At 44.1% G+C, this 72,089-nt stretch overlaps 1 protein-coding gene across 4 annotated transcripts; it reads left to right on the top strand.

Annotated features, from left to right (window-relative positions):
- Positions 1-16,359: 16,359 nt before the first annotated feature.
- On the top strand, positions 16,360-39,485 carry PGAM5 (PGAM family member 5, mitochondrial serine/threonine protein phosphatase). 4 transcript variants are annotated; one of them, XM_069215269.1, is made up of 7 exons: positions 16,363-16,802; positions 22,463-22,522; positions 24,847-25,025; positions 26,882-27,007; positions 27,975-28,063; positions 34,244-34,377; positions 36,049-39,485. In XM_069215269.1, the coding sequence occupies exons 1-7, from the start codon at positions 16,465-16,467 to the stop codon at positions 36,197-36,199; spliced, it is 1,077 nt and encodes a 358-aa protein (XP_069071370.1). In that variant the 5' UTR covers positions 16,363-16,464; the 3' UTR covers positions 36,200-39,485. The 4 variants fall into 4 exon arrangements, with proteins under 4 accessions (XP_069071373.1, XP_069071374.1, XP_069071370.1 ...); XM_069215271.1 differs by having other exon boundaries at positions 16,365-16,802; positions 34,247-34,377; XM_069215272.1 differs by lacking the exon at positions 22,463-22,522 and having other exon boundaries at positions 16,360-16,802.
- Positions 39,486-72,089: the final 32,604 nt, after the last annotated feature.

The following is a 72,089-nucleotide window of genomic DNA, read 5'->3' as shown; positions in this document are numbered from 1 at the left end:
TCAATCAGCATACAGTCGTGGTCATCTGGCTGGAATCTCCCTCTAACGTGTATGGGACAGGGAAGTGTTTTTTATAATAAAACAGCTGATGTTCTGAGAAAATGTCCCTACGTAAGGATGTGTATGTTTCTATGAATAGCAGAGAAAAAAGCGTTACCATGTTTACCGGCAACCTATCTTACTGCAGCCTTGAGAGAAGCACGGAGTGAAAGAAATGTCTTGTTTAAGAACGCAGTGCTGGCCGAGGCAAAGAACAGCTAGATAGAGAGAAATAGAACAAGACCGCAAAAGTGGCTATTGTTAAAATAATAAATGAAGCTGAATAAAATATATCTAGGTAAAGTGCACAGCGGCAGGCCTTGTATGCTAAAATAACGTGCATGGAGCTAGAACTAAAATGGCTACACAACAGTGCATGGTTCACATGTCGACGAATGGCTCCTCTTGTCCCGCTCCAATCAATCGGCTCGTCAGGTAACAATATTGTTGCAGCTTTTACTCCAGTCAGAGTCTCTATTATATTCTCCTGGGAAAGTCAGTCCCACACTCATCACATAAAACATTGTTGCATTAGCAAGGACACCATCTCCTAGCAAGCAGTTCTCATGAGAAAGACTTTTAAATACGAGCATTTGGTCAGCACAGTGGAAAATCACAATTTAATTCTCTAAGCAGATATTGCCTAAGAAATGCAGCTTGACATGAGGCCGTGCAACTAGTTCAAAATTTCCATTAAATTAAGCCCTACAATTAATAAAGCTAATACATAATGCATAACTCTTTATATGACATATTACTACATTAATCAAACATAAGCTCATCATTTCATATTAATAAGCCATTAATAAGTACACTTCGGTGAACATTGATGGCCACTCACGTGGGTGCATCTTCAAATGCGTGCATTATTTTCCTCTAAGTTATTACATTTTCTATGCAAATTCAACACTTGGAATACATGAATGTTCATTAGTAAAATCAGCATTAACACCCACCCTCCCTTGGGCCTCCTCTGCAACCCAAGACTGCTGTCCAAAATGGATGGACAGCACTCTAACTTTTGAAGTACAGGTGAAAGCAGTGGCAGGCATGTGCTTCGGACTCTTGCGGAGCCTTAAGCCTACTCTTGTATTTTTTGATCCCGACATTCGTCAGATCATTGTTCAGGCAGCGATCCTATGCCAACTAGACTACTGTAACATGTTAAATTTAGCATCTAACAAATCAGCAATCTGTAGACGCCAGTGGGTTCAAAACCCAGCAACCATGCTGCTGCTGTCTGTGCCAAAGTTTTGCCCAGCTTCTGGCCTCCTTTACAAAGCTGCACTGGCTTCCGGTGGAGAAACGCATGCAGTTTAAGACCTTGTGCACTGCCCATAAAATTCTACTCTCCAAGGGAGGTCTATTTTGTCTAGTATGATGTCCCTATACTAGCCCTCTCAGCCTCTGTGCTCAGCCAATCTCAAGCTGGCCATTGTCCTGCATGTAATGAGAGCAAGAGTGGGTGGTCGCTCGTTTTGTGCAAAAGCTCCAGGTCTTTGGGATACACTTCCCCTTACTGTTAGCAATATCCAGAATCACATGTATTCTCCTCCTGAACTCTCTGATGGACATTCAGTTCCTCTATTGCAGTTGTTTTTGTTTTTTGTTGTCTTTAAGAATAGCGCTGGGAAGCCCTGCTGCTGGGGCAGCTATGTGCTTTATAAAACCCTTAACATAACAATCTTCTCCAGCTACAGATGGTAACTAGAACCACCCACAGACTCCCACGGCTCAGGGGAGGAGTCGGGGTGCAGCTGTCTCAAATCAACAGTATGAGCTTTCCTGGTTCCTCTTTGCTAATATCTAGAAAGTTTTCTTATCTTGGGCATCTGCCCTCCATCTCCTTCTACCTCCTGCTCCAAGTCCTCACAGAGAGCTGGTTCTTTGCTTGGATGCTGCAAAGTATTTTACCTGAAGAACAGAAGTCCAGCTCCTTCCATCAGACTGGCAAATTCCCTTTTGCCTCAATTTGTCACGGAAACACCTACTCACGCCCTAATACTGATACCAGATCTGGCAGGGAGAATGACAGTCCAAGGGGAGTTCCACTCCTGGATCTCTGCTCACTTAAGCACACTGAAGTCTGGTCCTTCTAAGAAGAAGAGTGAAGAGTTGAGGAAACCACTGGTGATGAAGCAAGACTTTTACTCCTGATAGACCAACTTATCCAATCAGAGGGTCTGCTAATTTTGAATCCTGGTGCTCTTTGAATCTGAGGGGTATATTTCCTCCATCTTTGCTAAGTGATCTCTGCACGGAGAGACCCTGCAGCCCTCCTCGCACGTCTCTTGGTACTTGTGTGGGCTAGCCCCGGGGAGGAAAGTTATTTAACTCCAGGTGAGGAGTCCCAGACCAACACGCAGCAGAAGAAACGCCTGAGCTAAAAAAAATAAAAAAGTTGAGGGTTGATTCCCTTCTCAACCCATCAAGCTTCTACAAGGCCTATGTAGCCTGAATATCCAGCGGAACAGATGCGAACTTGGTTTAGATTAAACACAGTGGCTCACTGATCCATCCTCACTCACTGAACATGCTCGCAACATACATCTCAGAGAGGATACTGGTGAAAGGAACCCAGGTATGTGAGACTGCACAGACTTTACTAGGGAGGGGACTGATAGACAAACCCTGACAGGTGTGCCTGACTAAATTAATTCTACTACCATTATGAGTCTACCACAGCCTGAGAAGAGAGGGCAGTGGCTATGCTAAGTAAAAGAAGGGTGGCCCTTGCATGTCCCCTCAACCTTAGGGCCAAGCTCTACGGTCACAGTCCATGTCAACATGGAGACTCAGTGAACAGGTGCGATTGTCATGGTCACTGAAGTAAAAAATCAAAAAACTTACAGCAATTTTCCAGTGACTTGCCAGGATATCAGCCTAAGACAGGAAAACACATTTTCTGAGGCCATTCAGAAGACTGTCCATCCCAACAACAGGCAAGTGAGATAGCAGCTAAGAATACATCTAGACGATAGTCTAATTCAAGGATACAAGAAGAGAGAGATATATATATATATATATATATATATATATATATATATATATATACACACACATTACCAAAAGGCCACACATAAACGTGCGCTCTTGCTGACAGTCGTGATGACGAAGTTGGCGACCACAACTCCTAGTAATTGCTCACCAAAAATAAATGATCGCACTCTGGGAAGTTTCTTTTCCAGCTTTTAATTGTTTTGTGGACACCTGCATATGGAAAAAATCATAGGCTGCAAAGAGAAAAGGAAAGTTCAGTTAAGTAATGCAGATAGTAACAACTGCTTGTTATTGCCAAGAACAAGAGAGGATGCTCTGAATTGGCACAAAACAAAACTCAAGGTAGAGCCATCAAGAATAGGAGGGCAAAACAGAAAATAGCTCCTTCAGGGGCACCTCATCAGCTGAGTGGACTGAAATGTTCATTGCATAGTCTACTCCATCGAGATTAGCATGCCAGCAGAAATTTGCAAGCAAACAATCTGTACTTGACGTTCAAAGAGAAGGTTAAAAAATCCTTATTCTCTTCATTGTCATGACAGATATTGAACATGGAAAGCTTCCGTTGACAAGGTGTAAAACCAAGATATCTGTACATATGGATCTCGCGTATACCTTCTCTGCAGGGGACATTTCAACATACCCTTGTTACACAAAAAGCACTCTGGTGAAATTAACAACTCTGTGATAGAAGCCACTGCATGCACAGAATGCCTCCTGAGATTTAAATCAGCTGTCAGGTTTTTTTTTAGGGAACCAATTTTCTATTAATTTTTTGTTTTTCAAAAGTACATACACATGTCAAGGACAATCAGTTACATATATCAGTTATGATATCACCAGTCCCATCGTGATTATTATGTAAGTGCAAAGCATGATAGAGGGTCAGGAGTCATTGGTCCACTTTAATAACATATAAGTAATTTGAAACATTAAGTCATAACAGTTGCATTTCCTTAAAGAAGGAATGGATACTTTGGGTTTTTTTATTTCGCCTTCCTGCTATAGTCGTATTACCTGTGTTTTTGACACCTTGCATGGTGCTAGTGATGGGAGCTAAAGGACTGAGTTGCTCACTTGGATGGGAAAAGAGAAAAGGAAACGGATGAATGTGGAGAAAGGGGAAGAAGGAGGGGGTAAGGGGATGAGGGATGCCCAGTCGAGCCAGGTGGTATGTCGTGTAATTTAGATCAGCTGTCAAGTTGGACCTTTTCTATGTACTCAGTTTTTTTTATTCAGTTTTCCCACCATCAAAGCAAACAGCCATGCAGCACGATTAACATTGGGTGCAGTAAAACGTACACATTGTACAGGACCTTCTGTTACAATGGCAATAAATTGTCCAGGAGACAAGTATCTGAGGACGGTGTAGTGATACAAAAAACAAGCATTTGCAATGCAACGGGTCTAGCATTTCTCCGAGTTAGAGCTATTAGCAGTTGTAAACTCCCAACCGGACTTTTCTTGCCTCATTAAATGGAAAAAAAAGACTAGCGCGATCGCACTGGTAAACAAGCAAGATCGCGCTGTGGACAAAAGAGAAAAAGTAGTCCACAAACCAGACAGAAAACAGCGAGCCTCGTATGTTTTCAGTACTTGGTTGCTGCGCTCGAGGATGGCTAACCACTGGAAAAGGCATGACGTATGCATGCCTTCCACTAATGAAAGCAAGCAGATTTTAAAAGGCAAGTCCGCGAACCAATGAAAGACACTGACGTGACAAGTGCGGGGCTCCGAGCCCTTTTCTAACTACTACAGTGTCTTGCAAGCGCATGCTACGCAGGCTCGACCCTAATACAAGAGGCGACAATGCTAGAAGAGATGATGGTGCCTCTAGGAATCCGAGCCAGTACCCTCAACACTCAAGAACGACCCATCAGGGGGTCACAAAGCATTCACACAGGGTCACCCATGAATCAAGTCAGCCCGAAGGTTCTCATCTTTTCTATTGTGCTTCAGAGGTTCCACGTACTCTGTTGACTAATTCCAATAACGGAAGTGATTGCAGACTTTAAGGTCTTAAAAATGATTCAGGACCTATTTGAAAAAATTGGCAAGGTGAAACAAGGGAAACTCTAATTACATATTCATGAGTTGGTGCAGCCCATGGCACGGATTCATTTAATGTCCGATAGATGGAAACAGGGGTCAGCAGCTTGCTGAAATGGGATGTCATTGAGCCAAGAGCGAGAGGTCACCTCCGTGGGTTTCTCCAATCGTTTGTGTGCCTAAAGGACAGTGAAGGGGACCGGTAAGAATCTGTGTGGGAAGCCCAGTCTAGCCACTCAGAGAGATCGCCACCAAGCCATTTGCATTAAGGTCTGAATCTGAATGATGCACACTTTTTCCTCTAAACTCGATCTCAACAACTGCAATAGTCAGAACTAGAACAGTCATTCAGGTATATTATCTTTTTTTGCCACTCACTTATGCTTTTTCAAATGCACGCCCCCGAATTGTGTGACATTGTGGGCAGTGGTTTTCCAGAAGGAAATACAGAAAGTCATTCAAGGCATTTCTTGCTGCCTCAAATAAAGGAATGCAAACTTCCTACAATTTGGCTGAATCTGACAGGAAGATAATACTATGCCTTGTAGGTAGACAGTGCTAAAGCGGAAATTAATCTGACTCTAAGTGAGACTAAATGTAGTTTTGGCAGCCAACACTAACGATCTAAGGTACATCTTTTCCATAGGTTGTATGCAAGGGGAGCCAGAGAAACCTGAAGCTCTCATCTCTGCACCACCTCCTGCAAATGTTTCTGCTCTTCGTCCCATTCTTGGGGAAGACACGATGTTGCAACCAATACTTTCAAGATTTTGGGGCATATTTATACTTGTTTTGCACCGAATTTGCGTCATTTTTTTTATGCAAATTCGGTGCAAAACTAGCTCCATATTTATACTTTGGCGCTAGACCCATCTAGCGCCAAAGTTTTGGAGTTAAAGTCATTTTTTGGACGTGTAAACCTACCTTGCGTCAATGAGATACAAGGTAGGCGTTCCCGTGCAAAAAATGACTCTTTGGCCTTAGCTCCATATTTATTCCCCCATGCTAAAATCACACACGGGAAGGAGGGGTCAAATAATGGTGCAAAGCTTGCGTTAGGGGACCTGTGGCAATGTTTCCATGGTCAGAGACCATGGAGAGAGCAAACATGTGCCCTTCCCAGGCCCCAGCGACCCCCCACCCACACCAGAGGAACACCACAGGATGGGGACCCATCACAAGTAAGTATTTTATAAAAAAGAGAAAAAACCCTCTTGGGGCCCTAACTTGGGCCCTCTGCATGGCACTGTGCCCAGTGGCCATGCCCAGGGGACTTATGTCCCCTGGGCATGGCCATTGGGCTGGGGGCATGACTCATGTCTTTACTTAGACGGGAATCATGTCAATGGGGGTTGTGCGTCTAACAATGGCGCTAGTCAGGTTAGAGTCATTATTTTGACTCTAACCTGACTAGTGCCATTCTTTCATGCACAACCTCCAGTTTTCCCTACGCCTCCCTGTAAGGAAATGGCTCCCTGTTGCAGTTACCCCCCACTTTTTGCCTGATACTGATGCTGACTTGACTGAGAAGTGTGCTGGGAACCTGCTAAGCAGGCCCCAGCACCAGTGTTCTTTCACCTAAAATGTACCATTGTTTCCACAATTGGCACAACCCTGGCACCCAGGTAAGTCCCTTGTAACTGGTACCCCTGGTGCCAAGGGTCCTGATGCCAGGGAAGGTCTCAAAAGGCTGCAGCATGTCTTATGCCACCCTAGAGACCCCTCACTCAGCACAGACACACTGCTTGACAGCTTGTGTGTGCTGGTGGGGAGAAAATGACTAAGTCGACATGGCACGCCCCTCAAGGTGCCATGCCAACCTCACACTGCCTATGGCATAGGTAAGTCACCCCTCTAACAGGCCTTACAGCCCTAAGGCAGGGTGCACTATACCACAGGTGAGGGCATAGGTGCATGAGCACTATGCCCCTACAGTGTCTAAGCCAAACCTTAGACATTGTAAGTGCAGGGTAGCCATAAGAGTATATGGTCTGGGAGTCTGTCAAAAACGAACGCCACAGCTCCATAATGGCTACACTGAATACTGGGAAGTTTGGTATCAAACTTCTCAGAATAATAAACCCACACTGATGCAAGTGTTGGATTTATTAAAAAAATGCACACAGAGGGCATCTTAGAGATACCCCCTGTATTTTACCCAATTGTTCAGTGCATGACTAACTGGTCTGTGCCAGCCTGCTGCTGAGAGACGAGTTTCTGACCCCATGTGGTGAGGGCCTTTGTGCTCTCTGAGGACAGAAACAAAAGCCTGCTCTGGGTGGAGGTGCTTAACACCTCCCCCCTGCAGGAACTGTAACACCTAGCAGTGAGCCTCAAAGGCTCAGGCTTCGTGTTGCAATGCCCCAGGGCACTCCAGCTAGTGGAGATGCCCGCCCCTTGGACACAGCCCCCACTTTTGGCGGCAAGTCCAGGAGAGATAATGAGAAAAACAAGGAGGAGTCACTGGCCAGTCAGGACAGCCCCTAAGGTGTCCTGAGCTGAGGTGACTCTGACTTTTAGAAATCCTCCATTTTGCAGATGGAGGATTCCCCCAATAGGATTAGGGATGTGGCCCCCTCCCCTCAGGGGGGAGGCACAAAGAGGGTGTAGCCACCCTCAGGGCTAGTAGCCATTGGCTACTAACCCCCCAGACCTAAACACACCCCTAAATCGAGTATTTAGGGGCTCCCAGAACACAGCAAGACAGATTCCTGCAACCTAAGAAGAAGCGGACTGCTGAACTGAAAAACCTGCAGAGAAGACGGAGACACCAACTGCTTTGGCCCCAGCTCTACCGGCCTGTCTCCCCCTTCTAAAGACACTGCTCCAGCGACGCGCTCCCAGGGTCCAGCAACCTCTGAAGCCTCAGAGGACTACCCTGCATCTAGAAGGACCAAGAACTTCCGAGGACAGCGGCTCTGTTCCCCAAAGACTGCAACTTTGCAACAAAGAAGCAACTTTAAAACAACACACGTTTCCCGCCGGAAGCGTGAGACTTTGCACTCTGCACCCGACGCCCCCGGCTCGACTTGTGGAGAACAAACACCACAGGGAGGACTCCCCGGCGACTACGAGACCGTGAGTAGCCAGAGTTGACCCCCCTGAGCCCCCACAGCGACGCCTGCAGAGGGAATCCCGAGGCTCCCCCTGACCGCGACTGCCTGCTTCAAAGACCCGACGCCTGGTAAAGACACTGCACCCGCAGCCCCCAGGGCCTGAAGGATCCGACCTCCAGTGCAGGACCGACCCCCAGGTGGCCCTCTCCCTTGCCCAGGTGGTGGCTACCCCGAGGAGCCCCCCCCTTGCCTGCTTGCATCGCTGAAGAGACCCCTTGGTCTCCCATTGTTTTCTATTGCAAACCCGATGCCTGTTTGCACACTGCACCCGGCTGCCCCCGTGCTGCTGAGGGTGTACTTTTTGTGTGGACTTGCCCCCCCCCCCCCGGTGCCCTACAAAACCCCCCTGGTCTGCCCTCCGAAGACGCGGGTACTTACCTGCTGGCGGACTGGAACCGGGGCACCCCGTTCTCCATTGAAGCCTATGCGTTTTGGGCACCCCTTTGACCTCTGCACCTGACCGGCCCTGAGCTGCTGGTGCGGTAACTTTGGGGTTGCCCTGAACCCCCAACGGTGGGCTACCTTGGACCCAAACTTGAACTCCGTAGGTGGTTTACTTACCTGCAAAAACTAACAAACACTTACCTCCCCCAGGAACTGTTGAAAATTGCACTGTGTCTAGTTTTAAAATAGCTATATGTCATTTATGTGAAAACTGTATATGCTATTTTGCTAATTCAAAGTTCCTAATGTTCCTACATGAAATACCTTTCATTTAAAGTATTACTTGTAAATCTTGAACCTGTGGTTCTTAAAATAAACTAAGAAAATATATTTTTCTATACAAAAACCTATTGGCCTGGAATTGTCTCTGAGTGTGTGTTCCTCATTTATTGCCTGTGTGTGTACAACAAATGCTTAACACTACTCCTCTGATAAGCCTACTGCTCGACCACACTACCACAAAATAGAGCATTAGAATTATCTCTTTTTGACACTATCTTACCTCTAAGGGGAACCCTTGGACTCTGTGCATACTATTCCTTACTTTGAAATAGTGCATACAGAGCCAACTTCCTACATTGGTGGCAGCGGTGGGATACAAGACTTTGCATTTGCTGGACTACTCAGCCAATACCTGATCACACAACTAAATTCCAAAAACTGTCATTAGAAACTGATTTTTGAAATTTTAGCTATTTTTTTTAATTTTTAAAAGTCCTGCTAGGGCCTTGTGTTAGTCCCTGTTAGCATTTCCTTTAGAGTTCAAAAGTTTTGTAAAAGTTTGAATTAAGTTCTAGAGATAGTTTTAGATTCTTAAAAAGTATTCCAACTTTTAGAAACCTAATGTCTACTGCAGAAGAGACAGTGGTGGAGCTCAACCTCACACCTTACCTGCGTCTTAGGATGTCAGAGTTAAGGACTCTGCAGAATCAAAAAAATAAAAACTGGCTCAAACCCTACCAAAGAACAGCTCCAGGAGCTCTTGGCAGAGTTTGCTAAAAACAACCCCTCTGATGATGCCCTCACAGAGGGGGAAGCTAGTGATATGGAGGAGAATTTCCCCCCTCCAGTCCTAGTTAGGGAGAACAGGGTCCCTCAAACCCTGACTCCAAAGGTGATAGTCAGAGATGCTGCTTCTCTCACAGGAGGGTCCAGCACCTCTGGAATCACTGAGGATAGGCTCAGTGAAGATGACCTACTGTTAGCCAGGATGGTCAAAAGATTGGCTTTAGAGAGACAGCTCCTAGCCATAGAAAGGGAAAGACAAGAGATGGGTTTTGGTCCCATCAATGGTGGCAGCAACATAAATAGGGTCAGAGATTCTCCTGACATGTTGAAAATCCCAAAAGGGATTGTAACTAAATATGAAGATGTTGATGACATCACCAAATGGTTCACAGCTTTTGAGAGGGCTTGTGCAACCAGAAAAGTAAACAGATCTCACTGGGGTGCTCTCCTTTGGGAAATGTTCACTGGAAAGTGTAGGGATAGACTCCTCACACTCTCTGGTAAAGATGCAGAATCTTATGACCTCATGAAGGCTACCCTGATTGAGGGCTTTGGATTCGCCACTTAGGAGTATAGAATTAGGTTCAGGGGAGCTCAAAAATCCTCGAGCCAGACCTGGGTTGATTTTGTTGACTACTCAGTGAAAACACTGGATGGTTGGGTAACTGAAAATGAAGTGCATGACTATGTTGGGCTTTATAATTTGTTTATGAAAGAACACATTTTAAGTAACTGCTTCAATGAAAAGTTACATCAGTATCTGGTAGACCTAGGTCTAATTTCTCCCCAAGAATTGGGAAAGAAGGCAGACCACTGGGTCAAGACTAGGGTAACCAAAACTTCCACTGGCGGTGACCAAAAGTAAGGGGTTACAAAGCCTCCCCAGGAGAAAGTGGGTGACACTAGAAACAAAGAAAAAGAGTCCTCTGTAGGCCCCCAAAAACCAGACCAGGTGGGTGGGCCCCGAGACACAACCCAAAACAAAGGTGGGTACCAGGGTAAGAACTGGGATGCCACTAAGGCATGGTGCCAAAACTGTAGACAGACAGGGCACCACACCAAGGACTCCTGTGTACTGGTGGCCAAGGCTCATCCCATGAAATGTGGTTGTGAGGGATCAGTTCAATAAGTTGTTCCTACCCGACACAAGATCTGGGAAGTGTTATTGGTTCTTGATGCAGTAAAGAAGAACACATCTTTGCAATATAAAGTGCATTCACAGCCGGTTAACGAATGAAGGAAAAGTCTGTGCCAAGAAAATCCAGCATCAAAAAAGGCAGCTTCATTGATGAGCTGCGGAAGCCTTCCAGCCAGGTGATGTTCACATGGAAAAAAATTCGATTTCAGTCTGAAAAAAGTCCCATTAATAGATTAACAGTCCTACTGGTAAATTCATTTGGACCACGATCGGTTATAAAAGCAGAACATTCAATTCTGTGAAACTGGAGCTTTTGACAACTGTTTAGTTTCAGGTGTACAGAACCACAGTGGCGGCTACTGACATGTGAAAGTGATGGGGCGTACCTGGTGGTTAAATGTCAGGCTTCTGCTGTTCAACAACCACCATCGTTTTACTGTTGATGAAAAGTTTGCATATAGCGTGCAGCCTTTTGTAATCCAGATTTGTCTCGAGTCAGAAGTCATTAAAAGGAGAAGAGTCCCTTTAACAAACAACTACAGCTACCAGTGCTCTTTAATATAATGAGAAAGCTATGCACACCTCACAGCTCGCAACACATACCATGTGTGATCTTGGCCGACTCATGGATTTACATTTACTAACGGACTGTCTTTGAGCAAGAAACAATCTGGTAAAGACCGGGGTGACTGTAATCTATGGCACGTGACTATTAACAAACCAGCTCTTCCTCACACAATCTGAGAGAATGTCACACAGAGCACAGAAATGCATAAATGTAGATATTTCCGCAAACTGCCCACTGTCACATTTCAAGCGCTTCATGTACATTTTGCAATTGATTGTATATCTATTTGTCTATATTTATCTGACGTAGTTGTAAAGCTCTAAATGGAGTCGTACAACTGATTCAAAGCACTGCACATATCTGAACCCAAAAGAAGGAGAAAAGATCAGCTATATTTAGCAGTCGAATGGCAGAAGAGAGAAAGGAGATTGTTTAGAATCAGGGAGGATTCTTTCTAAAGTAGGCAGGAGGAGAGGAGAATTCGCGATTTGCAAAAGATCAACCATTCCAAAATTGCGGAGCTGGGACCTGACTTGCGAAGCTAGCTTCGAAGAAGCGAAATACTTCACTACTCACAAGTAAGCACCTCTAGACAACACAGGCCTTGCTCATCAAGGTGTGGACTTAGCAATGAACCTGTCCGACCAGTGTCAGCTCTGCAACATCTTCAACCCGCATTGGAGCTGTTGGCTGTCGACGGTACCGATGTGTCTCTCCCCAACACATTCACCCGATGAGCTGCCAAGACCTCTCTCACACAGAGGTGTGACCCCCTCGAAGACTGGAATAATAAATTATACAAGCCGAGCTCTGGGAAGTTAACAAGTCGCCGCCTTCATTTGTTCTATTTCCTAGCCACGGGCTAGTGGATTCTTACAATCATAAACAAGACACATTCAAAATGACAGTTGCATGAGTGAAACACTGACCTGATCAAGGCAAATTTATACAGCGCCTCAATTACAAAGTTCTAAGCACTATAACATCAATGTGCCCTAATTCGGCGGTTTTCATTTTATCAAATTCAAAATTCCAATGAATAGATTTAGGGTACAAAGCCTGTGACCTGCAGGTTGCATGTGCATCTCAACAAAGATCGCTCAACCCGCAGAGCTACCTTACCTATATTTTACAACACATAACTACACAACCTCAAAAAACACGCATTGGCAAAACCAGTGCTGAAATTAAACCGCCTTAGTTTTCTATGAACATTTGTGAATAATTTGGCAGATTAGGAAAACATAACTCAATGTGCAAAGGCATGATCTAATGTCTACGAGTCATGTGGTGGCTCCTGTTAATATGAATTAACATTTTACAGTGTATGTTTTTACCTGTTATATGTCAAGTTTAGGGTTTGTGTTTCCACGGTTTTCCTTTACATTGCTCTGAAGATATTCTTTGCAGGGGTAGGTCTGGTGTGTGTTTACATGAATTCATACATTTGTGAAATTAACAGTCTTAAATAAGGCCAAAGCAAACCAGTACTAGCCCAAAACCAGTCCAAAGTTGCAAATCTTAAATAATGCAGTCGTAACCTTCTAGCAAATGACTAGGAAGATCAAGGTGGCCTCCCAGTGAAAGCCTTCAGCCAGGCAAGAGGATGGACTGCTTCAAGCTCTGCCAGAGAGGATGCACCGCAGATGAGGCAGCCTAAACCTGTTATGGGGATGCTCTTTCACCCAGGACATGCTGAGGGCCTTAAGCATGGAGCTTGGGGCTCTAGGCACAGACTTGATGCCCTGACAACCATGACAAACATAAGTGAAGACTTGATAATGTATGGTTTGCTACAAAGGACATATGCAGTCTGAGACCTCAAGACCACTGGAGACTCCAGTACTGTTTTAAAAATGTTCTTTTATTTTCCAGAAACTGGCTAGGAAAAAGAAGACATCAACCCTGACTTGCCACATGATGATCCACAGCATCCTGCAAGACTACACAGTAATAGATGGATCAGACGTGGATAGAGACGTGGACGTGCACACTAGTATCTGCTGGGGTCTGCCTGCCCCTCTGGGGAACCCAGAGGGGCATCTAACAATGTTTTTTCTCTTTTTCCTCCAGGAATCGAAAGGTAACCATGAAGAGAAGCACATTAATGAAAACGTGTAATAACTGTATTTTGACTAATGTGAACTTTTCCCTTTGGAGGGAAAAGCTCAAAGGTACAGCTTGTTCATATATTGTCACCTACAACTTGTGAGTGTTTTTTGTGAAAGGTGACTATTTACTGAATCTGCAGTGAACACGAATCCCAACAAAAAATCCACATCAAGTCTGCTAACATGCAACTGATATTAAAGGAGTGCACCGACTCACCTTCAAAAATGCTGTCACAGGGTCAAATAAGCTCTAAAAATATGTAAACCATCACATGAGAACAATGTTGCCCATTTGTGCGGGAAATAGCCCAATCTGACAACACCTATCTTGGATGTTGGCATCCCTTTGAAATCAATGGCCTTTTAACAAGTTATGAATGTTGGCAGTGTTTTCAGGATGGGTACTCATCCCGTTGACACCAATGACATGAATTGGGCTTGTTCGGAGAGTCGAGTGAGAGGTATGATTTTATACTCTAAAGTTGTATATGTTTATTTTCCCCCTCCCTTTGTCCTCTATTCTCTGTTTTCTACCAGTAGAAGTAGGCAAGTCAGTGAAAGCTTGAGACAGGCTCCAGCCTGAAGCCTGGCTCAACTCGAGGCCTGATGGAACCTCAAGCCCATGACGAGTTGAGCTTTCATGTGCCTTGTGCCTAACCTCCTCCCTTTGCCTCAGTGTTGCGTTACAGCCAGAGCTTCGGACTTCGGAACTGGGGAGTTATGTTTGAGCCTCAACATTGGCTCAACATTCTGGGATTTGGTGAAAATCACTTAACGTCCCCATCCCTATAAACAATGGGCCTCATTTACAAGGGCATTATGCCACCAGAATGGCACGTTTTCCGACATTCTGGTGGTGCAATGCCCTGCTCCATATTTACAAAGAGGAGTTAAGCCACTTTTTGTGGCTTAAGGCCGCATTGTAAATATGGCCCCTTTACACACATCACTGGGCATGAAAGGGGTGTGCAATGGGTGGGTGTTGCTGTGGGTGTTTCACCGCAACACCCATTGCATTTTGACGCTGGCCCAGATTTACGACAAATTTTAAACTGAGGCAGCACCAAAAATTAACACCACCCCAGTGTTGGCATTAAAGAGGCACAACGAAGAGAAATACTTTTATCTCGCCTCGTTTTTGCTTTTTCTGCAGCAAACATAGAAAGAACAGTACCCATTAATAATTGCTTATGTGTAAGGTGTCCCTTCCTGCACATAAACAATCATTAAATAATGATGATTTGTTACTTCTATGTGTGCTGCATTATACAGCACACATAGAAGTAACAAATTGCCATTATGGATTGTTTATGTGCACGAAGGGTTACCTTCCTGCACATAAGCAATCATTCCCTGTAAAGAAGGCACTCTTACACTAATGCACAAGGGTGCCTGCGTTGGTGCTAGCCAGCTAATTTTAGTGCCAGTGATAGGGAAAACACAGGGGTGTGCCATATTGTAGTAAGTACAGCACATCCCTGCGTTTCTGAAATGACGCAAAGCAGCGCTGCAAAGTTTGCCACAGCAACGCAATGTGCCACTTCTTTGAAAATGAGGCCCAATGAATGATGGTCTTGTGTAATTTAAGTGGTACTAATAGAAAACAGTCCAATAGCTGTGGGTTGCGTTCTCGCTAAATAGAAACTGCATACAAATGCACAGAAGTGAAAAAATAAAGCCTTATCATAAAGGAAGATAAATAACCATTTACTGGCTATTTGGTACAAACTGAAACCAGAATATATGGATAAATCACGGCTTCCCCTCTAAAATTGTGTGCTCATAGGCAAATATTTTATTTCACCAAAACTCCTTTTCCTTTATTATCGTATATGAAAACACTCTCAAATATGTGCGGACAGAAAGCCATATCTACAAAAACCTATTGTATTTTATCTAATACTCGATAATGTTGCTCAGTGGCGGCCGGCAGCTTTAGGAGGGAGGGGGGCGGCCTGGATACAGACACACACACACACACTCATTCTTTCACACAAAGACATGCACGCACATCCATTAACAACACTCATACCATTCAAACATGCACGCACGCACCAAACATTCATTTTAAAAGATTGCACACACTCATTCTTTCACACACACACGCACGCACATCCATTAACAACACTCAAACATGCACACGCACACCAAACATTCAATTTAAAACATCACACACATACACACACACTTACCTTCAGCCTCCAGGTCCCAGGACGGTTGGGACTGCTGCCTTACCCAGCCAATGAGGGAAGGCAGAGGTCCAGCCTCGTCACAGAGGGGGATGGGGTCAGTGAGACTGCTGACCCCACCCCACTCTGTGACAAAGTGTTACTGATTGACACTCGCCCTGGGCACTTCAGGGCTTAAACTGAAGCGCCCAAGGAGAGTATCAATTGGTGACGCCCTCCTCGTCACCCAGGGGAGGGCCTCGAGGCACCTTTGCTGAGCCTAGGAGGTCACGCCCATAGGAGCTGTGACCTCCTCAGCCCAACAAAGTTCAGCTCAGGCAGCCAGGAGTCTATCACGCATGTCTCACTCCCGGATGTCTGAGCTGAAAATGAAGAGTGTCTGTCAGTCTGACCTTTGTTCAGCCTCACAGACACTCTTCATGAGGGGCAAAAGGTAGGGGGGGTGGCCTCTCCACCCTAAAGGACGGGCTGCCACTGTTGCTCTATAACAATATAAGTCGTGTTGAGGGTTTGTATGACAGCTGTCTTACCTTCTAGTTCATGTTTAAAAACTATCACTTAAATAAGTACTTCTCAATGCAGTGTCATAAGGTGACGTATTAATGACAAAGCCTGGATATGTTGAAGATTTTTTTTTTTTTTTTTTTAATTTTGAAGGGACTTTAGATTTTACATGAGGTTTGTGGTAAGATTCACAAAGCAAACCCTTTCAGAGCTCGGCTCGTGCATGGGCTCGAACCTCCGAGCCAGGCGCAAGGCTCGGCTCACCCGGTAATTAGTTGGCTCGCACCGCCAGCTCTCAATGTCCTCTTTCTGTTTCCATGGCCGCCGGCGCTTCCGGGTGCAGCAGTCCCTCTTCAGTTTCCATGCCGCCGGCTCCGTACGCAGCAGCGACGCTCCCAGGTCTCCGGTAGATTGTCCCTGCGGGCGCTCCGTCCCTCCTCTCGCTCGACCTCCTCCGGCAATGTCGTTCCGTCGCGCGCTGCACCTGGCCTGCGGCCTGGCCGGGGGGTCGGCGGCCCTGCTCACCGCCGTGGCCGTGGTGAAGAAGCCGTGGGCAGCGGATGCCGAACCGGCACCGCCGGCCCCGAAAGCCTCGGAGCCGCCCGGGAGAGGAGGCTGGGATAACAACTGGGACAGGTGAGCCAAGCTTCCCGGTGGGCGACTTTTGATGACGTTTAAACTCTCGTGCGCTGACGTCATGCACGCATTATGACGTAAGCAGGCATGGAAGTACCTAGAAGTCTTGTGAAGTGTAGTGCTTTGGGGTGGGCGCTATAGACAAGGTATTTCTAGGAAGTACTGTAGTGTTTTAACGAATTCAAACCGAATTCATAAAATCTTTGAGGGCATCCTTAAGCAGGCACATTATTTGGAAAGTGCCGTCGTATTTTTTGACCTTTTTCACGATAATCTTCAATGTATTGTAGGAAATATAGAACAGTCATGGATTATACTGACATTTTTAATGAGATTCCGACACATATGAGAGGTTTGCAGGACTTCTGAATGGCAAACTAGGATTGCACAGAGGTACTTGTAGGAAATGTTCCCACTTGGTAAGGTACAAGGGATTTCTTGAGGGTAACTAGTTGAGTGTATTTGCAGGACCTTTGAAAATGTATAGTCTTCGAGGCAAGCAGAAAACAAATTGGTATTTTGGGGGCACTCCCTTTTAGAATTTTCGTATTACAATAAATGTATGTCTGGTAAGAGATACCCTCTAATACTACTGCTTTTTTAAAAAAAAAAAAGGTTTGAGTTTTGGGTTAGTTTTGCGTAGATATCAATATAAAGGGTTCTGTTAAGGTATTTCTGAAATAGTTTGTGGAGGTTTGTAAACTGCTATGGCGTTATGTCGGAACAATGGGTTCTTAATGTGAGGATTAATTTTGGAAAAGTATTAGTTTACATAAATAGACTATACTTATGCATAAATCTTCCCTTTATAGCTAATTTCGTAAATCTGCTCTGCAGTGTTGCCTAGTGAATTATTTTTTTGCTGTAGTTGAGCATAACTCCAATTTGGACATACTGCGTTTTGGGACCCTTGGTAACCAGAGCAACTATTTCATTTTGTGTGCAATAACCTGACAAAACAAACAGGTTTCTAAGAAGGAGCGGTCCAGCAAGAAATGCAGATTTGGGACAAACTATGTTACCTAAATGGTGTTCACCATTGTTCTTTGTACGTCTCAGAGCGTCGAGTTTGTCTGGCGAGTTGAGTTTAGCACACACCAGCCTCCTAAGAAGCGAGTTTAAAAATAAATGGGGTATTTTCAAAGTTCATGCAATAGTTATTGCTCTACGCCTTGTGCTGGGAAAGCCGTTAAACCGTGGTTCATCGATCTGCAAAAAAAACTCGTTATTAGCCCAGGAAGTAATCGAGAAAGGCCTCACATGGCACAGCGGAAATGGATTGATTTTCTTCCCCCCTTTACTAGGCTGTCTGCAGAGAGTGGGGGAGGGTCTTTGTCCCCGACGGCTGCTGGTATTTAATCTATCATGTCTCTGTATGCTTCAAGACACAGTTATTTTTGTTTTATTTTCTTTACAAGCGCAACAAAATAAACCACATGGCCTAGCCTGCACTGAAATTCCACATCGTGAATGATGTGTTACAGGACCACTACGTAGGTTCATTTGGTTAGTTTGAAAGGTAAACATTGCAAGTCTTTGTCTCATTTGGAGCCCCGAGGCAGTGGTTCCGTTTTCCACATTTATGGCACAGTGACCATGGAGGATAATCTCTATCACTGGAGTATATTTTCCCAAAAAAACTTTTTCGGTTCCACGGGTGATATTTCTAATTATGTAGGTAGTGGTGATGCCCAGGAGCCGACCTCGGTGATGTCAATGAAAGAGCCTTTCAGTGTTTTTTTTAGACGTGCGGGAGGGCCAATTCTGCAAATCCGAATCCTAAATAAATCCTGTGTTGTAGTATTCGAAGTGGAGAAAAGCCAGTGTTTCTTAATAATATACTATTATAATAAAAATAACACCACACAAATTGAATGTGCACATAATAATTGGTGACCACGTTACATACTTGAATGACCGCGCGCCATTTTCATCTTGCTCTGCTTCAACTTGTGACACATAGGTTACATTTGTTTTCGGGAGCCAGTGCTTCTGCACGAGCCATTCTACCAGAATGCCAGATGAAAACATCAGCACGAGACCCTTGAAACAACGATGCAGAATGCCCTTTTCGTGCACAAAACTCTTGACGTCAACTTGCACAATAGCCGTGGCAGCTACATGCACAGGTTCAAATTGAAGTAATGTTCCAGTATGTCCAGGGCAATTGCGGTCTCGGGTCTCTTGAAGTAACTTTTCAGCATGCATGTTACCATCACAAGTTTATTGAAGTAACATCAGCAACATAGTTATGCGTTACCACTACAAGTCCTGTGAGTTAATACCTGCAGCATGTCTGCAGGAGGTACCATAACATGTCCCTTGAAGTAACATTCCAGCATGCCTGTTACCAACACAAGTGAGTTGAACTAACATTTGCACAAGTCCCCGGGCAGTTGACAGCACATCTTCTTTAAATTAAGATCTGCAGTAAGTCCATGAAGGTTAGCGGCCCACGTCCCTTGAAGCAACATTCCAGCATGCCCTACTGGCACATGCTCTTTAAAGTAACCTCTACAAAATGTCCCTCGCTGTTTCTGATACAAGACTTTTGAAATAACGTTCGGCATACCCATTACCAGAATGAGTGCCTTAAAGTAGCATTCCAACATGCGTGTGATAACCACAAGTGTCTTGAAGTAAGATAGCTAGCACCACCAGACCCATGGCATAATATCTCCAGCATGCCCATTGCGGATATCTCATTGGAACGACAAATCCAAAGCGATGGGTGTGATGGCCTTACTTTACTTTTAACATTGTAACATAATATTAAAGCCCCCATTCGTCCTTTAGGAGTTACCCCTTCCCTCTTCATCTACCCGAACTTGACGATGCACTGCCTCTACATCTGTAACTGTGTGTGCCGTTCTTTGCCTTCTGACCACCTGCAAACCCCAGCCAGCCTTTGGCTTCTCCATCACCAGCTGGCATCAAGATTGGAAACACTCAGACCCAATCTGGAAACACTTGGCAGCTGGGTCATATTTCACTTGCAGCTTACCCAGTTTGACCTAATGCTATGGCATCACACTTTTAGTGGACGATTAAGTACCCAGATGTCAGCTTATCTGCCTGCTACATACCTTGTTACTTCTCTTCTCGCTTCATTGAGATCTGAGGCAGCCCCTAACTGATGGCACTTTACAAGCAAGCATTTGCAATGCAATAGGCCTTGTATTTGCTTGAGTTAGAGCTATTGGTGTTGTAAATTCATAACTGGACTTTTCTTGCCACATAAATAGGTCAACCCTGCCTCATAACTTCGTCTTTTTCTGCCATATAATTCCAGTGGCCCTGCATAAAACTAAAGCACTTCAGTTTACCTTTTTCCTTTATCTGCAGCAAAAAATGAAAATATTATATTTAGCATCCTAATTTAACTCTGCCGTGCTAATTCCAATAGAATACCACTTTCACCACCCCACCATCACAGTTTCTGGCTGGCTAACACAATTCCCCCAAAAAAGACTCAATACAGCCACAGAGGAGAAATAAACTAGAAGGGTCACCTAACATATCAAGAGTGTTCAAACAGTCATAGTGTAATAAGGATGTTAAGTTGGCATGAATTATGGTCATAATTGTAATAATGAGGGGTTATTAAAACATATACAATTATCATGTAAACATTTATCAGAAACGTTTGGCATGCAACTGTAATGCTCATAACAGCCCCTAGAGGCCACTATAACAAAAATATCATTTGTAAGAAACATGGTAATGTAACTATAATGTTAGCCCTTTCAGGGGATAACCCCTTGGAAAAAAAACAGGAAAAAGTAATGCAGTGTAACCATATAATTAGCCGCTAGAGTGCACTTTTTAGGGCTAGCAGACCTACTGCAACGATATTACAAAAATGTCATTTAAAACAAAACTTCTCCCAATGTTAAAACAAAAGTTGTAGCCATGAGAATTTAAAAGACACTGAATGATGGGAGGGGTTATTATGTTTGGGTCCCTGCTAACCTATTGTGGGACCCAGAGATGATGTAGACAGAGCGTTTTGAAGGTGGTCCTATTGACCTAGGGACACCACAGACTGAGTTATGCAAACATGTTTTGTAAAAGTAATGCCCTCCAAAGCATTATGGGGCGAGGTAACATGGCACGCATATTTTAATGTTGATATGACTATTGCTTAGAACAACCCCTTTAGGACACCTCAATGAAAAGAGCATTTGTAAGAAACATAGTCATGTAACTATATAGTTATCCCCGAGAGGGCATAACCACACAAAAAGGAAATGGCAATACATAATGCTGCCTAACTACATATTTAGCCCCTAGAGGGCATAGTGCATTACATATATTCAGGGGTAGCAGGCCTATCACAATGATATTACAAATAAGGCCCTTAAAACATAAGCTATTCCCAGCTGTAAAATAAAAATTTCAGCCATGAGAGAGCTTAAACAGACCCTGGATGGTGGGAGGGGTTATTATTTTAGGGTTCCCACTAACCTAGTGTGGGTACCCAAAGATGATGTAGACAGGGCACGTTGTTGTGAACGTTTTGGTGCCACAGGCTGAGTTATGAGCAAAAATGTTTTGTAAAAGTAATGCCCTGCAAAGCATTATAGGTTGAGCTTTCCTGAGTGCAGTGAATATTGTATTAGCAGCTCTTTCGCTGTGCCAGGAGAGCCGATATCGCTTTGAGGATTTCTGTTTTACCTAAAGCATTCACCAGGTTCTAGTGTTTTTAAGGGGAGCGCCACAAGAAATGACTCTGATTAGGTACCTTTGAACAATGTGACTAGCGCTCTAATGCCGCAGATCGAGTTCACGTTGTTGTGCCTGCTCACGCTGTGAGAAGCACAGCCATGCAGCACGAGGGAGAGAGACAAAATAAATAGCCCACGCTGAACTATATCGCCAATCATGCAATAATCCATGTAACGGGCAGTCTGCAAGGTGTGAAAAAAACAGCCTAAAGGTGGGACAAATATAAAGGATTTACCAATGACGTCAAGTGATTTTTGAAAGGCAAGCCCACAAACGAGTGAAAGTTAGCGCGTGACATGGTAGTGGTTATAAGCCCACAATACTTATAACAGGTCAAAACACTTGTACGCTCAAGCTAAAAATAAAGTGTTTAGATGTTGGTTTGAATGGGGAAAAAGCTTTGAAAAGATAAACAGTTTAAATACTGGGGAATTCCTTATTCCATAACATGGAAAGCAAAAGGGGAGTGCAGCTTTCCTCTTTAAACTTGTATAGAACTGACCAGTATGTTTTTCTGGCAAATTCTACCAGTTTCTCCACAAAACTCTACCAACAAAGATGTCAGACAACATTATTCAACATCAGGTCCTCCTCCTTTTTTTTTTTTTTCCTGACCAAGCAAGTGATTTTTTGGAGTGGATGCTGAAATCGTCCTCTACTACTGTAGTGTTGACTCAGAGAAGTAATGCATTACCATTTCTCTTTCTTTTTTCTGTTGCTTTTTACACCTTTTATTTGTTTTGTTTTACTGTCAATTTACAATGGGTATGTTGCTGCTACTTTCAACAAAATATTTCCTTTCCCCTTTGAGGATGTTGGCTTCTTGTTGTTAGACTATCAACCCCTCCTTCACTCCTGGGCTAGAACTTGTGCTACCTGCTGCCTGTTTTCCCCTGCTGCTGGTCTCTGTTATCCCTCTTTCTCTCTTCCAGGTTTGCCACCCAAACTACCGGCTCTAGTACAGACACCCCCGATGCAGCGGTTTGGGGCTTGTAAGTAAATTTTATGGCTTCCTTCTTAAAAGGGGTGAATTTCAATACATATAAGGAAAGCTGGCTGCTCATGCCCTTGGAAGGGATGCCTTGTTTTATAGGTGGAAGCCTGGAGGAGAGGAGAGTGAAAGGTGGGTCCATAGACCCAATTATTGGAACTATGGCAGTGGTTTACACTAAAGGCATCTATAAGAGAAACATTAATCTTTTATAGTGATAAGCTCGAGAACCATGATGTACCATGATGACACGTCATCCATGCTTTACCCCTTGGTTAAAAAAGACATTTGAAAGCGGCTGTTATTGACTAGAAGAAGAATTCCTGGAGACAGGTGCAAAGTTTGTTAATTAACTATGGAAATAGAAAATGTAAGACTACCAATGTTTAACATTGCGAAGGCTAGTCAGAGTGTGATGATGTACTTGGATTGCTGTCTACATCCTCAAACTGATAAGAATAACTTAGAGGGTTGACCACATGCAGCTGACATGTTGTGCAACCTGCAAGTCACAGTTTGGTACCCTTAAAGCTGCGTTCTGTCTTTTGCCCTTCCAAGTTGAATAAAGTGAGTCATTTTGTGGTAGTGGTAATACTTTTATGACTCATTCAAAGGTTCCCTGCCCTTGCCATTAAGTGCTATAAAAATACCATGCTGTTATATTATTGGGATCCATGCTATAGCTGGCATATAATCTTCAATCGGTCATTCCAGTCCCTCTGTGCCTGTGACATAACCATTAATAATTGACTCTTTGGGGGCAGCGGAATGGGTGAGTTGGGGGGAGGGGGCGGAAGTACATGTTTTCCGTAGGTAACTTCTTTGAGCTATGTTAACTGGTTTTGGTCACGTTTCTCCAAAAATAATCCATATATCTTTCTGCTGTTTCACTTAATAAAAAAAATACTTCTTGGGTTCATAAGAGAGGCTTCCGGTTATCTAACCAGATTCTCTCAAGAATGCCAGGGCTTTTATGGATATTTCTACCTCTCTGTTAATGGTAAGGGAATCTATTTTTTTGGAATTGATCTGTCATTCTCGATTTCACCGCAATGTAGGGAGGTAGCTAGTGAGTAATGGGTATTTTCTTTAAAAAAAACAGTCTAGACCAACTGCACATGCTGGCTAATATGCCACACTTTAAGATTTCGTCCATAGATGCAAAAGAAGCATAACTTCCCCCAAATATGAGGATTTTCAGTCCTTAGTTCATAGTTTACACAGATGTAGAATGGATTTGGTTTTCAGTTATCTTGACTTTCTCACCTTAACGCTAAATGTGTGTTTTATGGCACACCAACAGCAGAGGGAACCTTTCTTACAGACCTAAAGTCACCATCTAGAATCTTTGTATTTTAGTCTTCGAATCTGTAGTCCTGTTTGCTATTTGATTAACGTTTGTGTGAGGGAACAAAGGTCCGACATGTAAATCATTAAAAGAAGGCACTTATTTCATGAACAAAAGATGAACCTAAGTAGCCAAAATCGTTGTCAACTATATCCTTGGGGTTTTGTCTCTGTCCAAATTTGAGGCACCTGTGCTTCCAAGACTGAACCGCTCAGCAGCCCTTAAACCGCACCATTATTTATTTTAAGTTCCTAGAAGGGATTTGGTTTTCAAAGAATGCTAATCAAGAAATCTCCTATAAGGACTCATCAAGTAGTGATGCCTCTGCGACAAGAATCATGGGCCTGTCCTGGTGGACTATGACAGGGTTCTGCCAAGTCGGTCCTGGAGAGCCGGGTCCATGCCAGATTTTTAGCATATCCACATTTAGAAAAAAGATGTTTCAGAATTCTACAGTTTTCTAAATGTGGCATGCGAAAGAAGCAGTATGTAGGAAGATGGCATTCAGCTTTGGATAGTGGGAAGGTGCCATTTAACAGGGATGGTTACATTCTTTGTTTGTATAGAAGAGCTATAGTTGGAAGCTAGCTTAGGTTTTCCTCAGGAGGACACCCAAAAGGGATGCCTTTCGAGCCTTTCTTGAAGTATGTGGAAGAAGGTGTAATGTAAGTGCATCTTCAGGTCTGCAGTGGTACTGAGGAAGTGGTTTTGAGATCAGAGTTCTTTGCTATCTGTCAGGTCTAACAAGGGTCCACCGCCCCAGGTTTGTGCCTTCCTCTTGAGTGGGCAGTGCAAGGCCCTTGCACTGATAGGAAAATTGTGGGCGGTTGTGGCAATCCGTGTTGTGATGAATGTGGGCTTGTCTTCAAAAGATGGAGACAAGTGCACAAAAGAAAGCTTAGAATATATATTTTTCAGTGATCTTTCTCTCTACTTGATAAATGTGTTGCCTTGAGCATAGCACCTCTGTCTTTCAGGCGTGAGCCTTTGTCGCTCATCAACCTCCGGAAGAGAAATGAGGAAACTGGAGAGGAGGAGCTGGCCTCAAAACTCAACAAGCACAAGGCCAAAGCAACCAGACACATTTTTCTCGTCCGTCACTCCCAGTACAAACTGGATGGGCGTGCTGATGCAGACCGGACGCTGACACTTCTGGGTGAGTTTGCCAAGTTTTGGGTCCTGATGAAAGGAAGAATCCGTTCTACAGCGGATATGTTTCTCTCTTGTATATAAGAGAATACAAACTAGGAGTACATTTGTAAAAGGTAGCACAGGCGCATCTCATTCGTGCCATCACATTTCCTTGCTTTTAGAGGTTATGGCCTGGTCACTTTGTATAGCGGCGAGGTTGAGAATTGATAGAAGGAGGGCTTTTATATGGCGCTAAATGAAAGACTTGTAGATTGCTGGTATTATGAACCCCTGCCCCCTTCGCCACTTTCAAGCCAACACACAGCTCATGCCCACTTCCTCTGTTCACCTCGTTGTATTTTAATGTCATTTTCTGCTGCTTTCTGGGAAGCTAGTGCCTCCTTTTCCCACAATTATGATGATATGGACAGGGTAATGAGCTTGATAATCTCTGCAAGCTGCTACGTAACTATGGGGTCATATAGAACAAAGTTAAGACTTTTGTACCAACCTGCAAACATTTGTATGCGTTTTAAAGTTCAATATTCCACAGAACATTTGTTGAATATATCGGGCTATCATTAGAGACAGGAATAGGTTTTTAGTTTCAATTTTTGCAAAACATATTTTAGAGGAAAGGATAATTCTTTGGGTTGTTCAAGCAATAACGGGGTACTATAATATACTAAATGCCCCTTGCACGAGGACAGCTGGTGATTTTATTTGTATGGGATTAATGGCGTGCTAAGCCACCCCGAGTCCTGAATTACATCCGTTAGCTTACCATCAGCTGTCACAATCTCTAATTAAAAAGGATAACTGCCTGAAGCTTGATTTGCATTATCAGTAAGAAGGGTTTTAATCACTGATGCTCTGAATACAGCCTGCTGACTAACAATAAACGGTGTGTAAATCCGAGTGCTGTGGGACTGAAGAGATGTTTGATTTTGGGGACTATGCAGACACAGCAGTTCAGCAGTAGAGCACCCTCTCCCCCATTGGACGCATTTTCGGTGCACACTGAATTATAACTGTGCAGTATCTTTTAGTACTGTGCAGCCTGGCTCTGGTTGTGTTCTCCTAATTATAGTTAAAACAGCTTGCATAAAGGAACTTTTTTTTCTCTTCATTCCATGAATGTGATTTCTTTTGTTTGGTAATGCTGGGAGAAGAAACATAGTACTGATGGGATTCTGCTACAGTGGCCATTGATGCATTACATTTTTGGGTAATTTATAAAACGCAGTACTTGTTTAGTAATCCAGCAGACGTAGACATTTTCAGCAACTGTTTCAGCAAATAAATTTCTATGGAAATCATCTGGCTCCCATCCCTCTTTTCAACCTGGCGCGTTAGATTGCAGTTTTCAAAAACCTTTTCAGTGCCTTTTCACCTTTTACCACTCCAGTCTATTGTCTCTTGTTTCTGTGTCCCTTTAATGAAACAAACCTTCATGTAAATGAGTTCACTTAACATACTGCTTCTGTGCTGTAGAATTCCCTATGGCTATCTTTGTGAGTGCAGCTGAACTGAAAATGTCATGACGTATAAACCTGTTTAAAAGCATGTCACAAAATGCAGGTGTTGGGCCATTTGTTTTTGCTTTGCAAACCACTAATGCCTAAAGTTGTAACATTCCACCCAATAATGTCCTGCTGTTTAGGTCCTCTGCTTTCACAATAATGACCGGTGCATTAATCAGCCAAAAATGCCTCTCCACCTGGCCTTAGTACTGTTTTTAAATGAAGAAAAGGATGGAAAACAATTAAACGTTTTATTTTTAGTTTGTGTCTAGACTGGGTGACCCACCATGTTCAGGCCCTTGAATTCTGTTCCTTTGGGTGAGTGACAATGCTCATGCGGTTTGTTTTTCTTTGTCAGGTCGTGAGCAGGCTGAAATGACAGGCCAAAGACTGGCCAGTTTGGGGTTTAAATATGACCATATAGTTCACTCCTCCATGACCAGAGCAGCAGAGACTACAGATATAATCAGCAAGTACCTGCCAGGTAAGCACTGCGAAGTACAACATACCAAAGCTTTCAATGCAAGTGATTTTACCACTTCTTTTTATCACGCATGCTTAGAAGTAGTTCTGTGACTGTTCTAGGTTGGGTTTACGAGCCGTTCACAGTAGATAGGATTGATCAATGGCTGGTCAGAATCAGCAAAGCCATTTCATAATCTGCTTAGTGCCTGACTTAAAGTTTGGCTGATGGGGTTACTCTGTCACAAACATGACGGATATCCCGTCCGCCGTATTATGATCCCATTATATATTGTGGGAATCATAATATGGGATATCTATCACGTTTGCATCCGCCAAACTCTAAATCAGGCCCTTGGTCTTCTCAGAGTAGGGTTTACAGACCAGGAGAGCAGGTGCCAAGAGTGAGATAACTTCACCTTTTCTGACATGGTGTTATCTGTTTGGGCTTTTAACCGTGGCCACCGCACACCCTTCACTATCACTCGTTCATGGGCTTGCCTTTCAAAAATCCTTTATCATTGGTAAATGCTTTACATTTGTCCCTCCTTGGGGCGATTTGGTTACTGCCTTGAACATCGGCCCTGTTACATGGCTAATTGCACTTTTACCGTTATGTTTGACTGCGAGCGAACTTTTTTCTTTTTGTGTCTCTCCTTTGCGCTCATGCTCAAAGCGGCCGTGGCACTTTGGATCGGCTCGCTTATGTGAAACTGTCTTACTTTTCATTTTTTAATTATGTAGCAAGAAAAGTCCGGTTAGCATGGATCTCAGTGGGCTGTCTTAAAACCCCACCCTGGCTTGTAGCTGGAATTGGTGAAGATGATTGATTCTGAGGCTTTTCTTTGATCTGTGCCCGATCCAAGGATGACGTGTGACATCCCAGATCCTTGCAACTTTTGCATCCATGCTGCGAGCTACAAAAAGTGTACCCATTTTAACAGACAAAACTGTCCACTGAGTTTTTTTTTTTTTTTTGTTAACTGCAGGTGTGAAGAAAACCAGCACAGACCTGCTGAGAGAGGGTGCCCCAATCCCACCAGACCCCCCTATTTCTCATTGGAAGCCAGATGCTGTGGTAAAGACTGCTTCTCTATGTTCCCTCCCCTACCTGCTTTGTATGTTGTGTTAGTCTGTTTTTGTAGAACATCCTTACATTCTGCGATTGTTGCTTTAGCACTTCCACGTCATACCTCAAGCTCCCCAAAGCATTGTTCAAGAGTCTGGCTGTGGTGTCACCCTGATTGATATGTCAGCACTGATGTTTCCATTGATGTCTATTTGAGTATGTTTGTGAAGGATTTTATTAGCTACAAAACCACAGTGGAAGAAACAGTGTAACAACTCATCTGTATATTCATTACTGTAGGGTTTCATTTTGTTAATGTTTGAGTTGTATCTAAAAATGTGGTACAAAATATTTTGTGCCCTTATTTTGCCTGGGTAACAATGTCTACTTCAGTTCAGTTTGTAATTTTTCCTGCTAGATTGTCAAGTCACCTGGTGTGTCTGTCCAGAGCACTGGATTTTAAACTAAGAGTTCGTGTAAACTTTGTACAACTGTGAGGTTTAGCTTTGGGGTTACACTACATGTGCATCCTCTTAACCTGCCAAAGGTTCTGCTCGGAGACGCGGAGTCATGGATTTCGGTGATGCTCCTTCCCATGTAGTACACAACCGCTAATGTGCTTCGGGTTCCACATGCATGTTATCCCAAGTTCCAGCACTGCGCTAGATCTTTAGATGGCGATATACGTAACTTTAAAGATAGTACAGTAAGGCCTGAACGCTTGAAGCGGGAACTTTCTCCACAGCATAAAATGCAGCGTTATGTAGCATCCTTGTAAATGGCAGAATCCCCCGCGAGTTGTGCTCCACACACAATGGTTTGAACTCGTCTGCGCAGCTCCAGGGTGTAAATACTAGGCGCAGAGGATCGATCGACTTGTCTTTTTGTATGCAGCCCTTGGGTGTTTTTTCCCCAGGGGCAGGTGGTTTGAAGTCTTACCCTCAACGTAAGATTTTATGTACGTTTATATGTATGCATAAATACAGGGAAAACATTTGGAAAAGGTTGGGGTCAAACAAAATTTAAGGGACAATCTAGGGTTTAGGTTAATGATTTCAAAGAAACTTGAAAAAAAAGTTCAGAATAAAACAAGAATTAAATGTGCATAAATATATCAATTGTGTGTATATATATATATGTGTGTGTGTGTGTGTGTGTATGTGTATATATATATATACTATTATTATCCATGTGTATGTCAGTTGAAAACCAGTTGTTTTGCACTTCCGTAACCTATGCATCCAAGATCCGGTTTGCGTGTTTTCACACAGTTCTGTCCAGAAGAGAGAGAGATTAAGGGAGGATCGAAATCTTGCTAGCAGCCGCAGCCGATACTGGTGAACCAAGTTACACCAGTTGTAGCATGTAATTTGAACTTTACTTAAAATTTCGTGCTTTTTGCGTTTTGATGTAAATCCAGTCAGTGGTTTTTGAGATAGCATTTAAAAAAAGATGCTGGGTGGGCTTGAAAGGGTTAACCTTTTTTGTGTATCTTAAAATCATAGCTTCTGTTGTTCTCATTTGATGTATTTTTTTTTTTTTTTTTTTTTAAGGAACTTGATTGACCGATGAAACGGATTGAAACATATTTTTTGCTATTTTGAAAATTGGTTTTGGTCAAACATTCCACAGCTAGGGGGAGGTTCTGTGGTCTGATTCTTGACCTCACGGGAGTACTAAGGGGCACTCAGAAAGTGTGAAAAATATGAGGAAAAAAATAACAAGTTTGCCACACTAAGATTGAAGTTATGCAGGCACCATTGTGTATTAGAAACAGGTATAAAATTCACAATGTTAATAAAAATAAATTTTTATAAAAATAAAAGTAAAACAATCAAGGCTTGGCTGTGTGAAGGCCATGGTAGGGTGCACAAGGGATACCCAGGTTCTGCAGCCAGACCACGCAGCTAAAGGTTGAAGGCCATGCACAGCACAGATAAAGTACATGCAAGGGAGTGCAGTACATCAGAATACAACCTAGATTTTCACTGAAAAGACAGTCAAATGTGAATTATGGTTCTATGAACACAAACCTAAAAAAGCCCACAAGTTTACCAGTTATAGTATGCAACACACAGTGCACACCATAACTGACGACACCCACTGCTCTCAGGATACCACTTTATCAATGCCCCGGAAAAAAAACTGTATTGGCAAAGCCAATACAGCTTGACTTTTTGATTTATTGGTGCTGCCAGTGCTTTTGCTGATGCTATGCACCATTAGCAAAAAAAAAAAAAAAAAAAGGTGCAAAAATGTAAACATGCATGCATGGCATGATGTTTGACATGCACCATTCTGTATACACACGAGTTGACGTTTGTGCACACCTTATGAATGATTCAGGTGGGGTTTAAAAAAACAAAAGGCGTGAATTTTTACCGGTTTGTCAACAGAGCGGGATTCCCTTAAAATAAATGAAAAATAGCTTAAGGGCTGCTAGGGTCTGGAAGGAGAAACAGGGAAGCGGATAGGGGAGCAGGCAGGTTTTAGGGACCCATATATTACATTGCTGTTTGTATGTCATTCCCTTTAATTGACACTTTCAGGTCTGAAGGTCTTTTCTTCCTTGCTGCTTATTTTACTGCAGTTTCTTGGCGGCCCTGCAGCACAAATTTGCCAAGCTTTGACATGCTAACTCATACATATCCATGCAGATGAAATCCAAAAAGTGAAAGGGGGGGGGTTCACAAAATGTATTTCCTATTTTTGCTCTCATAAGAGACTTGCTTTGTTACAGCAGAAATTCTCATCGGATTTACACTAAGCTAAGCACGAAAGTTTTCACATAAAAGCATTAATATTTTGGCTTCTTGGCTTGGTGTAAATCCATTCAGCAGTTTTTGACATACTAGCAGTTTGGGAAAAGTGTTAGGTGGGCGTCAAACTAGTCAGTTATGTTGTATGTTTTGGCCGTTTTACTTCCAGCAAGACACTTGCAAATTCTGTCAATCACATTTTAAGTTTTTGTGAAACGCTATTAGCCGATGAAGGACTTGAACCCCATCCCCTTACTCTCAAGTTGGGCATTGTAGTTAAAAATGCATACTGGAATGGGGAAACCTGATGGCCAATCATAAGTCGCAAATGGTAGTAAAAATGCACCCAGTGGGGAGGGGGGTGCATTTAGTGGACAGTGAGCTTGCAGATTCAGCACCTTTTGACAACATGCAGCTGCCATTTTGTATTCAGGACCAGGTGGAATTTTGCAGAGCTTGGGCTTTACAGTGAATTCTCAAATTTTAAGAAGACAAATTAAAGTGATAACTCCCCCATAATGTCCAGTACATAGACACTTTAGTACTTGACTTTTCTGAAGCCATGTGTCTTCTACTACTGCTTTGGTTTAGGGGAGGCTTGGAGCTGTATTGAGAGCTTTGGGGTTCTGATCCCCGTGGTGCTTCTTGTGGTGCTCTCCATGGTCACAATAGAAGAGGCTACTCATTCCTCGGGCACTAGCTGCCCCAAGGAGGAGGGGGGCTGCCTGTCTGAGGGGATGGAGCTCATGAGCAGGATGGGCTTTAGTGCAAGAGCCTACCTTGGCAGGAGGTGAGCTCAACTTTCTGGTGAAACCTCTCTGAGTCACTGCAGTGATGGGCATCCAGAAACTGCCAAGAAAGGGGCGAGCGAATTACCTGTTTGTGCGGCATATCAGTGTCCATGTAGAGTGGTTGGCTCCACCCTCGCAATACCTTGGATCCACAAACGATCTTGGGCTCTTCGGCCCTACGAGGGTGAATGATTGGCACTCTGTGTACTTTACCAGTGTCCTCATGTCCAGCAGGGAGGCTAGTCCAGCCGACACTTTAGTCCCCAAGCTAGAAACTAGAAACTGAAGTTCGAGGTCAGGGCACGTAATTCACCCTCTTCTTGGACATTCAGTTTACCAGGGGAAGCTTCATCCCAGTACTCTCACTCTTCAGGGGCTCCAAACAGACATTGCTGTTCGTTTCTGAAGGTGACCTTGCGATGGCCTGGGGTGCCTCACTCACTTGCTTATCCAGATTCTTCATTTTCAAATATAAACTGGATGTTTCCTCTGTTGTGAGGGAGTCTCCTTTTTGCTGCATAAATGTTGGCTGCTGCTTCAGTGGCAGGCATGCATGCGCCCAATGATGTGAAACTGTATGAATACAGGGATAAATGCTAGTTATGGCAAATACGATTACTCCCTGCCACTTGATGGATGAAACACCTAAGCACTACAGCCACGTGTCCTCCACCAAAAAACTATGGAGAAACAAATAATTATGCAAAAGGCCTGACATTTGTGAGAATACAACCATAGAATTGATTACTCAGAGGTAAGAAAATGATTTTACAAAAAAATATCGATTAAACACAAGACGGTGAGGACAGCAAAGGTATCCACCCTCCAGCAGCGATACCTGTACAAAAAAAAAATACACTAAACAAAATGTATGAGTCAGTGCTGTTTGTGATAAATCTCTTTTGGCTAAAACAACAAATACGAATGAGAAGTGAACATTTAAATCGGATTTCTTATTTGATGCACAGACAACATCACAAGATTGATTTTTCTGTCCCAGCACTTCTATAGATGCAGAGGAACATCTTCAGAACCATAGTTTCTTAAACCGTGTGTCTCCCTCCCATGCTGTCGAGGAGATCAGAAACCAGTCTCATCTGCACGACCAGTCAACTGGTGTAAGACTAGGATTGTGTAATGTCAATGCAAAGACTGCCACGCATACAATACGCTCATTTGTGGCGCCCTCCAAAATAAATCCAAAAGCAACGCACAATTTAAATTCCACGCATTTTACAATATTAGCTTTTCCTTTAAGGTATAATTGCAACCGGCATGGACTCTGCAACGCCTTCGCTTACAATTTGGGTCAGATGATTGAAACTAATTACAACTATTTTTTAAATGCCATGTGAACCCAAAACAGCATATCACACATACCATCTGTTTGGCACCACATTACAATGCCAAACTACAAACTGCTTACAGCACAGCCTGTTTGAACTTCGAGCACCCTGGCTTGGTCTGACCTGAAGGAGAGAGTTCATAAAACACCTTCATGGCAAAGAAAACAGATCGAGATTGGTGGTCGCAAATACTTAGAACGAGGAAAGCCTGAAACAGTCCACACCAATGCTAGGGGAGATGGCCAGAGCACGATCCTACTTGATAATTGCATCCATGCATGTGCATGCAGGGCTCACTATATGCAGCAGTTTTGGTATTTGCCTCTTTGTGACCGAGTCTCCAGGGACTTGGAAGAGTAGACGTGTGGACACAGTCCTGTCTGCTAATCATGTGTGAATGACACAGGAATTAAGCGTGATATAAGTTTTTATTAATGAATCATTCGTTGATGCGGTGGTGGTGACTTTGGGATTTTTCTGCTTTACAGCCTCATTAGAGGACCTGTTAGACCAGTGGTTACCAACCTTTTGACTTCTTTGGATCTTCACTTTATCAGTACTGGAACCCGCAGACTCCCACTGAATCATTATTGGAATCTGGGACCCCCCCCAATTAGTCATTACAGAAAGCTTGAGAACTTATATGTTAATATTATTAAATTTCCCAGGGGTCGACGGACCACAGGTTGGGAAGCACTGTGTTAGACTGTTGTGAATCCACATTAACATGCATGACCTCTTTGGCTGTCTTCCTATAAAGCAGCACTGGTCTGCCGGGCGGCTTGTCTGCCGTTGTGGCTGCTTCTTTGCCCATGCATTTGTGTGTTTATAGGTCTTAATTTTATGATTGGTGGCTTATTATATAGCATGACCCTCGCTCTAAGGAATAGAAGATACACTTCAGACAGTCTGTTTAGTTGCAACTAAAGCATTTAGAACATTAGATTGCATGCACTGAAACACATGATGTGTGGGCACTGATTGAGACCTGGTTGCAGGAGCTAAAACGTGATGAACTGGGTGGAGGGAGCATGCCACAGTTCTAGAATTTGTATAGAATGCTTTTTTTTGAAGTGCAAAAGACTCTTCCTTAAGTTCATGATGATTCTTTGGTGTTCTGTACTCTGCCACTGTGTGAGCAGCAGTGCTGTATGACCTCAGTGGTTGCCGAGTAATATCTCACTGGGAGTGTTGTTTGATCCAAAGGGTGGAGTGTGATCCGTGAAGGGAAAGTTGGTGGATTTGAAGAGGCTAGTGGTGCTTTTTATTATTGACTTGCATTCTTGTGGTTAGCAGTACTACGAGGACGGCGCCCGTATCGAGGCTGCGTTTCGGCGCTTCATTCACAGAGCAGACGCCAAGCAGGAGAAAGACAGCTACGAGGTCTTCATTTGCCACGCCAATGTCATCCGCTACATCGTTTGCAGGTAACGTCAAGTAAAGGACTCGGGCTGCGTTTCCCACAGGATACAGGGAGCTCGAGTGTTTGCCGCTGCTTTGTGGCAGGGGGTGTGGTTATGAAGTCAGGTTTGGTAGAATTACTGCTTACGCTTGGGACCACACTGTAGGGCTTCAGCATCACGGTGTGCTTGGGTAAGCTGAGTAGGCCTGACCGTTCTCTTCTGTAGTAGGGGACTCCTTGTTTGTAAAAGGTCTATTCTACAGAGTCAAGGGCTTGTATCATGAATGTGAGGCAGGTGTAGAACGGAGAGGTGCCCCTCTTTCTGAATGTACATGTGCTGTCAAGTGCCCTTGAATGAGCTCAAACACTCTGAAAAGTCCAGAGTTAGCACAAGGGCTATTGACACCACAGCTCAGTAATGTAGAGTGGTAAGTACATGTCCTTGCTTCCGACTTGTGGTATTTGCAGCTCAGACACTTGACCAAGTATGCACATGCTCACATAGACCATCCTATTTAATTGACAATAGGTTCATAATTCTGTTTTGCGTCTCGCATTATTCCTCATGCGCTCCCCCGTGTGCTGATTGAACCAGATCCACAGGAGGTACTTTTACCTGGAGTCCTTCTAAATTGGAATCAGTTACTTGACCATTACCCTACAAATATTTTCTTGGCCCTGGTGGACCTGGACCAGCATTGGACACCCCTGATACAGAGCAAAAGCAGTGGTTACTTTATGCTTCATCTGTAAAATGTGTACTCTTGGTTTGCATCTGTTCTATTTTGCTGTCTTGAGGTATGGATTAATCTTCTAAATACATAAATTTTGCATCCAGGACAAATAGAAGTTAAAAAAGTGTATTTTACTTTTGTTAAAAAATAAATAAAAATAAATTTAAAAAAAGTAAAAAATGGGATCCAAGTTCAAGAGTTCTCCCTCAGGAGTCCTGCAGGCATCTTTAGCCACCTGTGCAAATGTCTGCCCTCCCTTCCGTTGACTTTATGTGCCACATTCAGAGGACATCTCCCGGGTACCATTCTAAGAACCAGAAAACTCGAGCAACTATTAAGCTGATATTTAAACATGTAAACAACCCATGTTTGTTTCAAACAAAGATGTTCTCAGTATGACTCTGTGAAATATCCACCACCTCTATGTCGCTCCTTTGTTCCCTCATTTTTCCTGATGCCTTTGTGCAGAAAACAGCAAAGCTTGGATTTGACACAAATTTGCAGTGGTTGATCAAAGTGTTGCCCACATGCTTAGACAGGGCTTAGCATGCCCTTACGGAACAGATTTTCATGAAAGCTGTCGTAGGATTAGTTAATGCATGAACAGAAAGCTGTCTCTGATCATTCACATCTGGTGCTCTATTTGCAATAAAGTGGCCAGTGGGATTAGCGACCCCAGACGGGCACTGTTGTGCAGTTGTCTTTGAGCTGTAATCCAATTCTGCTACTTCAGATATGATTAGTTGTGTTTCTTTTTCTCTTCCCCGTAACGTAATGCCTGTTGGCACTCCTTCTTAAACAAAGTAAGACTGAGGCTGGATCTTTCAGACTAAGGAGCTACAGGAAGGCATTTAACTTATCTATTTCACTGTTCTTTGAAAGCTGGACTTCTTAAAAGTTCAGAAGTTGGTTACTCAGACCTTGTCTTGTAACCCAGTGTATTGTTCACCTTCTTCCAACAGGGCTTTGCAGTTCCCACCGGAGGGCTGGCTTCGGATGTCCCTGAACAATGGCAGCATTACTTACCTGGTGATTCATCCAAATGGACGGGTGGCCCTCCGAGTGCTCGGGGAGACTGGGTTCATGCCTCCCGAGAAAATCACCCGTACGTGAGACAAGCTTGCCGCCTACCTGGTCTGTTCCGTCAGTTAAGTCTCTATGGAGTCCATACCAGCTGCCATGGTTCCAGCCAACCCCATGTGAGGCAGTTTCAGAATGTGCCTAGACGCCCACACCAAGGAGCTCAAATACTTACCGGGATATGCCTATGGACCTGGCCAAAAATCATTGATCCCACATGAAGATGCCCTCCTTGACCTACTTCACACGGGAATCGGACAGAAACCACTGTGAATACTGTAGTAGTGAACATCGGGAGGGGGCTAACTCCCCACCTGTACATTCTAGTGAAGGTGTAGTGCATTGTTGAAATCAGTGTTTCAAAAGGAGGACACCCAGGATTGGAATGTGCATAATGTTGTTTTTCTCACTGGTCTTGTGTGTTGCACGGATTTTTCTTTTGGCCAGATTTGGAATTTGAATGTGGCACAGATCCGACTCCTGATGTCGAAAACCTCTTTTTTTGAAGACCTGTACATTTTATATTGAAAATAGTAGCCACTTGTTTATCCCTCTTTGTTTCAGTGTTTTTTTTCTTGTTTTCTATCTCTCTGCCATCTGACCCAAATAAGTATCGCGTGTGTAAGCATTTTTCTTTACTCTACAGCGTTTTATTCCACTTAAAGCAAACAGCAGCCTAATAATTAAAAAAAAACTTGTCGAGGAGGGTTTTTAAAATTTGATTTCCGAAATCTGCTTCAGTGCTGTGTGACCCGCCCTCTTTTTTTTATATATGTATATTCAAGATACACTAGATGACGTTCCATGGATTTATGGTGCTTGTGATGTCACTTTCCTGTTAATCTTGAGCTCTGAGGCTCCAGGCACATACTACATGATTTCTTGGACACTCGTTGGTGATGCACAAACAGCAACTGAAGTGGTTTCTTAAACCTGTCTCTTACATTATTCTGATCAGGAAAATTACTAGCCTTACTTAAATAAAACTCGCCCTAGGTTACCACTTTAACTATAGTTTCTTCCCCTCGGTGCTGTATCTGGCTGTCTACCTGCACATTACTGCCTCGCCGTACCTTTTACTTGGTTTGAAACACATTTTAATCACTTGTGGATTGCTGTTACTTCTAGTTACCTGAGACACCAAAAACGATTTCTGTGTAAGTTATGGAACTGTGTGAAGCTCCATAATACAGTGAGAACTATATTGCCTTGTCTTATGCTAGATTTCATTCATCCCTTACATTTTTACTAGGTGTTCCCCTGGAATGGGTGTCATTTGGGGGGCATTGTCAATGTTGAGGAATGGAAGCCAGGGTTGGAGTGAGTCCTCTTTGCCTGGCCTCTGGGTTATTGTAGTGTCTAAATAATGTCTTTATTTCATCTTGCACAGTTTTTGCAGTAATGTTATGTATTGTCCACGTTTTAAGCTGTTGTGGGCAACACTTTTTCTCGTTGCACAAAAGCACCATATTTCATTACCATTTTTAATGCAAGTGACTCGATTCTTACATGCACAGGGACACTATTTCAGGAAAAAACACAACTGTAATTTTGCTTTCTCTTGCTGCTTGAATAATCCTATTTATTTATGATTGTTTTTTGTCTGAAATGTTCTAGTTGGTATCCAAAATCATTTCTTATCAGTAGTGTTTAAAGAAACTGTTATTGCTGCCAAGGGTTGAAACGGTGCAAGACCGCTTTGCCTAGTTTATCTTCACTTTTGCAGCCCACACCCAAATTCCTTAAATCATGTTTGCCTTTCTTATTTCCCTAAATATGTCCTAAGTTTTCAGCAAGCTCTTCCAGGGATCCTCCTGATACTTGGTGCACCTGGCACTGACTCAATCAGATGGGTCTATAGCGCAGTGACCCAGCTGGAAGCATCCTTTGACGACTTTCTTGAATTACACTTTGTTCTGCCCCTTGATACTAAGAATTATTATTGCTGTTTTTTTGCACTGCTGATTGTCACTTAATAACCAAGAGTGAGGACTTCATTGAATGTGTTTTTGTTACCTTAAAGCTAGTATCAGACGCAAACTGAATATGGTTGTATGTGTAGCGGTTATGGCTAGGTGTCCGTGTGGACCTTTTTTTTCTTTTTCTCTTCTAAAATATATTGATCACTGCTAACCACTATGGAAAGAGAGGATGGTGGATATTACTTTCAACGTGTTGAACACAAGTGCTGTTAATATGGCGCATAAGTGCAAGTGTTTGCCAGGCATAGAGACTGCCTAGCTGTTTATGTGCCCTAGATGGGCGGATAACCAGCTGCTAAAGCTCTTTCTATTCCTAGGTTTATGTCTTGTAAACTTCCTGTATGGCATGTATTGATAGTTATTTGATTCGTAGCATTTTGACATGGGGGCGTTTGGCCTACGAAAGTGCATTCGATAGCTAGGGCTTTGGGAAAACCCTAAATTCCATTCCAGACGATTTGGGACGAAACTAGGAATGACTGTTGTGTCGTGTCATCAATTACATCGTTAAATGAATAGTCCGTATGCAGTATAGTTTCTCGACTTAACAAGGATGAGAAAAATAGAGTGGCACATCATCATTCAACAGTAGTACCCTTTCTAGCATCATGTTGCAACTTGTGCATTACAGAGCACATTGAGGTGTTTCACAGGTCTGCTGCCCCCACATTGCGGCTTCAATAGCTCTAGCCACTCATGACGTAGAATTGATTTTGCAAAAATATGGATGCCTTGATCTTTTTGTTAGTTGCTTTTCCGCCTCCAAGTATTGTAAAAGTACTTTCAGTGCAGAGCAGCAATGGACTCACTCTTAAGAGAGAAAGCATTTCAGATAGATTCTTTTCCACCAAAGAAGACTATTTTATGACATGATCTGTTTATCCTCTTCCCCCCCCCCCCCCCCCCTCGAATTTTCCCTGTAGTCCAGTCTAGATCTGGTGTATATTGTGGCTACACTGAGGATGAAACCAGTGCTGAGAAAAGTGTTACACCTTTGTTGGTATTCATTCGGATCAACCCAGTTTGAGTTGTATCTTCCCACTATCTGATTTAAGCATGACTGTCTTGGAACATTGTGGTTTTTAGGGAATGAAGGCCTACCTGACTTAGTGTGAAACGTTGTCCTCCAGCTGGATGTGTGAAAGAGATTTGTTTGTTACTGGTAAACCTTTGGTATACAAGATGTGTGAAATAAGTAATTATATGGGTTTTTTTCTGATCATGTTTTCACTTAAATTCACTTGTTTAATTTTGTAATTTAATCAGTGGCAACCTTTGATTTATGACTGGAATACTTTTTAAAATGTTGACAAAATAAACATTGTTTTTAAAATGTATGTTGCTGCATGTCTCTTTTTAAAACATTTGTAGAATGGCACACCAAACGGAATTTGTTTTAGTCTGGTAGAGCTGGTGAAATCATTCAGTGGTTGAGCACCTGCTTCATTACTCCGTCATCTCTCTTCGAGATCATAGTTTTAACTGAAGACATTTTTTATTTTTTTTGCAATTCCCAAAAGTGGTTTTGCGCTCATAAATAGATTTATTCAAACAGAATTTCTGTGTGAGTAAATCATCTTCTGTTGGGGCATAGAGAGCGCCCCAGAGGATAATATACTGGAAGTTTGTAGATGCCACAAACTTGTGTGCTCCCTGAAGCAGCTCAGGAGACGAGTGGAGGAAAGGATGACCTCCATGACGACTAAACAGCAGCGAGCCTGCAAGTCCCATGAATAACCCAACATGAGACATTCCTCACAACACAGGCAGTGCCATCCTCTTCAGTGGGGTTAAGGATCCCCATAAGCAGCAGAAGGGCGTGTGCCTCCAGACACATTTTTAATATTCCTGTTTTGTCTTCAAGTGCTTATCCTTCCAGGATGACAGTGTTGAGCAGCATTCCATTCTTGTGGTAGGGGTTAATCTGATTTTTCCTCCCTGGCACACATGTGGGATAAAAGTCTTCTCCATGCCATTTAAAAGCTGGCCCACCCTACTGTTGTACTTGTTTTAGATACACTGTCTTCTCCCCCATGATGTTTGCCCTCAGTTTTGAGTATTTGTGGACATAATATATGCGCTTTGTTAGGGGCTCAGAAAGTTAATCTGAGTGAGAGCAACTACAGCGTCTCGACCCAAGCTATGAGGTAAGTGCACAGGGTGGCTGCGGGATTCTAGTGCAGAGGCTCAAGCCTTTTGAGGTTGAGCGCTCTGGCCTGTTGTAATCTATCTGGGGGCTTTTAACCACGCCCACTGCACGCTCATCACTATGACTGGTTCATGGACTTGCCTTTCAAAAATCCTTTGTCTTCGTTGGTAAATGCTTTACGTTTGTCCCTCCTTAGGGAAGTTTTGTTACCGCCTTGGCCATTGCCCCTGTTACATGGATAATTGCACATTTGCCTATATGTTTGACTGCGAGCGAACTTCTTTTTCCTTTTGTGTCTCTCCTTTGCGCTCATGGCGGCCGTGGCGCTTTGAACCGGCTCGCTGGTGTCAACCGTTTTACTGTTTTATTTGGCAAGAAAAGTCCAGTTAGGAATTTAGAACGTTAAGAGCTCTAACTCGAGCAAACGTGTTGCACAAAATGGTGGCTTCCTTTGTGATGCGCTAGTGATCTCCATCTCGTACATTCCAGCTTGCATCTACACCATCCATGCTCGCTCCCCTAAAACCTGTTGTAATTGGTGGGCAAAGGACTTATACAGCCTATTTCCCTTGCCACATTTCCCCGCCTGGGTGAAACGTGTGCCCACCCCCCCCCCCCCCATTGCGAGCAAACTTCCAGAGGTGACTACTATGACCCAGCCTGACCCTTGAAACTAGTCCCAAGAGTCACTGGGGTGTGCCAGATCTTCTTGTTTTTGCTTTGTCATTCTAATTTGAAGGAGGACATGTGCTGCACCCTTCATCCAGTATTGGTACATCATACACTGAGGAGACCTGCATACCAGTGTAGGATACTATTTCGGTGGTCCCTATGGGAGGATGTATCCTATATTTTTACTCTCTTCCCCTCCCTTGTAGTGGGTGGCCGGCTGGTTAATAACTACAAGATCGTTTATGGTACAAACACTGAGCGACACTACTCCCTGGATGTCCTTCTGGTTTTCCCAAGCAGCGGTCCATCCAGTTTTCCATTAGGGGTGTTCATTACCTGTCTTTATGTGGATAGCGTGTGCACGTGTTTTACTATAACCAACTAGTGGTATCCATTTTGACTTTGCTTACATAGCTGCACAAGATGGCGGTTCTCTTGCATGCTGTATTTGTTTGCGCTGGATATGACGTTGTCTCATCCCTGTGTTTATGGGGCACTCCCTGAAACCTGTCATTCTTTGGGTGGAGGCGATTAGCCCATCCCTTTTAGTGTAGGTTACTTCGCTTTAGTGAAATCCCCCCCTCAGCCATCTTTATATACTCATGGCTGTTGTCTAGGAACAGTGGTCATCTATTGTGTTCTTCCAGGGGAGATTCCTCACAGATACCCTGCCAAGCCTGAACTAGCCCTGCCTACTTGCTGCAAAGAAATCAAAACCACCAGTCAAAGAAGAGGGGTGCTCTTGTCCCTGAAGAAGAACTTGAATTTTGAAGAACTCATTACTTTGGTTGACCCAGTCCTCGCCAGACTACAAACAATTCAGAACGTGGCAGCCAGAGTAATCCTCAGCCTTCCACGCAGAGCTCATACCACACCTCGGGGAGCTGCAGTGGTAATCCCAATACACAAGCATGATGTGTTCAGACTCCTCACCCCTACATCCAAAGCACTTCACAACACCCACCTGGACTCCCTGAACAGTCACAACTCCTTCCATCAACCAGCTAGACACCTCCAGTCAACCGGACACGTACTCACACACGTCCAACGCTTGCAGAGAAATAGAGCCGGAGGTCGAGCCTTCCCATACTTTGTTCCTAAAGCATGGAATGGCCTCCCACTACACATTCAAGCTTCCTCCTCACAATTTGAGATCTGCAAGAAGCTGAAGACTTGGCTTTTGGAGTAACTGTCCACCCATTGATACCGCAGGGACAACGCCAGTTCACCTGCTCAGCACCAGGATACCCTATTGATGGCACACTATACAAAAATGCATAACCTAGCAAAACAACGCTCTCTGTGCACAAACAACAACTTCGTGAACCCATCAGCAGTCGCTGCCACCTACAGTTTGGTCTAAGAGTTCCTTATTGTATCGCTTTTTCCCCTTCTGCTTCCATGAGAACAGTGCTGCTGCTTTCCATTAAGCCAGGAATGTGTTTTCCAGCTGACTCTGTGCTCTTGTCAGATTTATGGTTTCAGGCTGAAATAGGGGTGTGCGTTAACAAACTGTTCTGACCAGGCACTGATGATGACAAATGACCTTGTGACCTTTACAGTATCTGGAAAACCAGGAAAACATTTCAGCTGGAATTCGAAGTAGCATTCAAAGATACTTATGTGAATTTGCTATTAAAGCACTTGGTACTCTAATTAGACTATTAGTGGGAGGATGGAAAACATGAAAGGAGATGCCAGCTGGCTTGTTTGTAGGGCACCTTCACATTCTGCCTTTACAAATGTACGTCCTGTACACAGGACAAAGAAGTGGGCTCCAGTAGTCAAAAGGCTGATGCCACAGGGATTCAACAGCAACTGCCCAGCAGACCAATGGCACCTGGACTAGACCCTGCTGTGGTCTCCGCCTTACACCCAGTGAGTTTCCGAGTGCCTTCCCTGAGGTTGAAGGGGGCTTTAGAGCTGTACTTCTGTGGTGGATTAGGACTTAGAAGTCTCAGTTAGAAGGTAAACTCTTTGACAAGAATCAACTTGGTTAGTGTATCCAACTCGCTCTCCATCGCTGTCAGTCTCAAATTGCGCCTATGTCCCAGGCTACTGTGACTGACTATTATTGGTGCTTTTTGGCAATATTTCTACTTCACTCTGTATCTATGGTTCCCCTTATTGGATTTATATCACTGTGGTATTATTTTGTTTATTAAATATTACTATATGGGGCTTATTTACAAGCCCCTAGCGCCACCGGAGTGCAACTTTTTTGACACTCCGGTGGCGCTGTGCACTGCACCATATTTACAAGGCGGCCCCAAGCGACGTTTTGTGGCTTTAGGCCTCCTTGGAAATATGGGCCCCTCCTCAGTCTTATGCATCAGAGGGGCGTGCAATGGGTTTTGCTCTGGGCGTTCCACCGCAGCACTCATTGCTTTTGACTCTGCCCCAGATTTACAAGAATTCATAAATCTGTGGCACCTCCAAAAACTGGCGCAAAGAGGAGAAATACTTTTATTTCTCCTCGTTTTTGCTTTTTCCATGTGCTGCATTCTGCAGCACAGACAGAAAAAGCAAAAGGCCATTAATGATTGTTTATGTGCAGGAAGATGTCCCTTCCTGCACATAAAAAAATCATTCAATAATGATGATTTGCTACTTCTATGTGTGCTGCATTCTGCAGCACACAAGAAGTGCCAAATAGCTATTGTAGATTTTGTGTGCAGGAAGGTGTCCCTCCCTGCAAATAAACAATCATTCCATGAAACACAGCCACCCTTGCTCTATGGTGCAAGGATGCCTGTGTTAGCAGCTAAATTTAGAACCAGTGCTACGGGAAACACAGGGGTGCGCCATATTTTTGTAAATACGGAACATCCCTGTATTTCGTAACTGGTGCGGAGCTGCCAATTTTGGTGCTGCGTTGCACCAGTTCCTTGTAAATCTGGCCCTATATTTCTAATTCAGTTTGGGATTTGTATTGTTTTGCATTTTGTCTTTATTACTGTTTGGCGCTGCATAAATACTTTACACACTGCCTTAAGTTAAGCCTGTCTACTTAGTGGCATAGCTACCAGGGGGTTGAGCTCAGGTTAATTCAGTGGTTCACCCTGAGAAGGATTGTGTTTTACTTAAGGTGGGTCATCACTTGTCTTAACTAATAAACCAATATTTGACAGACAATAGAAAGTTTGCAGTGCCTTATCTAAAAATTCACTGGTTATGGTCAGGAAATTCCAGTGGTGTAGCACCAAATAGGATGGTGGTACCCACCACTGGGCCTAAGACTATCAGGGGCAAAGCTGGAGCAATGGAAGTTTGGGGTAGTGCCTGAGGGTTCACGTGGTAACATAACCAGAATCTTAGGCTAGAATCAAAATGTCAATGGTACCAGGATAAGGGCAACCTCCTCTAATTACCCCCAATGAACCCCAAGGCCAGGGAGTGATGTTGACAAAAGCTTTAAGAGCCCCAGGACCCCCTAGAAGGCACATTCAGGCACCAGAAAACACATGGGGGCTCATGAAATGTCATCTCACCATTGATGGAAGTAGAGGAGACGGCTTTTCTACTGAGTTATAATGCTGATATGCCACATTTGATTATAAGCTGATTGAAGGCTACCTTGTGTTCCTACAGCAGGCATAGTTCAATGACTATCTCTGATGGGCCCTTTCCGCTTGGCTCTGTACTTTGCCATTACTCTGGCGTTTCTGGAAGTTGCAAGCCAGGTTCTTCCTGAGGCAGGTCTTATGTGACTCTCAGTTAAGTTACAGCAGTGGCTTCTACAGATTTCTGCTCAGAATGGAGGGAATATGGCAACCATTAGTGTCATATCCCTGGAAAGCAGCTCTCCTCAGCTTGAGTGGAACCTTGCACTTGCCATGGAACCCCGTACGTATGGCGAGTCCAGGCCAATCAGAACTCTTGCACCAAGGGGCTGTGCCGATCCTTGAAGGGCGCTTTGTGCATCAGCTTGTGCATGGGTCATCTCTCACTGTAACTTCTAGGCTCATTTTAGCCAGTCCAGTTAGAATGTATAATAGCCTCGGACAAGAGGTAGGAAGAGGAACTACAACTTCTTCAGAAGGGGCTGGTCGGCTGCTTCTCACACCCACAGAGGGAGGCATACAGTAAGGTGCAGGCTCCCGCGTCCAGCACAGCCTTGCACAAATCATCCCCATCTTGTCAATATTCACAACGGCAGGGCAGCACAGCTCTTGAAAGCTTTGCAGAGAACATTCATCCTATCAAAAAACGACTCTAGGCAAACAGCGCACCCAGTCTCATCTGTAAGCAAGGCACATATATTACACAAGACCCTCGGGTTGTGGAGGTGCAACGACACTTTCCTGCACTAACAGTGAACTGATTTGTAGCCTCTACGTGTCTTTCCTAATCCTAAATGGAAAGAGAAGAATCTTCACAAACCCTATGCTGGGATTTGGTCAAGCTGGATGAATAGTCCGCCCTGATTCGGGAACTGTTTGAAAGATCTCTTAAAGCAAATATGATCCTGAACATCTCACTGTTCATACTAACAGTTGATTCTGGGTCCAGTTGGGACTGGTGTATCCATGTGATCTTGTGGGGGCCTCCAGGCCATGGGTGCATCTGCCAACGTGCAAGAGTGACAGTGTCCAGTGGCTTTTGATGTTCTGGGCCCCTGAAAATGTGTTATCTTAGGGGTGGGAATTGTCATAATCGGGGCTGACACCAGTGAACTTTTTAAAACCAGATGGGTTATTAACTGGTCTCCATGGAACTTAAACTGTGCCCCAACTGGAGACTGGCTGCTGGATTCTAGGCAGCTATTCGACTGGAAACCAGGGCTTTTCAAGAACAGAATACTTCAACAGGGATTAAGGACAAAACAAATCAACCCTTTTGTGTTGTTTTATGAAACTGGAAATAAACCAAAAGCTTCATGTTAATAATACTAATTCTGTGCATAAATCACAAATGATCCCTAAGGGGGTTCAGTCGTAGCCTTAAAACCAACATTTTGGAAGCAAAATCAAACTAGGGCCCATATTTATACTTTTTCAGCACTGCATTTGCGTCATTTTTGGACGCAGAAGCGGCTCAAACTTATAAAATACAATTATATTTTGTACGTTTTCACCACTTTTGCGTCAAAAACTGACGAAAAGGTGGCACTGAGAAAGTATAAATATGGGCCTTGGGATACTATTCTGAGCAAATGTTCCTTCATTTTAATGATAACTGAAGAAATATCAACAATTGTGATGAATTGCATAAAAGTGCCAATTCATGAAAAAGGATGTACTAAAGTGGAACAATCAGTGGAAGCAAATTTAGGATGATATGAACTATACGTTGGAAACTTGTTCTAAAGAAATAAGTGAACAAAAAGTGACAATTGATTACAAACTTGATAAAATATACACTGGGCAAGAAGTTTATGTGGGAAAACAATCTAATAGAGCCACGAAAGGATAAGAGGTTGACATTTTCTTCTCTGAGGAGGAATTGGAAGATTGGATAAGATCACATACAGTCAGCACTGAAAATGAACAAAGTGATAAAGCCATGCCAAGCACATCCAAAGATCCAACTTTTATATTTGTAGGCTCTGAATCAAACAAAAAAGCTACATAGTGAATCTGAAAAAGAACATTACAGAGTCAGTATCATAATCAAGGTTTCATAAAAAGATTTAACAAGTGTCAAAATTAGATTCCAGAAAGGGACATCTTTTAAGCCCTCCCTACAGTTTCAACTTGTTGGAAAAAGAAATATCGCTATAGAAATGTTCGTGAACTTTGCATTTGAAGCATTTGTTTTACAAACTTAATTGAGCAACATAAAGACGATCCAGACATTGATTACAAAAAAATGGGCCATAAAGTAATTTCATTCTTCCTATAAGCCACAAAATTCTTGATAATTTGAAACTTTTGTTCACAATGAGGTCAAACAAATCAATTACGATAAAGTGAACATAAAAACAAACTTGACCAGGAAGGAAGGAAGGAAGGGCCAGATTTACAAGGCACAGACGCCTCCTAGCGTGTCTTTTTTATTTATTTTATTTTTATTTTTTTACTTTACACTAATGTGGCTCAAGGAGGCAATTTTCACCGTGCCATATTTACAGAGTGGGGCGATGCAGGCATTGTGCCACTTTGCGAACCCTCGCGCCACATTATGTCTGCGTCAGTGCTTAATTTGTAACTAAAAACATGCTGGTGCCCAAAGCCCTCCTCTTAAACACGCGGCTGCTGCAATTCAATGTGGGAACACGGAATACTGAGGCAGCGTAATCCTGAAGCCATCTCGGGCCTCTTGAATCCATTTAAAGCCACTCCCTGCCCCTTCAGCTCACTGTTGCAGCTTTCTGCTTTCTCCCTTTGTGGCGCTTTTTCTTTTTTCTCTTCCTCTGTCTTTCCCATATGTCTCTTGCTCGCAGCAAATGCTTGGGGGAGAAGAATAAGTGCTGGCCCTCAAAAATAAGTGCCGGTGCTCAGCACCGGAAACAACAAGCACAAATTAAGCACTAGGAGGCCCGCAAAAATGGCGCAGTGAAATCTACAAGATTTCACTCACCATTTTTGGTGTAATTTTTCACGCCTGCTCAAAGCAGGCATTAAAGTGATTCACCCATTTTAATCAATCGGCCTACTTGCACTTTGCTGTCCTAGTGACAAAATCTTTGACTCTAGTGCAGCAAAGTGCCACAATAGCATCAACATTTTTGACACTATTGACCTAACGTGCACCATGGTGTGCTGAATCCTAAATACGGCGCCCCCGTGGTGGTGATAGGTGGGGGCATGGGCGACACAAGAAAATGGTCACATCAGCACTGATGCCCCAGTTTCTTGTAAATATGTCCTGAAGAGTGCTACAGAAAGTTGTTAATGGCACCAATATTGTGCTGAAGATAACAAATAACGGTAGGGCACTCATTATCATGGACACTAGTTATATGAATATCAATGCTTATTTGTTCAAGAATTACCCCGCTTTTGAATTACAAGAATAATCATCAATGAGAAAAATAGACCAATGTTTAACTCATCAGAATCCTAGGAGACCAAACACAACAATTATTACCGAAAACACACATGAATGGTAGGAAGCCCCCCCCCCTACCTAGACCCATACTATCAGGGTCTGGGTGTATACTGAATCAGTAAACACAGACACTTTTCTACAACCAAGTTTGTCTTACATAAACAACACAACGAACAGAAGACCACATCATCATGTGAACCATAGCTGTTGATGCACTGTACACATTCTAAACCTCATGAACAAGGAACTGACACTGAGGAATGGGCTTTCTTAAGACCTGAAGTAAAAGGAACCAAAACACTTTTTTCACTCACGTTGCCACATTTCACCTTGTGCCACAGTTATTTCACTTTGGAGAATGAGTATTTTTTTTTGTAACGGAATGGTACTCAATGGGCAGTTGCACGGTTCCTTACGAGGCAAACATCTTCATGATGAAATTTGAACAGGAACACATTTTTAAGGACAGACCCTGATAGAAATGCTTGCTATGTCAATAAAGATAATTTGATTATGGAGAAGAGGTTAAAAAAACTACACAAATTAATCACAGAACTCATTACCAATAATGTATCTGAAGAGCAGATATATCCATCCAGAGAGGCAGCAACATGTGAAAAATTCAGTAAACAAGAATACACTAAAGAAGAGAATTGGCTGTAATCGGAGCATCCACCACAACACTGCATTCTTTTTTAACAAAGAGAACCGACATCACAATGTAAAGCATGATGTTTGTTTCAAAATCCTAGAACATGTTGCAAGTGGAACTAGATTTTAAGTTAGTATTTTTTCCCAAAGCTTATTTTATTAGCTTCACAGTTTTCATTTTTCTCAAGCCTTTAATGAAAGACAAACAATAGAAAATGCTCTCCCTCCTTCACGCATTTAGAAATATCTTTCTGTTAACAGTAAACACACTCAACTGGTACTTATCTTATAATTGTGGATTGTGGTGGTCAAGTGGTCTCAACGATCTGTGGGATTTTTGGCATCCCATAGTTGTTGATTGGGTTGGCAGATAATCTACCAGAGGCTGCCACGTCTTTTCATATTTAGGATTCAAGTCATGGAGGTCCGATGCCAGTTTTTCCACGGCCAACAAGGACCGTAACTTGTTAGCCCAAGCTATTCTCCAATCTGCATTGGTGAGCACCTTGAGGTCTGTAGGTCTTTAATGCATCAGGCTAAGGGCAAGGTCAGGATGCAGGACCTAGAACCCGTTGCAGGTGACTTGGTTTTTCTTAAAACAATGGACAGGACCACAAAATGTGCGTCATCCTCCATCGTGGCCACACTTCCTCCAGCAAAGCGCATACATGTGTTGACACATCCCTTTTAGTCTCATAGGTGTTATATTCCACAGTGTCATGTATTTCCAAAGGAACTCTCTATTTTGTGCACTTTTATAAATAGATGTTCTGTCTGACCAGCGTTTTTGCCAGTCTTTCATCGAGATTTTGCGTTGTACAATTTGAGGCCATCTCTTCATATAAGGCCACTGTCCTATGGGGTCCTTGACCAATAGCAGCGAGTAGATTTTAGACACAAGCCCCCTCAGTGGTGTGTAGTTAGGGAAAAGCTTCTCCCACTCAGAAGGGGTCTGGTGGCCACTATCCTATTAGCTGGATGGACGGCCCAGTCCGTCAGCTGCCAATAGCACATGCGGTCTGTTAGAAATGGGGTCTCTAGATGGCAGTCGGTTTGCACCCTGCCCAAGTAGGGACCCTCACTCTAGTCAGGATAAGTGAGATACTCGCTCTGACAGCCCCTGCTCACCCCCTTGGTAGCTTGGCACAAGTAGTCAGGCTTTTCTCAGAAGCAAAGTGTAAAGTGTTTGCACATAACACACAGTAATAAGTGAAAAAAGGACACCGCACCCGTTTTAGAACCATAGCCAATATTTATCTGTGTATAACAAGACCCAAACGATAAAAATCCAGCATACAGTGCTAAAGATATGAATTTTTAAAGATTTATCTTAAAAATACAGTTCCTTGAAGTCGATAGCTCCACCTGGGGCTATCAAAGCGTCGTGATCAACAAAACCAACAGTTCTGGCTGGTCGCGGACCAACTACAGTGTCGGGAAGAACCGCAAACAGTACTTTGAATTTGCAGGGCGTCGTGATCCTCACGGTGAGCTCTGGAGAAAAGCGTTGCTGGTTTCTCCTCTTGATCAGCACAAAAAACAGTTCCCAGTGCTACAGGTCAAGGAAACTCTGGTGTCTCAGAGACTTTCAACAGGAGGCAAGCTCTACTCCAAGCCCTTGGAGAACTTTCTCAAGCAGGACACACCTCAAAGTTCACCCTTCGCACTCTTTTAAGGTAGCAGCAGCAACTGCAGGCCAGTCCAGCAAAGCAACACAGCAAAGGGACAGTACTCCTCCTTCAGCTCTTCTCATGGGCAGAGCTTCCTCTTGATTCCAGAAAGATTCTAAAAGTCTGGGGTGTTGGGTCTTCCTCTTACACCCCTTTCTGCCTTTTAAGTTGGCAAACTTCAAAGCAAAGTCTCAAGTGTTTGTGAGGTCCTTCCTTGTCCAGGCAAGGCCCCACACCAGGGGGTCGGAGACTGCATTGTGTGAGGTCAGGCACAGTCTTTTCAGGTGTGAACGACCACTCCTGCCTCCCCTCTAGCTCAGATGGCTCATCGGGATATGCAGGCTACACCCCACCCCCTTTTGTGTCACTGTCTAGAGAGGTGCAAAACAGCCCAACTGTCAAACTGACCCAGACAGACAATCCACAAACAGGCAGAGTCACAGAACGGTTTAAGTAAGAAAATGCCTACTTTCTAAAAGTGGCATTTTCACCCAGACAATTTAAAAACCAACTTCAATAAAAGATGTATTTTTAAATTGTGAGTTCAGAATCTCTAAACTCCACATTTTTATCTGCTCTCAAGGGGGATCTGCGCTTTAAGGATATTTAAAGGTAGCCCCAATGTTAACCTATGAGAGAGATGGGCCTTGCACAGTGAAAACCGAATTTGGCAGTATTTCACTGTTAGGACATATAGAACACACTAGTGTATGTCCTACCTTCAACATACATTGCACCCTGCCCCAGGGGATACCTAGGGCCTACCTTAGGGGTGCCTGACATGTAGTAAAAGGGAAGGTTTAGGCCCGGCAAGTGGGTACACTTGCCAAGTCGAATTGGCAGTTTAAAGCTGACCACACAGACACTGCAGTGGCAGGTCTGAGCCATGTTTACAGGGCCACTAATGTGGGTGGCACAACCAGTGCTGTAGGCCCACCAGTAACATTTGATTTACAGGCCCGGGCACCTCTAGTGCACTTTACTAGGAACATATTTGTAAATCAAATATGCCAATCATGGATAAACCAATCCACAGTACAAATTTATATGGGGAGCACTTGCACTTTAGCATTGATTAGCAGTGGTAAAGTGCGCAGAGACAATAAACCAGCAAAAATAGACCAGAAAAAAATAGGAGGAAGGAGTTGAAAGGTCTGGGCATAACCTTGCTAAAGGGCCATTTCCAACACGGTAAGTTTCTTCCATTCTGAAATCCTTCTTACATTGTTCAAGTGTTTTTTATTGTACCGTTGTCAAAGAGGTCTCTGAACATCCGTCACCCTCCCTCTCCCCAGCCCCTCTAGCACCCGTTGAGGGTTCTGGGCCAAAACCTAGATTTCTCTATAGCAGGGTGTATGGAGACGGAAATTATGTCACGAGTCACCTTTTTGTAATAATGTCCCATACTTCCTTAGTGGGTCTTAAAATCTCAGAAAGATAGCATATGTTAATTTTAGAAGGGGTATCTCGGAGCTAAAATAGATTGCTGGCAGGGGTAACGCAGAGGTAGAACAGAACTGCCTTAAGCATCTTTCTGAATTTGATGTGATCCGTACATGGATGTGTAGGAAAGTACCATCTTGCCTGGCATGTTACCCCCATATTTCACTGTATATATGTTGTTTTAGTCTGTGTGTCACTGGGACCCTGCCAGGCAGGGCCCCAGTGCTCATAAGTATGTGCCCTGTATGTGTTCCCTGTGTGATGCCTAACTGTCTCACTGAGGCTCTGCTAACCAGAACCTCAGTGGTTATGCTCTCTCTGCTTTCCAAATTTGTCACTAACAGGCTAGTGACTAAATTTACCAATTCACATTGGCATACTGGTACACCCATATAATTCTCTAGTATATGTTACTGAGGTACCAGTGGGTATTGGGGTTCCAGGAGATCCCTATGGGCTGCAGCATCTCTTTTGCCACCCATAGGGAGCTCTGACAATTCTTACACAGGCCTGCCAGTGCAGCCTGAGTGAAATAACGTCCACGTTATTTCACAGCCATTTACCACTGCGCTTAAGTAACTTATAAGTCACCTATATGTCTAACCTTCACCTGGTGAAGGTTGGATGCAAAGTTACTTAGTGTCTGGGCACCCTGGCACTAGCCTAGGTGCCCCCACATCGTTCAGGGCAAATTACCCGGACTTTGTGAGTGCGGGGACACCATTACACGCGTGCACTGTACATAGGTCCTACAGGATGTCATGAGGCAGTTCATTCCACTAAGAATACTGGAGGTCCATCAGCATTACCCATCCATGGTGTGGCCTACGGCGCCATGCCTGTCCCTGCTGCATCCACATGGATCCAGCGGGTCCTCCGTTTCAAGTAGACCCCATTCAAATAAGATTCAAATCTGTGAGGCACAGTAGTACCGTCGTATGTCCGGGTACCCCAATCCTCCCAATTATCTATTTAAATTAACATCTGACCACCTGCCTTTGTTCTCATATGAAATTTCTTCAAACCTGAAAGGAGTGGTAATTAGGTCAAAAAAAAAAAGAAGTCCAAAACCTACAGACATAAACAAAAAGATCGACAAACCTAAAAGAAATGTTTCATCAAAAATATGGAAATAAAATTCTAGCATATGAACGCATTAATAGTAAATAGGGTATTCATCTATGCTACCGTTGCTCAGAGCAGCTGTTAAATGGGGGCACACCATTGTCTACAATGGGCCTCAATGGGCTTTGCAGGATTAGCGCCAGCATTTTTTACGCTAATCCTGCAAAGCTCTGAACTAGCGTCAAAAGTTTTGACGCTAGTTCCCCTAGCTACCGCCATGGTGCACCGTATCTTAGATATGGCGCAACCATGGTGGCGTTACGGGGGTGCTAAGGGGCGTAAGAAAATTGGCGTTTCACCGGGTGCAGCAACACTTTTTTTTTAAATCAGGCCCTATGTGTTACGAAGGGCTATCTTTTAAAATAAAAATTACAAAACTGAGGTTTCCTGAAAAACTGTTCTGAAACTATTGAATAAATAAGTAAAATAGATAAATTATCCTGAGGGTAATCACCCTTGATTACTGTCGGTAATTTTACCTCCTTAAAAGAATCACTGTACTTATTCAATTGCAGCTTTGCAAGTATCAGGCAGTAAAAGGCCTTTCCGGCCCTTAGTGCATTTTGCCCAATTCTCACCCTTCAGTCTCTCCGAACTGGACTGTGGCAGGGTGTTGGTCTGCGTTATAATGTTTCAAAGCGCAAGAGCCAAGAACTGCTGCTCCAGCGAGATCCTTCGTTCTTGGTAGAGCTGGCGTTGTGAACCTGTATTTTGAAATGTTTTAAATACACTGCATTAAATCAACACTCCCAACCTAGGATGAAAAAATTCAATTATGCAAGCTAATCCTTAAAAATAGAATTACATTGCAGTATATGGGCTCTTCTCGACCCTTTACCACTGAACCTTTTCAAAATGGTCTTTTCCCATAGGAGCCTTACTAAACCTACTTTGGGAGCCCAATTCTCATTGGGATTATTGGCTCAGCTGTGAACTGCATACACCTCTGTTGCATGGTGCCTGCCTATAAAAAGACTACAATACCTGTTCTCAGAGGAACAAGGAAGCAATGTGAGCTTTGCTTAGGAACAGGTGGTGCAGAAAACAAGCATTGCCACAAAGGCGATAGTTTAGGCTTCACTAGCACACATGAGGGACAATGGGTACCAGGAGTGCAAGCTGCCTATTCACACCTACACCCAAGAGATGCAGTGCTGGCAGAAGTTGAACAAATAGAAGTACAGTTCTCTTTCTGCCTCAGTGTGTTGCCTAAATATCGAGTCAGGAATATCGTGGGACCTTAATATACTTTACCCAGGAGATCCAGTGGGCACGACTCTGCAAACAGCAACTTTTGCATCCAAAAGATGATTTGTACCAACAATTAACTCATCTGCTGCACATGAACTTCCATGCATAAACCCACAGTATAGTATGCAAGGGCAGCACGTCAGGGACAGGCCACAGCAAAAATCACGAGGCGCATTTACTATCATTTGGCGTGGTTGATGTGCCACTTCTGTGGTGTGGCCCACACACACAATGTTATTTCTGATTTACAAAGTCACACAAATCAGATCTGCATGGATTTGCAAGGGAATTTTCTCAAATAGCGAGCCAAGGCAGCCATGTTGCGCTGCCTTGAGTTACTTTGCTTTAGGGAGGCATTCCATGGATGGAGCATGGGCGTTCCTCTGCCCAAAACAATCCTGCTTTTAATGCAGGCACCCTTACACTATTACGCAAGGATGCCCGCTTGGTGCTAGGCATCCACAAGTGTGTCAGTGCAGAAAAAGAGCCAAAGAGCATCATATCTTAGTAGATGTGGCACATTTTCAGCTCTTTCCCATTCACACAATGCTGCAAGTTACCTTAAATAAATAGTTCCCCATATGTTTTTGCTCAAATCCACATCTACCAACCAAGCGTGCTTGGCTTTGCCCCAGAAACCACACACAATCAAGGGGTCAGGCAGTGCATCAGCTGATATAATTATGTGTGACGTATGCTTTGCAGAGAAGTACACATCCTATACATTAGACCATTGTGCAATTGTCAATATGTAGGACTTTGTATTGGAAGGTGTACCTCGAGTATAAATCTGTACCAAATATTGGCTCGCCTTTTCACTTTGGCGTGAAGCTGATCTTCAGAGAGAACAGCCACATCTGGCGCCGTTGATCACGTCATCAGGAATTGATTGTTGCTAAATCCGGTGCTGAACTACTTTCTATCCGGCAGCTTGTCATACAGCGCCCTGTTGAGCGAAGAACAGTGAATCTAGGCCTAACAGTGGTAAGGAACAAACAAGCGTTGACAAAGCCAATAAGTCTCACCTGATAGAGCTATTGGCTTTGCTAATGTTTTGTAGCTATGCTGTAGAGAAGCACAGATGCTTTGTAGTGTAGCTAAAAGTAATACTAAAAAGCGCTATGGTGCAGCCAGGCCACTTTGTTTTTTTTTTAAGGTGCATTAACGCTCGGTGCATCATAGTACTTCATACAGCATGGCTTCAAATCATTGCCAAAGTCTGCAATGCCCATGGTTTATAGCATGAACAAAAGCCAATGGAGAGCCAATAGTCTCAAAGGTGAGACCTATTAGCTTTGCCAATGCTTGCTCACTCTTGGCAGTTGGCCCGTGCTTGAAAAAAGAACACAAATATGACATTTGGCAAAAAACCCATCACAGAGAAAGCAATTGCACCCTCTCAGAAAAGGGGTTTCGGATTGGCTAGGGAATGCCCATCAGCCAGGCAGAACCCACCACTCTAGACAGGGCGAGGGAGTTACACACCCAAGATAACCCCTGCTCACCCCCTTGGTAGCTTGGCATGAGCAGTCAGGTTTATCCCAGAGGCAATGTGTAAAGTGCCTTCACAACACAATAAATACACCACAAAGGAAACACAACAAGAAGTTGTATAAAAAGAAACTGTATTCCATGAAACATCATTAGACCAAACACAACATGTATTAGTAATATCCTGCTACACAAGCAGTTGTCAGAATATTACACAGGTTACTAGTACTCTGCGAAAGTGCGCAGTAGTCAGGTAAACATACAAATTACTGGTATCCTGCAACACAAGCAGTAGTCAGGTTGTCATTACCACCAAAAAGGCACATGTCAGAATAAACATATAGTCAGAAATGCTAAGACACCATCATGAATGCCCATAAAAGGAAACATTCCCATCTGGCCCAGGTCATCATATATACATTAGCATGAATGCCAAGGCATACTCCTAGATGCACATATAAGAAGCTACAACTCCCTAGTGCCTATGTCATGAAACAATACTGTGCCCAACACAAGCCACCATTGTTACCAACAGGGGAGAACTAATAAGGCAGAGTAACTGTGGTGAGATGCAGTGTCTAGAAGTGTCCCCAACAGCCTTCCTCTGCACAAAGGGTGCAATGTAGTAGCGCTTGTGTAGGGGGGATATGAGGTAATTTTCGCTCCCCACTGTCGGGCACAAGAGCTCATGTGCTCCTATGCCCGTACATATGGCAAATTGTCCTCAGCAGGGTGGGGCCTCTGTTGAGGTCTCTAACCCGTCCTGCGAGAAAACATTAGACCAACGCCCCCCTGCGAATCCCCAGTAATTCTCTGGAGGGGGGTGTGGTGAGGCGGGGGTAAATAAAAGAAAAGCTGCTGGGCCTGCCACGCTCGGTCCCTCTGAGCTGGCCAAGGGATGCAGGCCTCCCTTTGTCGCTACAGAGGGGGATCCTCGAGAAGGTGGTGCTGCTGCCCCCGGGATGCCGCCAAAGCAGTCCGGCCTCCCAGTACTCCCGCACTGAGAAGACGCTCAGCTTGCACCGTCCTGAGGGGTGGGGAGATCTCTCCTGTTCTCCCCACCAATTCTTCTTAATGAAGTGGTGGCCTGCGAGTTCACAGCGTAGCCACCACTGGCGCCACTTACTCACCTCCCGTGACAAGTTCGGAGGCCTGCCCGGACCGTGCTGGTGATCGCACCCTATTAGGTGCTGGATTGCGCCCCCAGGGCACCACGGAGTGCGCGTGCGCGCCAGGGAATGTCCTCAGTCGCCCCCGCACTTTTCTCCTCAGGGTGCCGGTGGCGAGGGAAGAGCTTGCTAGGCACTAGTCAGTGAAACAAGGAGCCCTGTAATCACACTCTCCTCTGCACCCGGGCTAGAAATGAAGCGCTTCTCAGATGCTATACTTGTAGAAACCAGGAGCAAAACCAGCACCTTCCATGTGCTGGGCTTCCTCGGAGACCCCTGGGGTGCACAGGGTCAGACAGGCCTTAGCCAAAGGAGGCCAGCACCCTAAAGGGAGGTAGGGACGGTTCCTTCTGGCAGTCCAGCGGTGCCAGGGGAACCCAAGTCAGGGAGCAGCTGGCAAACAGGGCAACAAACAGAAGAGCAGTCCAGATGAGTCCTTTGGTGCCATCCAGCAGTCCTGACAAAGGTTCAGTCCCAGTTCCAAAAGTGCTCTAAAAATGTGTGGCACTGCCCTCTGTACTTATACTAATTTTGTGCAGCTTCCCCAAAAGGGGAAGAGGGAGTTCCAACTAGCACTAACCGGTTCCAGCAATGTCCCCTCTCTCCTCCAGCACTGTCTACGTCCTTTACAAATGCAGGCGTGCCCTGCCTCTACCTCTCCCATCCCAGGAAGACCATGCAGTATGCAGATGTACTCTTGTGACACCTCCTTCCTCCCTGTGTACAGGCTGTCTGAAAAGTATGCACAAAGCCCAGCTGTCACTCTGCCCCAGACGTGGATTGGAGTCAAGCTGCAAAACACCAGTCATAAGCACAGAGAAATGCTCACTTTCTAGAAGTGGCATTTCTATAATGCTAACAAAAAATCCACCTAACACCAGTAACCAGCATTTCTCACTACCGACAGATTTAAAAGGCTACTTCAGTGGGTGGCGCAAGCAGCGCTGCAGGCCCACTAGTAGCATTTAATTTACAGGCCCTGGGTACGGGGATACCACTGTACAAGGGTCTTAGATGTAAATTAAATGTGCCAATCAGGTGTAAGCCAATCATACCAAGTTTAGAAGGGAGGGCACATGCACTTTAGCACTCATCAGCAGTGGTAACGTGCCAGAGTCCTAGCGCTAAGAAAAAGAGGTCAGAAAAAAAAATAGGCGGAGGAAGGCAAAAAGTTTGGGGATGACCCTGTAATAGGGCCAGGCCCAACACACCCATGTCCATATCTTAGTTAAAATACATTTGGAAGCAAATAGCATCTGTTGTCACAATAAAAGCAGATAAAATATGTTGCCACAATAAACATCCATTTCAAAGGAGAAAGGGGCTTGTTTGAAGTGTGGGTGGCATAGTAAAGCATAGATACCAATGTAAAGAGGTTCAACAAGGATGACAAAGACCAAACAACAATAAAAGCAGTGCCTCAATCATAGCGCGATCTGTGGAAGGACAGTAATTAAGCTGAAGCAATCAGTACTTGGTCCATGCTCCAGCCAAAAGAAGAGGAACTGAAGCCAGCATGAGCTGGGCAATTAGAAGGCAGCAAATAAGAGTGACATGAAGCCAATTAATATTAAGTAATATGCGGGCTGCAATCCCCTTACTGAATGCAATCTCTCTCAAGCAAGAGCACACGTGCTGCCGCAGGCGAGACTTAAAAAGTGTGCACCGGACACAAGTGCTGTGCACAGAGGCCTGGATTGAAGATCGGCAAAGCTTTTGGTGGATGATGTCTTCATGGCTGACAGGAGATCCACTGCATCTCCAGTGAAAGTAATCAAAGGCTGGGCACTGTGCTGGTAATCACTAAACTGTTCAATTAATTTGTATTGTCATTCAAGTTATCCCTGTACATGGGAGGCTCAGACAACACATCACATACTTTGTCCACAACATTCGTACATTCGAGCACAGGCCCTGGCAGCGTCGACCCACACCCCTCGCTCCCAAGTGATGGGCAGATATACTTGGGGTAGCAGACTGAAGAATTGCTTAAAAGAAATCTACACTAATATGGTAGTCACCTTGGTATAACCAGTATGAATCGAGTACGAGAACAACATCGAGCCCATGCTTGTGAAAGATATTTGGTATAGTGTGCAGATGGTGGTGTATGGGTAAGGAGGAGGTGGTGTGTGAGTTAATGAGTAGGTGGAGGTCGCAGTGTATTTGTATGAAGTGAGGGTGTTGGAGCATAGGGCATGGTGGAGCTAGTGGGTAGGTCAGGGGTCTCCAAGATTTGAAGCAATAAGGGCTACTCCTGTTTAATGGAAATCACCCCAAGCTACTAATGTTATTAGTGTTGACATCAGAGGTGAATAAACTAGTGGCCAACATATGGAAGATTAGCAGCGGGGACCTCCTCAGTGCAGGGTTGCCAGCAGTGATGCAAAAAGGATTTGTAAATCTGAGATGCCTCTACGTGGGTAATTCATAGCGGCGATAACTGAAATGCCAATGACCCAACGTAATGTTTTTAATAATTAGTCTCCAATATTGTATATTAATCAGTCAAATATTAAATTTAAATATAGCTTGGAAATTATGAGTTCCTAAAATACACACATTTTCATCTTGAAAACACACTTCATTTTTGATATACATTCATATTGATTCAATGAAGCAAAAGCTTCTAACTTAAAAGGCTGGGCTGCATATAGAAGAGCTACTCACAGGTAGCTGGAGAGCTAACAGTAGCTCACGAGCTACTGGTCGGAGAAGCCTGGGGTAGGTTCTTTTGTGTAGTGTGTAATACATTGAGTTTCATTTTGGCGTACAAATGTGCTACCTCCCCGCCCTGACATCCTAACCATCAGTGAATACATCACAGCATATGTAAAACTTAAATACTCATATCATATGATGTACCATAGAAGCATAACACACATAATTAAACATTAGCAACATTAATGTATATTTGACACGTAGCATTGGGGAAGCCAACAAAAGGGACTCTACCACTGCCTACCTACCAAACAAGATGGGTCAGGCTGAACAGGATCACGTAAAGTACCTGGCGTGTTTCAGCCCGGGTGTTTTAACCTATTATTAAAGCCTGCACTTGGCATGATAGTCCATATCTTTCGATAGTTATCTCACTAAACTGCTACTTTTGTTGGTGAGAACTAAGAGGGGATGATCACATATTTATCTACACAGTCTCCCTTCTGCAACATATAGGTTAAATCCATGAGCCATTTTACTTGGATGGATTCATCAGCATACATATGATTGTTATGAAGTACTTGTGCCCACTGAGAGGCACTGCACTATAATGTGGATCCCAGGATTTGCAACTGTCAAAGATACTTATAGAAATTGTTTAAACGACCACTCACGATCAGCCTAATGATGTTGGAAAACTAAGGCCCTGATTTATACTTTTTTTGCGCCGCATTACCGTAATTTTTTTTACGCAAAAGCGGCGCAAACTTACAAAATACAATTGTAAGTGTGCGCCGCTTTTGCGTCAATAAATGAGGGTAATGCGGTGCAAAAAAAAGTATGAATCAGGGCCTAAGTGATCATTGTTTACTCCTGCTTGAGCATATTCATTGTGACTCATTCTTGATTGCGCCTCATTGGTTGATGCAGCAAAGCTCAAGATTCACCTGTTTGGAGTCTGTTAATATGCAGGGTTTAGTCTTCACAAATCCCAAGGGTCCAGAAGTGCAGCCCCATCGATTCATTTAGTTTTTGAGACGCTGAGCTGGCCCAGAGCCTCCTGCACCAATACTCGGTAATCCAATGCCAGTTGCAAGCATCAAGGCTTGTTTGTGTTGAGCCGGAACACCAAAACCGCAAAAAGCTACCAGTACGTTGAGGGACTTCAACAGAGGCCCGCTCCACACCACAAGATGTTCTGCTGTGTTTCCTTCCCCTCTTCTGAGGGCACCTCAAGAACCATGGGAGTCTCTAACTTGCCGACCCGCCGGACAAAATACCCAGGCACCTGAACCCCCCAGCCCAGGGTCACGAACCCCTCAAGGACCAAGCCTATCCCTCGACCCCCTCCTTGGGTTCAGCCAGACTGGTCACCCAGTCCGTGCTTGCAGCCCTATTCTTCCACGTACTTCTCCCATTGACTTCAACATGTAGCGTCCGAGACTTCCAGCACAAGGAGCACCTCTGCACCAGACACACCACGGCAAGTAACCCGAAACTGCTGGGGGCTTTAGAGACCTTGGCTCCTACGTATCTTACATCCAGAAGAACAGGTCTGTAAGTCGACCGCATGTGACGCTGTGAGGTAGGTTTTCACAATAGCTTAACATTACCGCGTGAGCCTCATGCCTCAGATTTGACAGCTGTATTTTCTACATTTCGTAAAATTACTAACTCAAAAAGTACTTAGCTGATCTTGCAGATTATGTATTTGTTCTTGGTGTGTTCTTCAGAACGCAAGTGTCTAAGCATTCTGTAGACAACAGTTATTTCTGCTTCTCCGGAGTGGCTGGACGCTAGGTCACGTTAAGAAATAAAGTTGTGTTGTTAACTTAACTTTGCTGTGGACTCTATACCTTGCCTTCACATCAGTTTCGGCTTTGACGCGACCTAGGTCAGCCCTGGATCCTGTTCCTGCCGCCTGTCGCCCTCGATCCTGTCCTGCCGCCTGTCACCCTGGAACTTGTTCCTGCCGCCTGCCGTTGAACCCACCGTTCGCTGTTTAACACACTAGTGCTTTCTTCGTGTTTCCCAGGAGTGATCTGCGCTTATTTCCAGCTGATCATTGAACCCGGCAAAGCGCTCATTTCCGGGTTGTCCCCGCAGCGTGTGTTGCTTCTCTCCGGTGGGTATATGTCCGGCGGTAACGGACGCTTTGGGTGCTGGCGGAGCAAGCTGGTTACACCGTCGTTCTCATTTGAGGAACCGGAAGCGGATTTTGGGGGCGGCACCCCGGAAGCATTGAGTAGCCTCTTTAGGCTGGCCACACCTTCAAGTCGACCACACCTGCGCCTTTCATTGGAGGAGGTGGATTTCGGATGCGGAACTTGGAGCAGTGACGAGTAGATTATTTTCACTGCTGCACTGTGAGAGTTTATCCTATTCAAGAGACAAGCTAGCACTTTGAGGGTGCTGACGAGGAAGTGGTGTGCTTCAGCTTTAAAAAAAAAAAGGACACAGTGAGAGTTTTAATCTCTCTATTTTTTTTTTGTGGAAAGTTTTAATTCCTATATTTTTATTGTGGTTTTTCTCTTTTTGTGGTACTTCACCACAACAATTTCACTGTATTGCATTGTTCATATTGTATTTTTACCACTGGTTGGAGTACTGTTGCGATGGCTACTCACTCCAGTATCTCTCCACCACCATTATTTCTACCACTTCCAGGCATGCCAACTCTTCCTTGGGAGGATTGGATAGAAATGCTAGAGAATTATATTGCTGCTTTGGATGGTCAGGGTTATTCACCACAAAGGAAAAAAGCTATCCTTTTAAGTACTTTGGGGTGTGAAGGTCAAAGAATCTTTAAATATCTTCCCCCTTATATGGGGCCCAATGGTCAACCTATGGATGATGTTTATAAAGAAGCCATTAAAAGGTTGGAGAACAGGTTCGCAAAAGAGACTAATCTAGTACTAGCTAGGTATAAATTGTATACTCAACCTCAAGATCATCATTAATCTATTAATGATTTTGTGTCACAGTTGAGAGAGTTGTCTGTTAAGTGCAGGTTTGGGACCATGACGGATGAACTGATACAGGATCAACTCATTGTGCAGTGTTGTGATAAAAAGATTCAGGAGAGGTTATGGGCGGCGAAGAATCCCACGCTGCAAGAAGCAATTGACTTGGCAAAAGTGATAGAGGAATTGAGACGCTGTATAAAGGAATTGGAAAGGAAAGAGAAAACTGTGGAAGTTAGGGCTTTGTCAAACGATGCTATGATATTTCGGCCAGAAACTGGAACTGCACCAAAGAAAGGCGTGTTTGTCAGGAGTAAGGGGAGGGAGTGCTTTAGGTGCGGCAGTACTTTGCACTTAGGGGACTCCAAGAAATGTTTTGCTGCTAATAAGGAGTGTCGCAAGTGTGGTCGCAGAGGGCAATATGCTCGTGTGTGCAGAGAAAGTAACCGTTTTACTAAAGAGTCTAGATCGAGCATAAATTTAGTTGAGGAATGCTGTGAATCTCCTTGGGAAGACAGGGCACTTGTAGTTGAGAATGATGTAACCATGAGAGTGAGTGGGAGTGATCGTAGATGCTCTAGGCCTTCAGCTCCTTTCTTTATTGGGGAAGTTCAGGTAAACCTCATGGTGGACTCTGGTGCGTTGTACACCATAATCCCTGAGAGCCTTTTTAAACGCCATTGGCGGAAAGAAGAGTTGTTACCAAAAGATATATCCCCGGGTGTTTACCAAGGGGTAGAAATTCATTTGCTGGGTTACATGTTGAAAGAAATTCAGTTTGGAAAAAGGAAAGTTCTTGGGAAAATCTATGTGGCCGTTGAGGGTCCACCTATACTGTGTTGGATGCATCAATATGATCTTAACATCGTCATCAGTCCCAGAGCACCCAGTCAGGTTTTGTTGGTAGATAATATACATTTGGAAGACATTTTGGAGGGGGCTGGGGACGTATTTAAGAAAGAGTTAGGATGTTTGAAAGGTTACGTACATAAGATAGTGTTGAGAGAGGATGCTCACCCTATTCAGCACAAGGTTCGCAAAATACCATTTGTGGTAAGGGAGGAAGTCAAGAAGGTGATAAACAACATGTTGGTGGAGGGTACCATTGAACCCATTGAAGTTTCCCCATGGATTTCTCCGGTTGTTATTACGCGGAAATCTGATGGGAAGGTGAGGTTATGTGTGGTCTTAAGGTCTGTAAATCAGAACATTGTGGTCGATACTTACCCTTTGCCAAATATAAATGAGTTACTGAAACTGAAGCTACTTTAGTCTCCGAGGGTGGGGTGGATGAAGCAGCCTTGGCGGTCTGGCCCAATAACAAGGGGAAATGCAGTCAAAAGCCATATATCAATGGGGCGGAAGTAGAAGAACTGAGGGATACACAAGTGCCACGATGGTGACTAAAAAACTGATATCCCCAGAACAGTATCTGACATGGCAAACTTATCTAGTCACCAATGTTGACAACCATACCAAGGTCCATGCCATGACAATAGTGACCTTAAAATGGCAAGGGGGTACTGTCCAACAGAAAAGTACATGTCCTCTGCAATTCCACTCCAATTTCTGCTAGGGAATGATCTGGAGACCTCTGTCTAGGTAGATATTAAAACCCATGCAGCCATGCTAGGAATACCTGAGTGGATGTGTGTGAAACCTGGAGTCCATTGCAAAAAGAGTGAAAAAAAGAACTTGGAGCTTGTAGGAATAGCTCAGGTCCCCTTTCCTCAGAGGTAAGACCTGTCAGTCTTTGAGGGAATTGAGTCCCAGCAGAGCTCCTAGGCCCAGGGGACCCTCTAGGGAAGATATTTGCCATGGACAGAGGACATATCATACACTTGAGAGCCTGAGGAAGCTGCTGACCAGGAAAAGGGAGATGTCAGTGGCTCCAACAGGACCTTTTAGGAGGAGGGACTCCTTTACACTGAGGCCAGAGAACCCAAGCATGGTGCCACTTGGAAAGTGGTAGTACCTCAGCAGTACAGGGAGTTCGTATTCACAATAGCACATGACATCCCCCTACCTGGGCATCTCGGCCAGGCAACAACTTGTAGAAGGTTAGTCAACCACTTCTACTGGCCCGGTATGTCCCAGAAGGTAAAGGAGTTTTGCAACTCCTGTGTCACCTGTCAAGCCAGTGGCAAGACAGGTTGCAAACTAAAGACCCCCTTAATTCCACTACCAGTGGTTGGAGTCCCCTTTGAAAGGGTAGGGACTGACACTGTTGGTCCCCTAACCCTCCAACAGCCTCAGGAAATAGATTTATACTGGTAGTAGTGGACCATGCCACCAAGTATCCTGAAGCAGTTCCACTTAGGACTGCCACGTCTCCTCCAGTGGCCAAGGCCCTCATCAGTATTTCTTTACTACAGTGGGCTTCCCTAAGGAGGTGGTGTCAGATAGAAGTAGTAACTTCATGTCTGGCTCCCTAAAAGCCATGTGGTCTGAATGTGTGGTAATATATAAGTCTACCACCCCATTACACCCATAAAGCAATGGTCTGGTTGAGAGATTCAACAAGGCCATGAAAGGTATGATCATGGGGTTCTCAACTCAGAACGAGATGTCCTACTGCCATGCCTGCTTTCCGTCTACAGAAAAATGCCACAGAAGGGAGTGGGCTTTAGTCTCTTCGAACTTCTGTTTGGTCATCCTGTCAGGGGACCACTGACTCTAGTGAGAGACCTCTCAAGGAGCCCAAGCTGGACATTGTGGAATATGTGGTCGGTCTTCATTCCAGAATGGCTGAGTACATGGAAAAGGCAAATAAAAAGCTTGATGCCAACCAAGAGCTCCAGAAGCTGTGGTTTGACCTAATTGCTGCACTGGTGGAGTACCAACCAGGGCAGAAGATATGGGTTTTGGATCCTGTGGCACCTAGGCCCTCCAGGAGAAATGGGGTGGATCCTACCCTATCCTAAAAAGAAAAGGGGAAGTCATATATCTGGTAGACTTTGGCACTTCTAGGAACCCCAAGAGGGTTATCTATGTAAACTGCCTTAAACCCTGATATGACCGGGCTGATGTGACCATGGTGAGAGTCAATGATGAGGATCAGTAAGGAGAGAGTGAACCTCTCCCTGACCTCCTCTCCAAAAACCCTCAAGATGGGTCTGTTGTGGAAGTGGTCTTCTTAAACACCCTCACTGCCTAACAGCAGGCAGGTCCTTAAGGCTGTATGCTGGGCTATTTTCTTGGACCCCTGGTCAGACAATCTGGTGTGCACATGATGTGAACACTGGGGACAACCTACCTGTCAAAATTAAAATTTACAGGCAGTCTGAGAAAGTCAAATAAGGCACCAGAGCTGAAGTCAACAAGATGCTGGATTTAGGGGTGATTGAGCACTCCGACAGTCCCTGGGCCAGCCCAGTGGTCTTAGTCCTCAAACGTAATTCCAAGGGCATAAAACCAGAGCTGACGTTTTGTGTGGACTACAGAGGCCTCAATGCTGTCACTAAGACAGATGCCCACCACATTTCAAGCGCAGATGAGCTCATAGATAGGCTGGGGTCAGCCAAGTTGCTCAGTACTTTTGATTTAACATCAGGTTACTGGCAGATTGGGCTAACCCATGGAGCCAAAAAGAAAACAGCATTTACGGCCCGATGGGCACCACAAGTTCACTGTGATGCCCTTTGGACTAAATAATGCCCCTACCACCTTCCAAAGGCTGCTGAACAACGTCCTTGCTGGGCTGGATACCTTTAGTGCAGCATATCTTGATGATATTGCTGTGTTCAGCTCCACCTTGGTGGATCACCTGATCCACCTTAGAAAGGTCCTTGAGGCCCTGCAGCATGCAAGACTATCAAGGCAAGCAAGTGCCAGATATGGCAGCACTCTATTCTATACTTGGACCACCTTATAGGCAGAGGCCAAGTTCAACCTTTGCAACCCAAGATCCAGACTATTCTCAGGTGCGAGGCTCCAACAATCCAGACTCAAGTCGGAGCATTCCTTGGCTTGACTGAGTATTACATGAGGGTTGTGAAGGGATGTGGCACTGTTGTGGCACCCCTCAACAAAATTACCTCTAAAAAAACAACCAAAGAAGGTAAACTGGACAGTAAGCTGTCAAAAGGCTTCAACACTCTGAATGAAGCAATGTTCTCATCATCCATGCTGAAGGTCCCAGATTATACAGAGCATTCCATTGTGCAGACAGATGCCTCGAACCATGGGATAGGAACAGTTATATCCCAGACCAACAATGATGGCCAGGACCAGCCTGTTGCTTTTATTAGCAGGACGTTACTCCCCACAGAATGGTGTTGGAGAGCCATTGAGAGGGAAGCCTTTGTTGTGGTCTGGTCTCCGAAGAAGCTGAGACCATACTTTTTGGTACTCACTTCATTGTTCAAACTGACCTCAGGCCTCTCAGATGGTTGATGTAAATGAAGGGACAAAATCCTGAACTGTTGAGGTGGTCCATCTTACAGAGGAACACAGACTGGACTGGCCATGCCAATGCAGATGGTCTTTCCAGGTTGTTCCATTTGACACTAAACACTCTCTTGGGAAAGATTAGTCTCATTCCCTTTTGTTTGAGGGAGGGGTTGTATAGGAACGTGCCCCTCTTGACATGGTCAATCCCACTTTTTGCCACTGGTACTAAGGTCTTTTGACTGAAAGTGTCCTGGGTTCCTGCTAACCAGGTCCCCAGTAACAGTGCTCCAAAACAAGGTAAAAGGGCCTAATTATGTTCAATTTCCACACTGTTGAGCACCTTTGTAAGTCCCTAGCAAACGGTACCCCTGGTACCTAAGGCCTGGTTACTAAAGAGGGTCTCTAAGGGCTGTAGCATCTACTATGACACCTTAAGGGACCCCTCGCTGACAAATTGCATGCAGCCTCACATTGCAGACTTCGTGTCATGGTGAAAACCATGACCGAAAAAAATACATGGTACACTCACTGTGTGCCATGCCAGAGTCACTGCATACAAAATATGTAATTCACCCCTAAAGCAGGCCTTAGAGCCCTAAGCCAGGGTGCATTATATTTTATGTTAGGACATATCTGCACAAGCAAACATGCCCCTTTGAAGTCTAGTTCGATTACCAGATATTGCAAGTGAGCAGGGAAGCCATCTTAAGATATGTACTGGGCAATGGTCATTACAAGTTACCCAGCTACATAATTGCTTCACTGAAAGCTATGGTGTTTGGGATCAAACACCTCGTCTTAATAAATCCATACTTATGCCAGTATTGGATTTATTGTGACATGCACCCAGAAGGCACCTTAGAGGTGCCCCCTGAAAACCTACTAGTCCTCTAGTGTGCTGGATGCCTGGCATCAACCAGTGTGCCACCACATGAGTGTCTCACCCCCTGGAGGTGAGAGCCCACACTCTCAGAGGCCAGAATAATCTCTGCTCCAGAGGCAGGTATCACCACTTCCTCCAGCAGGATGGCTAGTGAATCTGCATACCAAGGTCAGTGACTTCAAACACCGTGCTACGTTTGATATGCAAGCCTGGCTTCCTCCAGACCCAAGAGGTGCCACCCACCTGAGGCCCATTTGGTACCAGGATAGGTGAGAAATTAGCTATGCAAATAAGTGTTGCACTACCAACCTTGTCACACCCCTAAGGTGCACTGTCTGATGTACTCCACGAAAGAAGGGTTTCACCGTCTTGTTTTTGGTGGAACTAGGAACTCTAGGAAAGAGTTATGCCCACTCCCCCAAGGGAAGTGGCAGCATACGGGGTTTAGTAACCCCAGGGGTAAGTAGCCCATTGGCTTCTCCCCTAAACACCCCTATATTGAGAGTTTAAGTGGCCCCGTGACACCAGGAACTCAGATTCGACTGACTGAAGAAGCGGACAGAGAAGAGCTGACTAACACAAGAACTGTGTACGGACTGAGGACTTTGGCACCAAACCCTGCCTACCTGCTCCAGTCCCAACAACTGCAAAGATCCGACTCGTCTTGCAGCTGTACTTCCTCCACAAATCTCAGAGACCTGAAAGCACTTTGCCAACCAGCCAGCATCACCCTTCAAGTGGAGGAGCCACTTCTCTGCACCAGCAGGCACCAGTTGTGACTGTCCGGATCCTCATTTTGCTGACTATTGGGTCCACCTTGGGAGCATCTCATCAGGAAGTGGATCCCCGAGTGTCCAGGAGTGCACCCCCGTTGGCGCAGTTGTGCGTCAAAAAGTAAAAATATGGCCCCAGATACTTAGGCATCTATGATATATGACGCATTGAAATGAATCATAGTCAAGTGCTTACCCGTATTAAAGCAAATACACAAATCTATTGAATTGGCAAAACAAAATCAATCATATGTAACAAAATGAATGAAAAAATGAATTTAAAACAGGCATCCAAAAGTAAAGCTATTACATTCACTTTATGCATGAGCTGTAGAATTTATTCTAATGGTATGTAAATTGCAGAAGAGTAGTAGACACTCGATGTTTTGGTCTCTATGTTAAGTATGCGAGACAGTCCTCAGGGCGGACTGCATTTGTGAAATCTAAGGACCTCCGAGATGTCTCATTCTTCATAGAGCGAGAGAAATATACCAGATTTGATCAATTAACCTTGCTTAAATATGCCCAACAACAGCAGAGTCCCAAAGTTGTATTTTGGCCAGGCACCAACTCTGGTATGGTGTGTAAGAACTTGCACCAGAAGCCAGCCGTGAATCAATCACACTCTTTCCGCCTCAAAGTTTAAGTAGGGAAGAAACGTGTCTGGAAGTGGCATTTTCAGAACTGTGACTTAAAATCGAACTTTACTATTAAAGAAGACATGAGGGGCCAGATGTAGGACCATTTCATTTTGCGATTCTCTAATTGTGATATTTTGCAACTCGCAATTAGAGACTCGCAAATTGAAATGTACTAATGTGTCTCAGACACATTTAGCGATTCCCATTGGGGTCGCAAGTGACCTACCTCATCAATATTCATGAGGTAGGTCGCAATTTGCGACCCCATTGGGAATGGTCAGCACTCACAGGGATGGTGGCCTGCTGTGGACAGCAGACCATCATGTCTGTGACTGTTTTTTAAATAAATCATTTTTTTTATTTTTTATTTTTTTCCATGCAGCCCGTTTTCCTTAAAGGAAAATGGAATGCATTACAAAAAAAATGAAAAAATGTTGGCACCCCGATTCACAAAGGGGAAGGGGTCCGCTAGGGACCCCTTCCAGTTTGCGAATGGGTTACCACCAACTTGAAGTTGCAAAACAATCTTACATATCACTGCAACTCACTATTTGGAAGAAACGCACTCGGCACACTGCTTCCAAATAGCAACTCGCAAACCTATTTTGCGATTCGGTAAATAGATTACTGAATCGTTAAGTAGCATTGGTACATGTCAAAATGCTATTTTTATGTCGCAAATGGACCGTTGGCGACATGAAAATAGCTACGTACATCTGGCCCTAAATTACAATTGATTTGATTCTAAACAGCATCTCTCTTTCTGTTCCCAATCCAAAGTTAGCACTCATTAAATATAAGGTAACCCAGTGTTAGTCAATGGGAGAGACAGGCCTTAGGAGTTTTTCACTGCCAGGACATGTAAAACGTAAGAACACATGCCCTACTTTTTAAATAGCACCCTGCTCTTGGAACTGTTGTGGGCTATCTTAGGGGTCAGTTATTATTTAAAATGAATGTTTAGGCCTGGCAAAAGGTTTGTTTTGCCAGGTTGAAACAGCAAGTTAAAACTGTACTACAGGTTGCGGTGACAGGCCTGAGATGTTTTAAAGAGCTACATTAGTGGGGGAGAGGCAAAATGAATGTCGGTCTTTTGAAGTTACGTCGATCTGCCGCTTGAGACCATTCCAGTATTAAGAAAAGAAAGGGCTTTTGTTCCGTTCTTTGGAAATCTTGTTATCCCAATCTCTTTGAAGGGCTCAAACTAGGATAGTGCAACCTTCAGGGTGTACTCCAATATTGCAAGGATGAGCAGGCTTGCCGTCCTTCTACTTCCTTAATTTAGTCTTTGGAAGGTGAAGCTCCATGTGCCATCAAAGTTGATTTTTCCTATCCCTCTACATGTCCTGATGAAGACCATCCTTGATGGTTATAAATATCTGCGCTACTTATAGGGTCACAACGTCAACAGCTTTTTAAAGTGTCTGGGCACTGGCTTAAACTTCCCCCCAGTACCACTAAGAAATATTCCCTGCTGCTTCGGGTGAAGTGGACTGGACTTGTCTTGGCAGACAGATAACGGGCAGCTTATGCACTAGGTTTGATTGTTTTATTCTCTGAAATATTGCCCTTGGTCACTTTTTCCCCTCACCAGTCACCTTACACGATCACTTGTGTTACACTCCTGCACATGTTGAAGCTACCTTATTGACATGAATATTGATTGATCCGTGTCTTTAATTTAATACATGGTATGTGCAGTAATTCATATCCGGGTTATGTGTCTTTTCTTCTTTTTGTGTGTAAATTATTGAAACTAGTTCGTTCTCTTCGGTCCCTTAAAGCAATATAGGTGCCACAGAGACTGTGAATAGTACAGGCAAGGCTTTCATGTTTATTTATCAGCAGGCCAACTAGCAGCATTTAATTTACAGGCCCTGGGTACAGATTGTACCATCTACTAGGGACGTACAAGTAAATTAAATGTGCCAATCATGTGTAATCCAACTTGACCACATTTAGTGAGCGAGCACAACCACTTTAGCACTGGTAAAGTGTACAGAGTCCTAAAACCAGCAAAAACCAATTCTGAAAAACAGGTGGAGAAAAGGCAAAAAGTTTGGGGTTGTCCTGGCAGCAAGAGCCAGGTCCAACACTCTCTACTGGAGCACTCACTTGCCAGCCTCTTGGTCTCTTTAGTTCAATCTTCTTGCAATTATGGGGCTGACTGAGGGCCCTGGAGAAGAGTGAGATGCCAAGGATGAAAGAGCCTGTTCTATTACAAAGAAATGCAAGATTAGCTCTTTCAAACATATCCACCATAAGCTTTTCCACAAATATTTTCCAATTTGCTCGGTTGAGTGGATTTGGGCATTCCCACTATGCATAGCTTGTTCCTTCATGAGGGTGCCTCAAGATCTTAATTTTCCAATTGGATGAGCTATTGAATTTTCTCCATGGCCAAGATATGTTCTTTTCCCATGGAAGTGTCATTCTTGATGTCTGAGATTTGGGGTCCCAACGTTCTATCCAATCTTTCCATCAAGTGCTTCTTAGGGGAAATCAGCATTGAATCAATGTTTCAGTCTCTTGTGAATAAACATGCTTGGATGTCGCTCAGTAGTTGTTTAACCTCCTTAGATTTCAGAATCTTCGATGTCCAGGCCGATTTACTCTGCCTCAGCCGTTTGAGGTTTTATTATTTAGCTGCCAATTTTCCCATGTTGTTTCAATTAGTGACTTCTGATAATATAATGGTAAGTTGATGAGAAAGAGGAAAAAACTGCTAGCACACCACTCTCAGACATTCATCATGCATCTTAGTGTCCCCCCCCCCCAATAGATGTAGTGCTTAGAATGACAACGTCCCGGCAGCAAGATCAAATTACCTTTTGCCTTTGCCCCATGACTGGGAACTATGGTAACAGTATGGAGTGGTGGAGAGGCAGTCACCTGGAACATATTGGTTTTCAAAAGATTCAATGGTCCATTGTCCGAACCCTCTTTGGAAGTGGAGGCACTAGACACAGGGTCCGCCCCAACAATCAAGTGCGTGTGAGATGAGGGTAACCCAG

This window comes from Pleurodeles waltl, chromosome 11 (assembly GCF_031143425.1).
Source record: "Pleurodeles waltl isolate 20211129_DDA chromosome 11, aPleWal1.hap1.20221129, whole genome shotgun sequence".
Taxonomy (NCBI): domain Eukaryota; kingdom Metazoa; phylum Chordata; class Amphibia; order Caudata; family Salamandridae; genus Pleurodeles; species Pleurodeles waltl.
This window is presented reverse-complemented; position numbering and strand designations above follow the sequence as displayed.

Bases quoted from the DNA above. Each gene is read 5' to 3' on its own strand.
- PGAM5 (XM_069215269.1), top strand. From the start codon at position 16,465: ATGTCCTCTTTCTGTTTCCATGGCCGCCGGCGCTTCCGGGTGCAGCAG. The intron at 25,026-26,881 runs GTGAGTTTGCCA...TTTCTTTGTCAG, and splicing joins CCGGACGCTGACACTTCTGG to GTCGTGAGCAGGCTGAAATG. The intron at 34,378-36,048 runs GTAACGTCAAGT...TTCTTCCAACAG, and splicing joins ATCCGCTACATCGTTTGCAG to GGCTTTGCAGTTCCCACCGG.